This window comes from Pleurodeles waltl, chromosome 4_1, assembly GCF_031143425.1.
Source record: "Pleurodeles waltl isolate 20211129_DDA chromosome 4_1, aPleWal1.hap1.20221129, whole genome shotgun sequence".
Taxonomy (NCBI): Eukaryota; Metazoa; Chordata; class Amphibia; order Caudata; family Salamandridae; genus Pleurodeles; species Pleurodeles waltl.
Window position 1 is genome coordinate 386,124,542 of NC_090442.1, and position 72,089 is coordinate 386,196,630.

A 72,089-nucleotide genomic window follows, 5' to 3' on the forward strand; every position below is an offset into this window, starting at 1 on the left:
TTCTAGACAAATTAAATCATATAACGGTTTAATACATTGTGCATAATCTGGTATATATGTTCTACAAAAGTTTATAAAATCTAACAGTGATTGCAGCCTTTTTAATGTATTTGGTCGCTGTAAAAGTCCACACATCTCTAAGAACTGTGGTGCAAGACTTCTGCCTTCATTTGATATTTCATATTAAAAGAAGGTGACACTAAGAAAAACAATTTTAGATTTTTAGAAGTTGAATTCATAGCCGCGGTCTGCAACTCCAAGGATTATGTGATCCACTGTGGCCAAATTGTATTTGAATCATCATCTGTGAGGTAAATGTCATCAACATACAACAACCCTTTCTTATAAAATTGACGTCACTCAGGCAGCAAACAGTCCTGAGCTGTTTTTATACCCTTAGGTCAGTTGACAGAATTTTCTCTGTGATCTGAGAGCAATAAACGCTATCAAACCTCTGATTTTAGGAACTATGGGCCAGATGTAGCAAATTTAAAATTTGCGAGGTGCAAAGTGCGAGTCCATGCGACTCGCACTTTGCACCTCGCAAATTGGTATGCAGTACGGTGTCTCAGACACCGACTGCAACTCGCTATGGGGTCGCAATGACCCACCTCATGAATATTCATGAGGTGGGTCGCAAATTGCGGCCCCATAGCGAGTATAGGCACTCGCAAACATGGAGGCCTGCTGTCGTCAGCAGACCTCCATGTTCGTGACTGCTTTTAAATAAAGCATTTTTTTTTTTTTTTAAGTGTAGCCCGTTTTCCTTACAGGAAAACGAGCTGCACTTAAAAAAAAAAAGAAACCTTTAGTTTCGGTATTTTTTCAGGGCAGGGAGTGGTCTCTTGGACCACTCCCTGCCCTGAAAAAATATTTGTGGGTCCAGTCACAAACTGGAAGGGGTCCCATGGGGACCCCTTCCAATTTGCGAGTGGGTTACCATCCACTTGAAGTGGATGGTAACTGCAATGCCATTTGCGACCGTGTACGCGGTCGCAAATGGTATTGCATACCACTCAGACTCGCAAATAGGAAGGGAACACCCCTTCCTATTTGCGAGTCAGAAATGCATATTGCGAGTCGGTACCGACTCGCAATATGCATTTCTGCATAGCAAAGAGGCATTTGCACCTCGCATAGGCGATTTTCGCCGTTTGTGACGTGCAAATACTTTGCTACATCTGGCCCTATATTTTTACAGAAAAGCCATTGGAAGATGTCCAATTTTGTTTTGTATTTTTTACAAACATTGTTGTTCATCAAAGCTGTACTGTGTGAGTTTTGCATTGCAAAGGTGTGTGTATGCCCATTTAAATGTCCATAGACTTTGTGATAGGAATGATCTTGTTTAGCAACAGGAAATACAAGATTACTCATAGGAGAGATGCAAGGTTAAATGATGCCTTGATATTCTAATTCTGATAGAATTCCCATGGGCATTTATCTTCATGTTTAATGGGGTTTTGTGGTTGCGTTTGCGGGTTGGACCTTACTGGTATGACGTGAAAAGGTGAGTCTTTATCACAGCCTTGTTGATTGCGATATAATGCAGGGGCTTGCGCAAGAGCCATTCTGTGGCACATGCTTCTTTAACTTCCTCAGGAACACAACTAGAGAAGGATGTTAAATTACATCCTCTCCTTGTGGGACTTCTGTAACAAACTCAGGTGGACAACTTATCTCAGCTATGAGAATATCATAAGCATTAGACAAGTATAACCAGAATATTACTTCAAAAATACCTGGTATACTGCCCTCAATTTGGAGGTCAAAATCAAAAAGTCTGTCAGGACTGCTGAGCTGCTGATATGGAGTTTCAACTGGAATTAAATCGTTATTAGATCTCACGGTCAGAAACTCTTCAAGAGTCTGGCAAGCTACTGTGACCTCTGCTATGCTGCCAAGCAGTGTTCTTGCCAATGTTTTGTTGAAAAGAAGTGTCCTCAGTATTTGGGGCATATTTAGTAGAAATTCCTGCCACTTTCTTCTTTTTAAGTTGGGGTTTTTGTTGTGGAAGTGTCTCTTCCTTTTTATGATGATGTCAGAAGAGTGCTGTGAGTCCTTTTTCAATTTCACATACTTTTCCTGTCTGTGCTTTCCTCATTCCACTCTCTCTGACTTTCTCTCTAATAAGTCCTGAAAGTTATGAGAAGGACAAGTATCTAAATACTGATGCCTATCAGGCTGTTTAAGTGTAGCACAGGTTTACAAATTGTAATGTTTCTCAGTGGACTCCGGTGCAGAGATCTACCCCATGTTTTCTCAGGTGTCTACTTGGTGGTATCTGAATCAGATTTTCATTTAAGTTGTGGCTTACCAGACCTGGTTCCAAAATTATCACGACCTAGGTCTCAACATATTTTTAGGTAGCTTACGCTCCTGGTCCACAGAAGGGATTGCCACAAGACATTGGTGTATTGCCAATGATGCCGGTCCTCTTTTAATATTACTTAAAATCAATGAGGATATTGTGGCACAACTGCCAAATCAATTCCATTCCCAGTGCTAGGGCAGAGGCTTCCCCTTGTTCATCTTGAACTTGCTTTAGCACTTCAGCCAGCTAACAGCAATTGATGGAGTACTGTGTGTTATAGCATATATGCCAGCAAACACCGTACCAACGTAGCACAGTCTAAAACTGGAGGAACCATAGCAAAAAGTAGAGACAAAGGGAGCATTTTAAATTTGTCTTGGGGTCCCTTATACAGAAACACTGTTTCAAGCTGGTTTGTTTTTTGAGCGATCCAAAGCAAAATTCCTCTCGTATGGTGGGTATCTTACCCATAATAGCATTAAAAGTAACTGGACTAATTTCAGGCACAGCTAACTGTGACTACACACCTTGAGCAACCCCTGCTGGGGCTGTTATTAAATGCATATCAGATTGCGTTAGACATTAATACAGTCTAACTAAACTAGTGTAAAGGTCATGATGTTCGACAGTATTTAAAGGTTCTCAATTTAGATATGGTGTGCAGAAGGCTAAAACTGACCAGGTTGTCATATCATTACTGAGCTGACCGAGTCTTACAGTGTGTAGTTGTTTGTGGAGGGCTCCTTGGAACCAGTGTTCCTGGTATGTTAATGGTATTTCTAATTATTTGTAAGATTTATATTGACCTGGTCCTATGGTTTCAGTATACGTATGAGATGTTTGTGTATTAGCATCAACTGCAGGAAAATGCACCCAGGAATTAAAGGTTTTGCATTCATAAGCTTCACGTGCCTCAGTCAGGATGGCAACATCTCCTGTGGCAAGGGCACACCCATGTACAGTTAAATGTGCCATTACCACCTTTCAAAATTTAATAGGAATAACAATAAATTGCACCATGTTTATTGAATGGTACTCGAAGAAAAGCAAACTATAGAGGGGTAATCCTTTTAAACATTCAGGCTTGAAAAACCTACAAAAATAAATAGTTGCTTCCTATGAACCTGAGGAGAATGAATCCCCTTCACAACAGATGTCTGCTTGTAGACGTGAAAAGGAGCCTTGAGCACACGTGCGAAAACTACTCAGGAGACCCATTAAATAAGTACCTGACCTAAATCGTTGGTGGCACCATGTTATATGTTTCCTTCAAATATAGCAGGGCAGTGTAGTAGACAATTATAAACTTCACAATATAGAGACTCAGTAAACATATGCTATCAGTAAGTTTTGTTGTATCTCGGCTAGCCCACAGTACCATATCCAACCCCCAAACAGACCAGAAAAATATGTTGTTCTCAACCTTGAACATGACACTCTGATTCTCAGAAAATCTGTGGAAACAGATCTCACCCTTTAGTTGGTCACTCTTGTATGCCTAAGGTAAACAAAAGAAAGAATGGAAAGCATTTTAAAAATATTTATTGAACATTTACTGAAATTAGCGTCTTGTATAAAAAGCATTTGCTGCAATTATTAGAAAGATGAGTCTTACTATGGTCATCAGCATTTTTAGATTGGTAAACAACATGAAAGATTCCACAGTGGTAATTGTTGCTAATGTTTGTGTACTCCAATCTCTATCTAATACTATACTAAAGAAAGCTTTGCAGGAGTACACTCTGACAGAACAGCTGGCATAGTCCAACACCCATTCCTTGATGTTAGGTGTCAGGTAGCCTGTAAAGGTTATCCTACTTGGCAGGATGGAGGTCGGAGTCAGCAGGGCTGCATTTCAGTCACAGCTTGCAGAGGTCCTGTGAAAATCCCAGCATAGACGTGCTCCTGTCATAGCATGAAAGCTGTTTATATAATAAAGTAGCATTCTTATAACACTGTGAGGGACACGCAGAGCAGTTCATTAATTTTGTCAAGCTAAAATGAAGCTTCTCCTAGCGAGCAGACCAAGAATATGACCGGCACATTAGGCAATTGAAATTTCCGAGCTTTACAAATACTCTCACTAAACTCAGATTCTTTAGTAAATTTAAAAATGCAGAACTTTTCTCCACATTATGGAGTGATGCAAATCATTGTACACTGAGGGCCAGTTGATGGATCTGGGCATCATAGCTTTTTTCATAGCTTTTTGAAAATTGACAAAACACTAAATTTTGACACAGTAACAGTAAATTAGTTTGTTGTTTGGTCTTCAGTACAAGAACTTGTAAGTGAAAACCTTTCTACCCATTTCTTTTTTCCTACTTTAATGTTTTTTTTTATTTCAACATTTAGGGCCAAATTTAGATCTTGCCAGTGTTACCGCCAATACGCGGTGGCAGCGGACCCAAAAAGACTACCAAGTTGACGATGGTCTGCCCTTCATATTTAGATGTATTGCAGCTGAGCCGAAGACAGCCACAATGGAGTGCTCTTCCTAACCATCAGGCTGGTGGGTTCCCGCCAAGCCAATTTAGATGTTTAAGTCCTGCAAGCAGTGTACTGGCGGTGGATTGCTGGCGGAGGTAGACCATTGGTAAAACCAATGGACAGCGATGTCCAGTCGAAAATGGAAGCGGAAACTCAGGAAACGGTGTGCTTTGGGCAACTCTCCCGCAGAGCCCTCCAACTCAGACATGGAGGTCGGACCACCACAGTTAGCTTGGCAGTAAGGCACTGCTTGGTGATAAAGGTGGCTGGAGTCCCGCTGTCAGCCTCTATTCCCAATGCTGCAGTCAAAACTCTTGGCAGAGTCTGTGAGACTCGGGCAGTCTTTCGCCTATGGCCCCTCCAACATCTAAATCAGGCTGGCAGACTGCCTAGGTGGCAGACTGGAAGTCCGATGGTTTATTGAAGGCAGACTGTTACTGCCAACATCTAAATCAGGCCCTTAGTTTTTTCACAACCTGCAGGTAGACTTGTCTCATTAGCCCATTTTTACAGGAGGGAAACCTACTTTTAAATATTTAGTAACTCATCCTTATGTTGGCTTTGTAGATCCATGCCTGCATTTAAAAGTGAATCATATAAGGATTTATGGTTATCATCTTTCTAAGTAGCCCACTGCATAGGTGCTAAAGCTAAATTCCAATGAAAGTGCTGTTTTTGACTGCAGAGTTCATGTAACAACTGATTTAAATATTTATTAAGACTCCAACACTGTAGTGGAATAGGATTTTCGATAAATATACAGGAAAGTGACTTTAACAAAGGTATACCTTACCGCCCTGCTTATCCCTCTTTCTTTCTAGAGGCTCCAGTAGGCTAATTAGCATAAGCATGCCTGTCGCTGCCCTCTTTGCCACTTATCCATCCACCCCCAAAGGAAGTGCTGTCGCCTTTTGACAGGAAGGCATCAGTCTGAATTAAGCTGCTCAGCCTATCCCAGAAAAGGCCATTTTGGATGGTGGAAATCTCCCTATTGTAAAGAACAGATAAATGATTGAAGTTTACTCATTTTAAAATATATATTGTATTTATTTGATTGGCAAACATAAATGTACAATTAATTAAAATCATTATTTTACCATAAAACGAATACATTAATGACTTGAGTATATTAATTTATTTCATGAATATTATTTATTAAACAAAATAAAACAAAACTGCTTGATCTTGCAAATTTATGTTTTATTAAATAGTAAATGTTAATAAAAACTGTGTTTAATGAATATAGATTATGTTTTTATTTGGAATACATGTTTGAAAGTTCAATTTATTTTTATTTTGTTTAAAATTCATTTTTAAACTAATGAAATATTGAATTACTCTGCATACTTTTAAGATGAAAAATATGTATATATACAATCAAAAAAGTCGAAATAATGTACTTATTTTAAGATTGTTTCCTATAGGTTGTTATATTAAGTCCCTTTCCTTTTTTTCTATGGGAGTGTGCTGCAGTAGCTGTGAGTGGCCTTGTGTGGTTCTGCATTTACTCCAAGTCTGGGCTGGAGTGCATGCTCTACTGTTTTGTCACCTTTAGGGCAGTTGTAACTTTAGAAGTGTAGTTTGTGAAAAGCGATGGCCTTATTCTTTTATGGGTGATTATTTGTATTAGCATGCCTATCACTACATCCCCCCTCGCCCCTTTCAAAACCGCTACTTATCTCTCTTTAAACCACTCCCACCTAGTGAAAGGTCTTCCCTACTTTCCCATCAGTCCTCCTAGTCCTTCCCACATTTACTACTTAGGTCCTCATTACAAGTGGTCTCTTTATTATGTTGGGGACAATAACAGCAGCTATGGGCCCCATCTGAATTATGGCATCTTCAAAACACTGCAGTTCTCTTACGTTTCACCTGGAGATTTCTGCAGATAAAAGAAGCTGTAACATCCAGATGAAAGTCCAACCCAAAATGAGGAATTATCCGAGGAAGTGAAACCACAATTACCAGTTTCCATGTAATTCCTCATTTGTTAGTGGACCGTCAGGGTAAAACTCGTAATGGAACTGATTTACCTCAACTTCAGTGTTAGACCTGGCATCCTTAGAGTGGGGTTACCCCAGACCTTATGCCTTTACCTCCTGTTTTGTTGCTGTATCTTTTTGTTGGTCTTAGGACTCCAAGCATTTTACCACTGCTAATCAGTGCTAACATGCATGTGCTTCACCCCAAAATATGTTAACATTAGTGTACACACAATTGGCATATTCCCATTTACCTGTAAGTCCCTTGTAGAGTGGTATACCATATACTCAGGTCCTGTAAGTGAAATTCTACTAGAGGACCTGCAGCACTGATTGCGCTACCCACTTGAGCAGCTCTGTAACCATGTCTCAGGCCTGCCACTGCAGAGCCTTGGTGTGCAGTTTCACTGCCACTCTGACTTTGCCTCTAAAACCACTTGCCAAGCCCAGAGAACTCCTTATAAATAAGTCACCCCTCAGGTAGGCCATAGGTTGCGTATAGGGAAGGGTGCCACATATGCAAAAGGCAGGACATGTACCTTTAAGATTTTCATGTCCTAGTATTGAAAAACTAAAGTAATTTTCATTACTGTGAGTCCTGCCACTCTCATAGGTCAGCATTGGGAATTCCTTATAAAATCTTTAAGCTGTAATTCCTGATTTGAGAGGAGTGGCTGCATCATGTTTAGTACCAATGGAATTGTGATAATAAATCCTTTTCACTGGTAAAGCTAGATGTATTAATACTATTTTAGAAATGCCACTTTACAAAGGGGACATTTCTTTGCACTCTCTGACCTGTGTGCCTACAGCCTTTCTCAAATACATGTCTAGCATGGGCTAGGTGACAGCTACCCTTGTGCATTCTCTCCAGTCTCCCACAATACAGGATACTCAGCTACATCTGCATTCATGTGCATACTGATGGGTCTTCTTGGGGACGAGGTTGGGAAAGGCTCACACATTTCAAAGGGCAGTGTCTCTAGTCCACACAAAAGGGCTGATTGCTTCCCATTGGCAGCCTGGAGCTGAGGCTGATCTGAAAGAGGGACCTGTGCACTTCACAAGAACTCTTTTGTAGTCACCCCCCATATCAAAGCCATTTGTCAGTATACGTACTGGGTCTCTTGACCCACTCAAGTAGTACACTACTGGACCTGTAAGAAACTCTGTTGGAGTAAAGCCTGTTGCCTGACTGTTCCCAGCAAGTGCTGTCCTGCCTTGCCGTGCCGCCCTTCTGCCTGCTGAAGTCTTCCTGCAAGAAGGACCTAAAGACACCTACAGAAGTGACTACAGGGATTTGCTTCCTTGCCACTGTTTTCACTGAGGTTTCAGGGCCATCTAAGACCTAGCTTTCAATCTCAACTATTTCACCCCTGTGAAAAGACTTTCTAAAACAACCCTGGTGCTCCACTCTGGGAGAATTAGGAGCCTCACGCCGGTCTCAGTGTACTGTGGATGACTTGGCAGAGATTCTGCATGGTGGCCTCTTTGTTTGTCCATAGAGCACCTTGCCCCAAGAGACAAATGGCCCATTTAACCAGAGTGCCGAGCGAAGGCACTGCCTGGTGACATCCCTAGCTGCCACTGCATTGAGGGGATCCCGCAGTGCTTCATCTTCTGCCATGTAGGAAGGACCAAGCAAACTCTGCCCCTTATGAATCCCCCATCGTAGCTCCTTTCAACGACATGGGTGCCCCGGCTACCATTGGAGCTGCCACCATGACACAGAGCCCCGGGCCCAGACATCGGGGACACTAGAGGTATGGAGTGTGGTTGGAACCCTCAGGGTGATCACCGTTGACTCACAATTATCTCCAGGCCTGCACTGAATTGCTACAGCAACCTATGTAGGCTGTGATTATAACAAGTCTCTTTCAAGTTTCAGTCCTTCCCGAAGTGACTGCATGTTCTTTGCATCTGTATTAATGATTATAGCACTGCTTTACCTTTGCATCATTTGAGAATAACTGCTAGTGATTTACTACTGGGTCTTTGTCAATTAGACTGTATTTCTTTTTACAACTATAAAAATAATGCCTATTTTTTATATAATCCTGTGTGGAGCCTCTCTTTTTTGTGGTGTCTCACTGTAATTATTGCCTGCGTGTTGCACAAATACTTTACACATTGCCTCTTAAGATAAGCCTGACTGTTCTGCACCAATCTACCAGAGGGTAGGCACAGGTTAATTTAGGGTGGGTATCTGACTTGCCCTGACTAGAGTGGTGGATTCTGCCTGCCTTAGGTACATTCACTAGCCGACCAGAAACCCCATATGTTTCACCTAGAGTTACTGGTTCTCTGGTATTGGTAAATCCAGGAGGGGGAACATGCAGCCCATTTATTGGACCACTAATAATAAGGGCTGTCAGAACTACTTTCAAAGAGCCAGAAGGCACACAGAGGTTACTGGGCCCATCTGTGGGGATTGTAGCCTTTTGCTACTGATGTCCCAGAATCTGACTCACCATGGATTCTAAGCAGCTGGGTAAAGTAGCCTTTCAGCACTTGACGCTCAGTAGTAGCGAGGTCCCAGCAGTCCAAGGCCCTCTCAAGGGGAGATGGATAAAGGTGAGTGAACATAGGCTCACAACTCAAATTACATGCAGCAGCACCAATAACTGATTATGCAGTCACATACTCAGTTATAAAAAAGTAGAAGTATTTTTTTCTACCACTATTAACACATAATGAAAAATACAACATTCACAAATAACTACACAGTTTCCCTGAGGTCAGGGCTCTAGTGTCTTTTTAGGCAGTCTTCAAGTCCCACTCCCTCCTTGCTCCTAGCGATAATGGTTATTCCCCATTCACTTAAGACAACATCCAGGACAAGCCCCACTAGTAGTCTAAAGAGTGCACTCTGACTCTATTTTAAAGTCAATAGTGTTTCAGAGCCGCAGAGCTAACTAGCAAGCAAAGGTTCCTCCGTGGCTGACTAGCCCGAAATCAGTCTTACCCGCACCTGCAAGCTTGGAGTGTCTTGAGTTCCTGAGCGCACCCCACTCATGGGCGCTTGGAGCGGCAGCAGAGTGGACATAGAGTTCCTCAAATGCAGTCTTACCTCCGAAGTGATTGAAGGTTCTTGAGCCTCCTCCTTGCAGGGTGTCTGATCCGCTCCCCGGTGGATGAGTGGCAGAAGATGATGGGACGATCCTGAAGGGGGTCACCTGCCTTGATGGCGGTGTGCAGTTGCTGCAAAGTCTCCCTCATTTTTCCGGCAGGGGATGTGAATCAGTTTGCACGCCTTCTTACTCCTGATGATACCCTTTGGTAAATTGGGTCACCATATCCTCTCTGTATGTGGGCTTCTGCACATTTGGCGCAGCAAAGTCCTCAGCTGAGGCCCCTCATGGCAGATGGGTGCGCAGTTCTCCACGACACAAGAGCTAAGGCCCTCACAGCACTGAAACATTGCATTCTTAATGGGCACCTAATGGCATACGGCTTCACTGGCTCATCCCTACACTCTGACTCCATTCTGTGCACACAGCTCAATTCACAGCTGCCCTCCTCTGACATACTAAGGTCATCGATTGTATCCTGCACATGGACAATAACTTGATCATTGCAGCAGATATTTCCTCACTCCTTGCAAAGGGAGTCCACTTTATAAGGTTCCCCAATGGACCTTGCTCCCTCCAATGCTCTCCTCGTCCTCACAGAGCCTAAGTTGTCTTGGCAAGCAGGCAAGCACTGGTGCTCCAGGGCAGGTGGTCTTGGATTCCCTGGGTGATGTCCCCTCACTCAGCAGGGAGACTAGCAGGCCCTCACCCCCAGCCCTGATCATAGGCAGAAGTCAAGCAGAACTTCCCCTCCCCACTCATCTCATTTGACTGCTTGGCAGATGACAATTTTTGGAGTTGCAAGCTTCCCTTCTTACTGTACAGTCCCAGACACCAAATGTGATTTAGACCCTGAGTCTTTTGAAATGCCAACTCCTCTGCCTTCTTTTCCTCTTGAAGACTGTCTGTGACAAGAGGAGTGACTCCAAAGCTGATAGACCACAACACAGTCCATCAGAGTGACTGGAGTTCACAGCTGGATGTCAGCCAAAGTGATAGGTGAATCAAAAGGTTAGCCCAGAGCCCCGGAACTGCTGTTTATGGTTGTCTTATTAGATCAATCACCTTCCTGAGATGTGGCCAGGCCTATTCTTTGTGTCCTCTCACTGAATTGAAGAGCACCCTTTGAAGTATACAGGGGAACCCTGGCTCTCCCCAACCACTCAGTGTACCACTCAGCTTACAGGAACGCATCAATACACAAATCTATCTGGCGGGATTCCTCTACCTCCTCTCCATGTTTTATTATGAAGGCCTTGGTCTCCCTAAATGGAACCCAGGGTACTCTATGTGCTGTACCATTCCCAGACACACACACACACCTAGTGCATGTATACAATCTACACACTGTACAACACTGTATCCTTTATATAATGTACCCCTTCATAGGCACACACATACCCAGCACATACATGTAAAATGCATATACTGCACAGCACTGTATCCTTCATGTATTATACCACTCATAGGCACACATACATCTATCATCTACATTTAACGTGCATGCACTGCACAGCTCTACATCATTTATGTATTATACAACTGATAGACAGACATACATCCAGCACATGCACTTACCATGCACACACTGCGCTCAATACTGCATTATCCCTTAATTGTACATTTCACAGGCACACATATACCCAGCACAGAAACTGCACTCATATTCTGCTCAACACTACACACTAAACTAATGTAATCCAAGGGTGAGTTAAGCAAACATCAGTGGAACTTTCACTGAGTAAGCCTGTAGGCCTCCTTCCAGTGAGACAGGTTAAAGAAGAACTGCTCACTCCTACTAATCAATACATGGCATGCTCCCACCACCGTGCGTATGCTTCTTAACTCCTGTTGAAGGCAGTAGCCCTCTGCCACTATGAGGGTAGAAATATGGCACCCCTACTTGTATAACAAGAAGACAATCCGTGAGACAGGCCTATGTCATGGCGCACAGGAGTACTCCGTATTTGCCCATGACAACAAAGATCAGCATTTGGGATTGAGAAATCAATACAGTTAGGGCACTTAGGACATAAGTGCACGTCTATTACCGTGTTGAGTACTTTTCCGTCCCAACAAGGGCCTAGTAGGAAAGTTACATGTGAAGAGCCCTCCCCAAAGCATTATAGAAGAATTGGTGGTAGTGATTTCTACCTATAGGTTTGTTAATTACATGGTAAGTAGCAATATTGTAGGACTACTTTACATACTACAAAATACCGTTTGTGAATCTAGCCCAAAGTCAGAAGCTAAAATTATGACCGGGTCGTGCCAATAGACATAGTCAGCCTCTAGTGCATGGTGGTTGGCCTAAGCTTTTTGCCTAGGTCCCCGTCAACTGCACCCACTTCGCTACTCAGTTTCGTATCACTTTTTAAATTAAAAACTTTAAATTGATAGATGTTCTGCCATTTGTCTTATTACAGTTTTCTTTAATTTTAGAAATTGGTTGTGGAATTTTTATTGCGTTAACTTTATAAATGCTTTGGTACTGCTGAATATTCCATATTTTTCATAAGTTGACCTTGTCTGATCTGTTTCATAGCAACCAGCGTTCGAAAACAGGTTTATTTGTTAAAACGGTTCGGGTTTGTCTAACAGGATTTTTGACTTATTTCTTTGGAAACACTCACATTCTCAACAACTAGGCGGCATGACCTGTATTTCACTGTTCAAACTATTAAACTAGTAAAAAAAAAATGGGAAATGACCTAACACTGGTACTTTTTTAGCCTTGTCAGGACATATTTACTATAGAAAAGGCCAGAAGAAAACATTTTTAAAAGTGTTTTAGAACTGCCTAAGTGATCTCTGATTGATAATTAACAGAGAAGGAAAACCCAAAATATAAATGAATTCATATTTAAATGTCACATCCCTATCCTAACAGAGTCTTAAAACATGAACAAAGTCCACCTTCTCTAACAGTAAGTTTAGTTTTCAATAATGGGAACATTATGAGCCAGGCCTCTAATGAGAATCTTGATAAACCTGACCTCTAATGCATGAAGTATCTATAACTCACCAAGGACCTGTACTCTCCCACATCAACCAGACTATTGCTTTTCACTCTGCTCCTTTAACTAAATTGCCACACAACCGAAAACCTGGCTCACCACATCCAGCCCCCCTTTTTTGCCCAATCTGCCTTCTCGATCTTCTCGATCTTCTCCCACAATAACTTGTATTGCTTCAACACATCACAGAATTCCTCTAACTCTATAAAAACTTACCATCAACCATCTTAACTCAGCTTTCTCCTTGGCTTACCCTCTTTGCTTCTTCCTGTCACCTTTTTCTTTTTCCTAAATTCTGGACTACGTCCACTTACTAATTTCCCTAACACCTCACCAATACATCCTTTATCGCCTAATCCTTTGGCCCCAACACACACTTCCTACAATATCCTCAGTCACCACATATCTCTCCTCAACTTTTCTCCTTTCATATTCAACATCAAACATCCTTTGTCCCCTATCTCTCTAAACATAGCTCACATGTGCTACTTTTCTAGGTCCTCTACTTTACTTGCACCACTATGGCTACTCATGTTTCTGCATGTCAATTCGACCTTCCATGCCTTTCTCAATAAAACACGATGAGAAATTCAGATTACTCAATATCGTCCACTCTTGTCCACTTATTATGTCAATATCCCAGAAAGTAGGTGTTATAACTAGCATCCTTAGGGTGGTCTCACCCCAGACTTTTTGCCATTCACTACCTGTTTTTAGCTGTATCATTGTGTTGGCCTTAGGACTCTGAGCATTTTACCACTGCTAACCAGTGCTAAAGTGCAAGTACTTCTCCTCTAAACATGGCAACATTGGTGTATCCACAACTGGCATATTTAATTTGCCTTAACTCTCTTATAAAGTGGTATCCCCTATACCCAGGGCATATAAATTAAATGCTGCTAGTGGGCCAGCAGCACTGATTGTGCCACCCACATGCAAACATGTCTCAGGCCTGCCACTGCAGAGCTTGTGTGTTCAGTGTTACTGCCACTTAGACTTGGCATTTAAAACCTCTTTCCAAGCCTTAAACTCCCCTTTTCTTACATATAAGTAACCTCTAAGGGAGTCCATGGGGCAGGGCGCCATGTAAGTAAAAGACAGGACATGCACTTTTACATTTTTAAATGTCCTGATGATGAAAAACTCCCAAAGTCGTTTTTCATCACTGTGAGGCCTGCTCCTCTCATAGGCCAGGATTGGCAATTCCTTAATAAACTTTTAAGCTGTGTTTCCTGATCAGAAAAGAGTAGTTGCATCATGTTTCATATCATTGGAATGGTAATGATTAATCCTCTTTACTGGTAAGGTTGGAATTATTATGACTGTTTCAGAAATGCCACTTTTTCTTCTGTGAGTCCTACCCTTGCCAGAGGTGCCCCTGTCTGGTCCTTGGCCCCAGAAGTGAGTTCAGCACATGATTCTTACAAAAGCCAATGCATCGTCTCAAGTGCGTGTAAAGTTTTGCCTCATTTCCCTTCTACCCCAGTGCTGAGGCTGCTTGATGACATCAGATTCACAGCCAATGTCAAGGCCTACGCTTGGCACAGCTTAATGACGATGCATTGCATTGACTTCAACGGAGCTCAATGATGACACAGGACCCTCTTTGCTTGGCTCGACAGCAGCGCAGTGGATTGCCAACGTCCATCCAAGGTACTTTGTTAGAAGGACCTGTCTGTGTTCTCTAGGCAGCCTATCCTCCACCGCTGTCGGCCTGAACTTTGGATTTGCACTAGTCCCTCATGACCTCAAGTAACCTTTTGACTGCTCAGGGCTTCTAAGCACTATTTTCGTATGCAATCGCTATAAATAAATTTCTGGCCTTCAACTGATTGGATTCTTGTCAGTGTGGTCTTGTCAGATAAATATTCTCTATTTTTCTAAACAGGTGTGGAGTCTTTTTGTGGTGTTTTCATTCTGTGTATGTGTGTTGCACAAATGCTTTACACATTGCCTCTTAAGTTAAGCCTGACTGCTCTCTGCTTAGCTAGCAGAGGGTGAGCACATGTTAAGTTAAGGTGGGTATCTGACTTACTTTGACTAGGATTGTGATCCCGACTTGGACAGTGTGCATACCTCTGCCAACTGGAGACCTGATTTCTAACATTTGTGATCAGTGGTGAGGATAGGACTTGTGTTTGTGCAATGACATATAGTAATTCATTGTTTACTGCAACTCTAGAATTATACCAGTTTGAACCTATTCCTCTTGATTGGCAACATTTCTGTCTGTCGTGTACAAGTTGGCATTTTGTTTTGTTTTTTTCAATTCTCCCTGATTGATATATTTTGATTTTGCCCAAGTCATTTTGCCCAAGTCCTATTTTCTCTGCAATGTCTGTGGTCCTGCCTGGCAATATGGAATTCAAGCTGGCCAATCTGGAAACCTACACAGTGACCCAATTCAAGGGGTTCTGCCAGGAGAAAAGGGTGTTCCATAAAAAAATTGCCAAAAAGGCAGAGCTTTAGAAATCTCAATAGCATAGGCGGCAGCCGCCCAGGAGAGGTGGATGAGGAAGAGGGATCTGTGACTGAGGATAGATCAGAGCGGAACATGGCAGAGGATCTTGTCATGCAGCCTACAGAGAAAGGAAGCAAGCTTCTCCTAGGACTATGTCTAATCACAGGTTTATCCTGGTTGTGGAGCAGGCCATCCCTCTGAGGACCACCGCTGCACTTGTAGTGGCAAGGCCCCTATGGGGATTTTTCCCCAGGTGGGTTTCCCAAAGGAAGTGTGTCTGACAGGGGTACCAACTTCATGTCTGCATACTTGCAGTCCATGGGGAAAGTGAGTGGGATAACTTACAAATTCTCCACCTGTTACCACCCCCAAACCAATGGGCCTGTTTAAAGGTTCAACAAGAACCTGAAATGCATTATCAAAAGTCTGCTGGAGGGCAGAAGAACAAGTGGGATATCCTCTTGCCCTGTTTGTTGTTTGCCTACTGGGATGTACCACAGAAGGGAGTGGGCTTCAGCCCCTTTGAGTTTTCATTCTTGGGTTGGTGAATGAGAGTTGGGAGCAAGCTCCCAAGAACGTTTCACAGGATATAATGAGCTGCACACTGGCCTCCTGAAGCCAAATGGCTAAGTTGTGGAAGCAAGCTTCTGGCAATTTAGAAGCCACCCAGGCTGTGATGAAAGAATGGTATGACCAAAATTCCATAGAACACAGAGAGAAAAAGAGGGAAAACCTCTACACCACACATCTTCTCAAGAAACAAAATAATCACAAATGGTGTGGTGGAGTAGAACTCAAAGTAAGACGAGTTTCCTACTTTTGATAGGCAAGACCAGTTATCAAGTCCTGAAGTCGTTTGGAGAATGTAGCACTAATCCAGCAAATGGGGTGTTCCCTAATGGAAGGGACGGTCTCACACACCTATAGTGTCATGCTTCATACTTGACCACCTCTCAAAGCCAGGGAAGTTGAGGCCACAGCTGTTTGGCACTCACTTCCTGATTCAGACAGACCACAGGCCCTCGGGTGTCTCATGCAAATGAGGGGTGAAAATTCAAAACTGTTGAATTGGTCCATTTCTCTATAGGGTAAAGATTTCAGGGTGGAACACAGACCTGAGGTAGGCCATGCCAATGCTGATGGTCTATCAAGGTTTTTCTGCCTTAGTGATAAGAACTCCCTAGAGCTTGAGTAGCTCTCCCCATTTTCGTCTGGGGGGGCACCTGTTAGACCTGGCGTGCTTAGGGTGGTCCTGCCCCAGCTTTTTTTTGCCTTTCACCTCCTGTTTTTATCTCTATCTTTTTGTTGCACTTAGGACTTTGACCACTCTACCACTGCTAACCATGGATCTCCCATAAACATGAGAACATTGGTGTATCCACAAATGGCATATTTATTTTACTTGTAAGTCCCTTGTAAAGTGGTATCCCCTATAACCAGGTCATGTAAATTAAATGCTACTAGTGGGCCTGTAGCACTGATTCTGCCACCCACTTAATTAGTCCTGTGAACATGTCTCTGGTTTGCTATATGCATTGCCTGTGTGTGCAGTTTCAGTGTCACTTCTGCTTAGCATTTAAAACCTCATGCCAAGCCTTAAACTCCCCTTTTCTTACATATAAGTCACCCCTAAGGGAGGCTCTAGGTAGCCAATAGGGCAGGGTGCCATGTACATTAAAGGCAAGACATTTACTTTTACACTTTACATATCCTGGTGATGAAAAACATCCAAAGTTGTTTTCCTCACTGTGAGACCTGCTCCTGTCATAGGCCAGCATGGAGAATTCCTTAATCACATTTTAAGATGTAATTCATGATCAGAAAGAATAGCTGCATCATGTGTGATATCATTGGCATGGCAATGATATATCCTCTTTACTGGTGACGTTAGATTTTGTATTACTGTTTTAGAAATTACACTTTTAGAAAGTGGGCATTTCTCTGCTCTCACTGTTCCGTGTGCCTGACAGCCTGTCCCCAATACACATCTGGTCTAGGCTGGGTGACAGCTACATTGTGCATTCCCCGCAGACACCCATAGCACATGATATTTAACTGCATCTGTATTCATCTGCATACTGATGGGTCTTCCTGGGCAGGAAGATGGAAGGGCTCACACACTTCAAAGCGTAGTGGCCTGAGCCCTCACAAAGGGCTGATTACACCCCACAGATAGTCAGTAGCCAGGGATGGGCTGAAACTGAAAGGGGGACCTGCACACTTCAGAGAGATCCTTTGAAACCATCCCCATATCAAAGGCACTTTTAGGCCTAAGTACTGGGGCTCTGACCCCCTGAAATCAGATCACTACTGGATTTGGGAAGAACTCTGCTGGAGTAAAGACTGCTGTTCTGTAAGGATTGCCACTCTTCCTGGATCAACTGTACCAAGGAACTGCTTCTATGCTTTGTTGAGCTGTCCTACTGCCTGCTGATCACTGCCCTGCTGAGCACAGGGACGGGAACCATCCCGCTGAACCAGAGTGACTCCAAGGGCTGGCCCCCTGTTCTACTGCAGTCTCAGGAACATCAAATGCTGCCTGCAGCTTTCCTGGTGCTGCTGGACTCTGCCATCTGTTTGTCCTACCCTTGTCTGAGTTGGCCCTCTCCAGTCCGGTCAGAAGTGAGTTCTGCAGCTGAGTCCTAAAAAAAACGATGCATCACCTCGGGTGCTAGTAAAGTTTCACTGCACCGTAATTTGACGCCAACACAGAGGCTGATCAACTAAATCGGATTCACAGCCTGCACAGCTCAAAGACTACACTTAGTGTGACTTGAGGATGATGCATTGCATTGACTTTAACGGAGCTCGACGACAACATGGGACCCCCTTTGTACTGCTCAACTGTGACATAGTGGCCAAAGTCCTAGCGGGGCCCATCGGGGCCCTGTTGCCCACCTACCCTCCATCGTAGTCAGCCTGAAGTTTGGATTTGCACCGCTCCTTCACAACCACGAGTAACCTTTTGACCACTAGGGACTTCTGAACACTATTTTTGCATTTAATCTTTAAAAAAACAAAATCTCTACTTGTGCTGACTGCATTTTGTTGTTTTGATCTTGTTTAAATATTCTCTATTTTTCTAAACTGGATTCTCTCTGTGGTGTTTTCATTAGATTACTGTGTGTGTGAGTGTTGCACAAATGCTTTTAGGTTAAGCCTGAATGCTCTTTGCCAAGCTACTAGAGGGTAAGCACAGGTTAATTTAGGCTGTGTATCTGAATTACCCTGACTAGGATTGTGGTCCCTGTCTGGAGAGGGCACATACCCCTGCCTTCTAGAGACCCAATTTCCAACAGTAGGTAATTTATTGACTTACGTTTTGAGTATTAGAATTACCTCATCATCTTGCCGGAGACTGAAAAGTCCTCTGAAACTAACGTACCAAGGAATATATATGATACATCCCCAGAACTAACTGTTTACCACTTACTTGTAGAATTGTCTCTCCTCTTCTGTCTGAAGAGGTTAGTGACCAACTTACAAATTACCTCTACAAACAATGAGTTCTGTGCAAGGCTGAAACCCTCTATGAATTAAGCCACACTCATCATGTCTCAAACTCTGTCCTATGTGTCAGTCTGAGAATGTATCTTCCTATGTAACTATGGCCTCCTCGAAGACAGGATGATGATCTTATTACTCAGAAAAACTATTCCATTATCCATTTGAAAAGAGAAGGTAAAACCAGAGGTTGGGCTGAGTCAATCACCTACCTCACAAAGCCTCATTGTTGAACTATAGTCCAATACCTTAAAACAGACCAAAATTATTGCAATTTTCCCCTCACTGGGGGGATAAGAGCCCCGTTGTTGAACTGTTGCCTAAACTCCAACTCTGGCATAGTTCTACAAGGCTTGCTTTGATGTGTGTGAATTAATGGAAAACAAAAAATGAGAAACCGCATTGGAGAAAACAAATTTAAGGAAATTAAAAAATGAACAATAAAGGAAACAAATTAAAGGAAAAATAATTATAAGGAAAAGTCCCAAATTACATAAAAACATGGGTTGGCTACTGTGGGGTTTTGGGTTCAGGGATGAGTAATGTTTAGGGTGATAAGTATTTTTAAAGGGTTAGGAATAATTGGAGTTTGAGCATAGTAAGTGGCTTTTAGGGTTCCCACAGGGGTAGAGTATAGGGGTGGCGAGGGATTTTTAGGGTTCACAGCTGAGTGATGTTTAGGTGTGTGAGGTGTTTTTAGGTTTCAGGGATGGATGGTGTGTAAGGGTGTTAAGAGGTTTTAGGGTTCATGGAAGGGCACAGTTCAGGACTGGTGAGGGCTTTTCTGGTTCAATTATTAGTAGCAGCTGGAGTGATGATGAGTTGTTAGCGTTCATGATGGGGTGAAATTTTGGGTAGTGAGGGGTGTTAAGGATTCTGTATGGGTGGAGTTTCAATGTCAGAAGGGTTTTTTAGGGTTCAGGGATGAGTAGGTTAGGGTTCTGAGGACTTCTTATGTGTCATGAATGGCTGGTGCTTAAGGGCTGTGAGGGGAGTTTAGGGTTCAGGAATGGGTGGAATATATGTGTATTGAGGTATTTTGAGGGGTTTAAGATCGGTGGGTTTAGGCATAGAAATGTTTTTTTAGGCTTCAGGAATGGGTGGAGTTAGGGGTAATGAGCGATTTTATGGTTTGCATGGTAGATTTATGGGGTAGAAAGGGCTTTTTGGCTTCAGGGATGAGTGTAGTTTAGGTGTGGTGAGTGCTTTTAAAGGGAAGGGATTGATGGTGTTTAGGGCTTGTGAGGGGTCAGCGATGGATGGTGTTTGCAGGTGGTGAAGGGTCAGTGAACTAAAAGAATCAAAAGTAATTCACAAAGTATAAGTTATAAAACTCTTAAATAATGTCCCCTGAAGTAAAGCACTGACATAAATATCTCTGACAAAACTGTTTCTGAAAGTAAGACCAGCAACCATTCGATTTACACTTAAAAAATAGCATTCAAAACCCAATTTCAACCAAAAAGACATTCTATGAATTGGTTTCTATGCTATGAAAAAATAAGTGCAAATCATTCTGAAAATTTCCATGAAACAGTTTAGATGAAATGGTTTCTCAGAAATTGCATCCCATGAAATAGTTTTCCTATGAAATCAAATACAACTGGTTTGCTTTCTCACCCACGAGTGAAACAGGTGAACTTGTTTCAAAGCACCAGCGCTGAATGTGCAAGCCAAGTTATTGTAGCCCCACTTAACCCCACCTAAAACATAACTGGAGCACAGATATTGCTTTGGAGTTACTAACAATACCTGCAAAGGGATCTGGGACACCATTGAAACAGAAAGAAACCTGTTTGATTATTCACAATATCACACACATTGCACAAAGAAGAATGAAATCATTTAACTAAAATCATTTAATGCTGCAGGGCAAACGTGACTACATGGGATAGCATAAAAACACTGTAACTAGAAACAAAATTTATATTTCTAACATGATTAGAATGTCATCTAAAACCTAAAACCCTAAAATCTTCTTCCATGCACAATGCTAGAAGAGCATGGAGAGTATGGCAACTTGCAATCTAGACTTTTTTAAGGTAGAAGAGACCCACTAAATACCTTGTTGACAGCAAAAACTGTTGTTATCAGCGGAGACATGAAGGCAGTGTTCCCTGCGAAGGGCAAACAATGGTATTGGTTTTCCTCTAGGACTTGGCTTTACCCACATCAGGCAAGATGAAGCATCTTTGTAGTGTGCTGACAGTAGGTGAGACAGTCTATGGCGGAATCTCTTGTGATAATGTGGGTGAAGGACCTCTCCTTACAAGAGGTCACGGGGTATACCTTAAATACTAAGGGCCATATTTATACTTTTTGACGCACAACTGCGCCAACGCAGTTGTGCGTCAAAAATTTTAACGCCGGCTAACGCCATTCCAAAGCGCCATGCGGGCGCCTTATTTATTGAATGACGTTAGCCGGCGCAGCTGACTGGTGTGCGTAAAAAAAAATGACTCACACCAGGCAGCGCCGGCGTAGGGGAAAATGGAGCTTGGGCATCAAAAAAATGGGGCAAGTCAGGTCTGAGGCAAAATTTTGGCCTCAACCCGATTTGCGCCATTTTTTTGGACGCCCAACCCCCATTGAAATGACTCCTGTCTTAGCAAAGACAGGAGTCATGCCCCCTTGCCCAATGGCCATGCCCAGGGGACTTATGTCCCCTGGGCATGGTCATTGGGCATAGTGGCATGTAGGGGGGCACAAATCAGGCCCCCCTATGCCACAAAAAAAAATACGAAAAAAATACTTACCTGCACTTACCTTAAGTTCCCTGGGATGGGGGCATGGGAGGGCACCTCTGGGCTCCTTCCGAGCCCACAGGTCCCTTAACGCCTTCCCTGACCAGGCGTTAAAAAATGACGCAAAAGCGGCTGGACGTCATTTTTTAAGGCCCGCCCACTCCCGTGCGTCATTTTTGCACGGGAGTTTAAATAAGGCGCACATGCCTTAGAGTCATTTTTTAGAAGGGAACGCCTACCTTGCATATAACTAACGCAAGGTAGGTGTCCACACTAAAAAATGATGCAAACTCCAAGATCTTTGGCGCTAGACGGGTCTAACGCCAAAGTATAAATATGGAGTTAGCTTTGCGTCGGATTTGCGTTAAAAAAAACGAAGCAAATCCGGCGCAAACAGAGTATACATATGCCCCTAAATCTTATTAGAGATTAGAATTTCTGACACAAGTTTAGGAATGCCTGACATAGATAATGTGCATCAAGTTGTATGTCCCAGATGTTTCCTTATGAGCATATGAGGTGAAAGGACGTCAAGTTCAGACTACTCTATTTTGGCTATTTGGCTGTATTTGACCTTGACTTGTTGATAGGTAGACACTTGTTCCAAACTAGTGTTGCATCAGGTGTTATATCTATGTCAATAGCCGATTTACTTGACACTACTTGACACTTTCATAGTCCTTAGAGAGATAAGGTCAGATGACATCTGTGACAGTGATAGACATGACAGGAATTCTGCATAAAAGTGGGAATATATTAACTCCATTTACCTAAGATGGTGTCAGGGCTTACACAAAATGAGGTTGGACCCTATGGGCTTTACATCAGAACAATTTATAGATTATATCACTTCCCAACTCATCCTGTCGGATAATATTCCTACCCTTGCTGGCAACAGCAATCTACACCCAAATTATTCCACTTTTTCCCTATTTCCTTTGCTAGCTGACAATCTAAACTGAGTTGATTGATTAGATCACTATCAAATTCCTGTCTCCTTATCTTAGACTAAACACCTAACAACTGGGTTAGGGGTACCATCAACATAAACTTGAGTGGTAATATAACCTCTCTTATCCAATCTATAACTAGGATGTTAGCAACCTTACTTGTAATTTCAATGCTACCACCACTGAGATCATCAATGACGTCACTCCATTCACAGAGAAAGGCTCTAAGCCTAAAATGGATGCCTTTTGGTACACCAAGCAACTTAACCCCTTCGCTGCCAGGTCTTTTCCCCTCAGGTGCCAAGCCTTTTTTTGGCTATTTGGAGCAGTTCGCGCTTAGGCCCTCATAACTTATTCTCCACATCAGCTACTCATGCCAAATTTGTGTCTTTTTTTCCCAACATCCTAGGGATTCTAGAGGTACCCAGACTTTGTGGGTTGTCCTTAAGGAGACCAAGAAATAGCCAAAATACAGCAAAAAATTAGTTTTTTTTAAAAAAATGGGAAAAAGGGCTGCAGAAGAAGGCTTGTATTTTTTTCACTGAAAATGGCATCAACAAAGGGTTTGGGGTGGTAAAATCACCATCTTCCCAGCTTTGAGGAACAGGCAGAGTTGAATTAGAAAACCTCATTTTCTAACACACTTTTGACATTCTACTGGAACATACCCCATTTCTACTATGTTTTGTGTTTTCAGCCTCCTTTCTGAAAAGTAGACAAAATTCTGAATTCAGCGAGGGGTCATTTGAGTAGATCCTACAAGTCTTTCCTACATAAAATAACAGCTGAAAAAAAGAATATTGTAATTGAGGTGAAAAAACTGCCATTTTTCTCCCCGTTTTACTCTGTAACTTTTTACGCCTGCTGGACTCTTCTGGTTGCGGTGATACATAGGGCATTTCTCAAATAGACGTCTTTTTTACATACTGTCTTACATTTGGAAGGAAAACATGTAGAGAAAGACAAGGGGCAATAACACTTGTTTTGCTTTTCTGTATTCCCCCAAGTCTTCCGATAAAAATGGTACCTCACTTGCCTGGTTAGGCCTACTGCTCGCGACAGGAAACACAAAATGGGCACATCGCATTTTTACATTGAAATCTGACAAGTTCTTTGCAAAGCGCCTAGCTGTAGATTTTGGCCTCTAGCTCAGCCGGCACCTAGGGAAACCTACCAAACCTGTGCATTTGTGAAAACAAGACACCTAGAGGAATCCAAGATTGGGTGACTTGTGGGGCTCTGACCAGGTTCTGTTACCCAGAATTCCTTGCAAACCTCAAAATTTGGCCAAAAAAACACTTTTTCCTCTCATTTCGGTGACAGAAAGTTCTGGAATCTGAGAGGAGCCACAAATTTCCTTCCACCCAGCGTTCCCCCAAGTCTCCTGATAAAAATGGTACCTCACTTCTGTGGGTAGGCCTTCGCCCGCGAAAGGAAATACCCCAAACACACAACGTGGACACATCACATTTTCACAAAGAAAACAGAGCTGTTTTTTACAAAGTGCCTAGCTGTGGATTTTGGCCTCTAGCTCAGCCGGCACCTAGGGAAACCTAGCAAACCTGCACATTTTGTAATACTAGATACCTAAGAGAATCCAAGATGGGGTGACTTGTGGGGCTCTGACCAGGTTCTGTTACCCAGAATCCTTAGAAAACCTCAAAAATCGGCCAAAAAAACACCTTTTCCTCTCATTTTGGTGACAGAAAGTTCTGGAACCTGAGGGGAGCCATAAATTTCCTTCCACCCAGCATTTCCCCAAGTCTCCCGATAAAAATGGTACCTCACTTGTGTGGGTAGGCCTAGCACCTGCGACAGGAAATGCCCCAAAAACTATCTGGACACATCAAAATTATCAAACACAAAACTACCTGTTTTTGGGGTTGGGAACACCTGCGTTTTTGGTCTTGGGCTCAGCAGCCATCTAGGGAAACCTACCAAACCCAGACATTTCTGAAAACTAAACACCCGAGGGAGTCCAGGGAGGTGTGACTTGCGTGGATCCCCCAATGATTTCTTACCCAGAATCCTCAGCAAACCTCAAAGGCTAAAAAATACCTTTTTCCCCACATTTCTGTGTGGGATCACCACACCGTACAAATTTCCTACCACCCAAGGTTCCCCTCAGTCTCCCGGTAAAAATGATACCTCACTTGTGTAGGTGGGCCAAGTGCCTGTGACAGGGAAGAGCCAAAAACATGTCGAAATTGAGGGGGAACCAAAGCAGGTCCAAAAGGGCAATTTGCAAAAATTCATTTTTAGGCTGACAAGTGGGGCAAAATTGTTATCATTATAGATGAGACAATGTTGGGTGGTAGGAATTTTGTGGATTCCTGCCGATTCCGGAAGGTTCCATCACAAAAATGTGGGAAAAATGTGTGAGTTCCAGCAAAGTTGGAGATTTGCAGGGCATTGTGGGTAAGAAAATGGTGCGGGTGCATGTGAAGCACACCACCCTGGAATCAACCAGATGTTTAGTTTTCAGATGTGTCAGGGTCTTGTGGATTTTTCTCCATGGCAGCGTCACAAAGTCAAATAAGTGCAGCCTACACCATTCCAAGTCTGACGATTTTGAGAGTTACCAAGCTCTCATGTCCCAAATGTAAAACCAAAACCCCAAATAATCAAATGTATTCTTGCTTGCTGTGGGATAAGATGTTTTAGTGTGCGGGGGAGAGCTGAAAGACTGTTACCCCCTTCAGTTGGTGTGGGAGCATAACCAGGCCCATACTGGTTGGTAGCCACCACCCCACTATTTGTTTTTTCTTCCATGCCATCTAGAAAACTTTCTGCCCCTCTGGTGTGTGGATCGGGGGTAATTGCTGGTGGGTAGAACAACTCTGGCTCCATTTATTTGGGGTGGGGTATAGCCATACCCCCACCCTCTTGTTTTGAAAACAAAATCTTCCCTGGTCTCTGGTGGGCTTTCTGCCCTCCTTGGGGTGCAGATGGACCTTCCAAAAATAGGCCAATATGCCCCCAAGGGGGGCAGATATAGCCAACAGTAATGTGCCCCCATGGGGAGTGACCCTTGCCCAAGGGGCAGACCCCCCAAACACAACACACACACACCAATCCATGGTGTCTAGTGGTTTCTGCCACCCTGGGGGGCAGATTTGCATAACAAAAGAAGGCTGATCTGCCCCCAAGAGGGGCAGAAATGGCCTAAATACAATTTGCCCCACAGGGGAGCGACCCTTGTCTAGGGGTTCGCTCCCCATACATAAAAACATAAAGTAAATAAAAAATATATATATATCCCTGGTGTCTAGAGGTTTCTGCCCCCCCAGAGGCAGATCAGTCTAATTACATTAGGCCGGTCTGCCTCGATGGGGGGAGCAGAAAAGGCCTACAAATATTTTGCTCACCTGGGGAGCGGCCCTTGCCCAAGAGCCCGCTCCCCTCATGTCCATTTCAAAGAAAACAAAAAATCCCTGGTGTCTAGTGGTTTCTGCCTCCTCCGGAGGCAGATCGGCCTGATTATATTAGGGGGGCAGAAATGGCCTAAAAACAATTTGGCCCCCCAGGGACCAGAAAAAAAAAAAGATCCCTGAGGTCTAGGGGTTTGGGCAGAAATCGCTTAAGAATTATTTGCCCCCCTGGGAGCAGCCCTTGCCCAAGGGGCTGCTTCCCTTATGTCCATTGCCAAACAAAACAAAAATCCCTGGTGTCTAGTGAGCATTTCTGCTGCCCAATCGCATTGTGGTCGGGCAGCAGAAATGCTTGCGGAGACATGAAAGGAAAGGAAAGGCCTTTCCTTTCCTTTCATGCCTCTGCTGTCCCCCTCCTCCCGAGCGGAAGAGAAATGCTGACCATTTCTCTTTGGCAATCACGCTGGAAGCATGCTTCCAGTGTGATGGGAGGTGACCATTGATGAGGTCAGCACGCTCTAAATTCATGGGAAATAAACATCAAATCGATGGGGCTCAAAAGATATGTGAGACTTTCTTATCTACTCTGAATAATACAGTTACATGCACTGTTGCAGAACCAAAGAAGAAATGTCAGGTATTTGCTCATTTCTGTGACTCAAAAGTGAAACTGATTGAAAAAGCATTTTAATTCTCACAATAATACTCTGTTATGAAAATGTGCTAATAACTGGCCCCTATTCCAAGAGGCTTCCCACACCTGCTTGATGTCATTTCCATACTCAAAGCTTCTATTCATGTGGCCAACTCTCTCCATGCTAACCCAGTTAAAGAGATGTGGATGTTTGCGGTACTGCAGTGGTATAAAACGATCAATCTCTCATTCTGTCAAGGAGTGTTTCAGAACTGTCTAAAAGCTGGACAACAGCTTCCTCTGAATGTTGACTGTCTTGTCCTGTTCCTTGTCACCTGAAAAAAGGTTTATCGATGATAATACAAATCACAATGACTTCCAGTCAGATTTTAGAGATGGTTGTAATACTGAGCACTGAAATCATCAAAGAATCTAGCACATCTCATAACCAATACACTGATGTCACCCTACTCTAGCCGAAGGTTTCCTTCACTGCTATCTCTTTACTGGCTTTGGAACCTGATTTCATATAGATCTGATTGACACTAAAGACCTGAAATTGAATTCAAATAAAAGGGAATTCTTACCCATCTCACCTAATTCATTTTTCAATCCCATCCAGACTGACTGTTCTGAGTCACGTAATACCTTAAACGGCACTCCAACCCTTGATGAAAGTGAAAGGTTAAAATCTTCTGGATTCATCACTAACAATTGACAAACATTCACAATAGGTCAAAAGGCCAATCACCTGTTTGGGTTCATTACATGGATTAAATAAAGTAGTTCAAGCTCTAGATTAGATCATCGTAATGACATCCTTTCTGGCATTCCTAAAATTCATACTGTTCCTCTCAAAGCCTCCTTAAATGCAGCAGCACTGCTGATCTCAGGGATTGAATGCTTTTTCCCCATCAATCCCATTTTCCTCTCTTGGAATTGGTTTCCTATTGAGAACAGATCTGCATTCAAACCTACAAGCATAGGATCTAAACTTCTACATTCCCACACCTTTCACTGCCTAGCAAATGGATTAAAGATTTGATGACTTTCTCTCCAATGCTGACAATCAGATTCTTGAAATAAAAATCTTTAAAAATGCACCTTGAGCCAATCTCTGTTGGGATTTGCACCAAAAGTATTACGTATCCATCTGGCATCCAAACTAGCTGATAATTTCTTGCTTGTTAAAACTGAAATGAAACATTTACTCCTCAACCTTCATTCCCTCCTCCCCAACAAGCTTCTGGGCTTCACCTACACAGCTGGATGGATCACGTATGATGAGCATACTCCCACTAAAGCTTTTGATTCATGTATTACAAAAATATTGAAACAAACTGTTCCTAGCCTATGGAAACTACGTTTTAATGTAGTTGTGACTACACTATACTGTTTTGTGGATTTATTTTTTTCTACGTTTACTTTCGGCTTTATTTTAGATCTCTCCTACAGACAGCATTTAGCTCTCTGTTGTTGAAGGCCTATTGTGCACAATATCAATACTTACTGTGAGCTGTGGGACATTCACTGCTTTCCATTGGTTGGCTTCCCCATCAATCTCATTTGCTTGCTTCTTATGTAATTACATTACTTATTTTTGTGTGTAAGTCCCTAACCTGCAGCATAGCTTCTTTAATCATACTTCCGAATGGTTTGATTCCTTCCACTGCTTATTTTTTGGAACTATATTTTTCTTCTTGCTTCACCACATTATGCAAGTGAACAGGTTTTCTTGCTCTTTCGCTTCTGTGCTCCTTCTCTACTGAAGTTCTATGTCAGGACTGGAGGCTTCGGATTATAATTATCTCTTATCTTTACTGCAACACACAGCAGCCTATAACAGTAAAGAAAACATGAAACTACATTTTGCATCATTACCAGCCTCGTAATGACCCTCCAATCAGGCAGCATAACCACTTATAAAGTTCGAAGCAAGCAAAGTCCGTCCTCTTTCTTTGCTGCTTCGCACCAGAGATAAGTGCCTCAATGATACTGTTATTGTTTTTGTGTGATTTCATGCCTGTTATTGGTTTTAGGAACCGCGGCTATTGCCTTCATGCGCTAATCCTGTTAATGACATCTCGATTCAGCAGTTTACCGCTTTGTTCTTTAAAAACCATCCACAATCGTTTTTTCCAACCATCTTGCCGGTGAGGGGCCTCAGGGAAACACAGCCTCAAAGGGTTAGTTTTCTATGCCAATGATCGCGCATGAGCAAACCAAGAAAATATTGTTTTTTCTAAGCGCAATCGTCGGAAAGAAGGTTTCACTGCTCTGCTGACTCCTCAATTTCCTTCACACGCCCGGAGGGGCTGTAATAATACTGAAAGAGCACTGCTCTAGGGGAATAAGTTCCAGGCCCCTCAGTAGCTTATTGACTGCCCTAAATTATTTTTCCTCAAAGCAAATAAGGTCTGTTGACCTTCTGGGCACTGGGGTTCCCCCCCATCATTGCTAAGTGGCAAAGGTATTTGGGACCTCTGAGTGCCATATTAACCCCCTTTTCAATATGGGTCAGCAAGATGATTACTGTGGGGAATATTCAGAAGGCCATCAGATGGAGGAATGCCTGGTTGAGACTCTTGATTTTTAGGTGCAAGACTCTGTAAATATGGCATTGGTAAAGGCTTTACGCCCTTTTTCCCAACCTATATTTAATTTTGGCCGCAGACGATTTGGTGCAGGCTCGGGGAGCCCCACCCCTAAGGAGGTTGAAATAAATTAGCCTGGCCGGTCTGATTCAGACCCCTTTGAGCATACCATCAATGCGGTATTAAATGATCACGAATATGGCGCCTTTTTTGATCAGGGCTTTGTTCACACACCACAGTCTACATGCAATTCTTCAGACTCCTCCTCTACTTCCGACTCGGAGGATAAGTCCTTCTCAGACAAACATAAAGGCAAGTGCAAATTCAAAAAGCGCCACTTGATTAATTCTGATCCCTCTTCCCCTCCGGCGAAGAATCTGCTCTTCGACCCAGACAATATCATCCATCTAAAATCAAATGAATGGACCCTTTGCCCTGAAGTGGCAGCCTATGTTCAATCCAGATTCAGAAAGAGTTTTGAGAAAGACATTCGTAGTACTCTGAGATCGGAATGCCCTCGACCAGCCCTCGAGGGAAAAGTATCAGAAACTCCAGAATTGGACCCACATACGATTACTTTTCTTTAAAAATTCTCCAGAGGCGCAAGAAGGGAATTGATAGAGGTTGGCGGGGTTGCCAGGATAAGCTTTTGGACATATCAGGTCCCCTTACTAAAATCCTGGACTTGGCTATCCAGGCAAAAGAGTCGCAGGAGCCCATCGATCCTGACACCCTGCTGGAATGGGCACAGAGAGCCATCTGCCTACTGGGTAACTCGAACTGTTCATTGTCTACCGAACTCAGGAAGTCGTTCCTTCTCTGCATTGACCCCAAACTGTTAGAGCTGGCCTCAGCAGACGCTGGACCAGCGGCTAAAGGACTTTTGTTTGGCGATAAGTTTGTGAAAGATCTTGCCAAATACGTCGCTACCTTTTCAGCGCTAGACAAAGCCCAGACTTCCACTAAAAAAGTATTTAGCAGTGGCCTTTTTCATAGGGCTGGGCGTTTCAGGGGTCGCTCGTCAGGCCGTTTCTCTTCACAGACCTCCCGCCCTTACCAAACAAACTGTGGGGACTCCAATTTTCAATCCAACCCCAACTTTTCTCCCAACAGAAACCGTGGCTACAGGGGTCGTAACCCCAGAGGACCTCGCAGAGGAATTTATTATGGACAAAATACCTCTCAAACAGGTGGGTCTAATTCCCCACTCAGAAGTTGTTTTGGGGGGCAGAGTGAGTCAGTTTATACAAAATTGGTTGTTGATTACTCTAGACGCCTGGGTGCTAGACACCATTTCGGGCTACCATCTAGAGTTCTACTCCGAACCCCTACAATCCGAAATGACCCCCCTCTCCTTTTTTCCCAACAAGAGATGTTTTTCATAGATCAAGAGTTAAAAGCACTGTTACAAAAAGGCGCTTTTGTAGAATCGGGCCCGCATCAAGAGGCTTCATCAGCATGATTTTTCTGGTTCAGAAGAAAGGGGGAGGGTCCCGCTTAGTCCTCAATCTGAAACAGTTCAACTCTTGGATAATACATCAACACTTCAAGATGGAAGGTATTCATCTTCTCAGGGACCTGTTACAACAGCGAGACTCGTTGGTCCTTCTAGACCTCAAAGACGCGTATTTGACCATTCCGATATTCGCCCCACATCGCAGATTTCTTCAATTCTTTTGGCAAAATCGTTGCTACAAATTCTCTGCCCTTCCTTTCGGCCTTTCGGCAGCGCCCTGGTGCTTCACGAAATTAATGCGTCCGGTGGTTCAATGGCTGCAAGAAAAAGGAGTTTGTTTGATTATTTATCGAGATGACATCGTAATTATGGCCCAGGACGAGCGCCTCTCCCATCTCCATTTTTCATGGACGATGCAGCTCCTTCAAGATCTCAGTTTCACTATAAACATAGAGAAGTCTCAACTTATCCCAGTTCAGAACATCAAATCCTTAGGTTTCAGGATAGATTCTGTGGCGGCTCTTTTGAAACTGCCCTTGACCAAGAGGCTTGTTATAAAGAAAGAATTGAGGAAAGCCTTGTTAGCTTCTTCGATGTCCTTGAGGGTACTTGCCCATCTGGTGGGCCTCCTAGCATCATCTATTCAGGCCTTCTTTCCAGGCCATCTTCACTATCATACACTTCAAAGGCTGAAGATCCTTCATCTTCATAGAGGTTTGACTTACTCCGAATCGATTGTACTCGCCCTCGAAGCTCAAATGGAGCTACAATGGTGGCTGAATCATATGGACACTTGGAACGGCAGAGCGATTTTTGCCTCTGTTCCTGAAGTGGTAATAGAATCAGATGCCAGCAGATAGGGCTGGGGTGCCAGATGTGGGCAAATAGAAACAGGGGGTCCACATCAATTGCCTAGAATTTGTAGCGGGGTCTTTTGCAGTGAAGACCTTGCCCCCGTCCAAATCGAAATGTTGTATTCTCCTGAAGATAGACAATATTTCAGCAGTTCGATATATCAACAAACTGGTGGGAACCCGTTCCAAGATGTTAGCGGAGATTGCCAAAGATTTTTGGCACTTTTGCCTAGCTCACCAGATTTCTATGTCAGCAGAATATATTCCAGGGAGAGTGAATTTAGTGGCGGACTGGGACTCCAGGTAAATGAGGGATGCCAGCGGTTGGCAAATTCACGCCAGAATATTTCAGTTTCTGAATCGTCTCTGGGGTCTGTGCAAGACAGATCTTTTTGCATCCCGCCTGAATACTCACCTCCCACTCTTTTTCAGGTGGAGACCAGATCCGAATGCCCTCAGCTCGGATGCGTTTCTCCAGAATTGGGAGGGGGATCTACACTTTGCATTTCCCCCGTTCTCCATGATTCAACGTGTTCTATCGCAAACCATTGGACAGAAAGCAGAATTGATTCTGGTAACTCCGAATTGGAAAATACTTGCGTGGTTTCCAATAGCTCTGAGCTTGTGCTGCATCACCCCGGTTTGAATCCTCCCGTCTCGGGAGCTCTTATTAGATCCACTGGAGAAACCTCATCCCCTGATCTTAGAGAACCAGTTGGTACTCATAGCTTGGAGAGTTTCCAGGAATCCTCTCAAGGTCTGGGAATTTCAGAGGACACTAGATTTTTTCTTTCCCAATCCTTGGCGCCTAGTACGCATAAACGATATGCCTCTGCCCGGATTGGTGCGATCAAATGAAAGTGGATCCCATGGGGGCCCCAGTGCAAATGATAGCAAACTTCTTGTCTCAGGTGGCGGCTCAGGGTCTGGCATACAGAACAGTGAATACTTTTAGATCAGCCATTTCAGCTAAACACCCTCATGTGGAAGGTAAACCAGTAGGTGAACATCCATTAATTTGTAAACTGTTGCCCGGTGTTCGTATGTTTCGCCCTCCTCTTCCGAAATTTTCATCTCTTTGGGATGCAAATGTCATTTTAAAATTCTTGATGGCTTGGCCAGCTAACGAGGGCCTTTCAAGGAAACAATTATCAGCGAAGTTGACTATGTTGCTTTGTTTAATCTCATGCCGGAGAGTTTCGGATGTCAAGGCATTGGATATTGCAGGTAGAGTTTTTACTCCTTCTGGAGTTTCCTTTCACATTTCTAAGTGTACGAAATCAAACTCGAAATGTATTAGCTATCCAGCTTTCAGGGATAATTCCAAACTTTGTGTGGTAAATTGTTTGAAATCATATGAAGATGTTACTAGAGAATTAAGAAGAGATGTACACGGACAATTGTTAATTTCTTTGCAAAAAACTTTTGGGCCAGTCTCTTCAGCTACTCTTGCGAGATGGGTCAGAGGGTTGTTGCAGGAAGCTGGCATAGATGTTTCCATTTTTGGAGCTCATTCTTTTAGAGGAGCTATGGCATCTAAAGCTTTTAATGCAGGATCCAGATTGGAGGATATAATGACAGCAGCTGATTGATCATCAGACTCCACATTTAAGGTATTCTATCATAAACCAATTGTTGATGTCGTTTCTAATGTGATCGCTCAGCTTTGAACTAGCATAATCCAAAGCCTCTGGTCCTGACATAGAATCAAAAATGTTCTGGCTTACGCAACAAGAATTTTCAATTCTATAAAGGACACGAAGGCGAGGATTATCTCACCCAAGAAAGTTGCTTATTAGCGTCTGAGAATCAGAGTTTTTTCCCACCCTGTATGAAGTTTATTATGTATTTTAATAATTTGCAGTATTATGTTCAAATGCATTCAAGTCTTGATTCTGTTCGAGATGTTACCGTTTTCTTTCTTCCCTTAGATGAGAAATCTACCTGATGGAAGTTGATGCTTTCTGGGAAGTCTTAGAGATTCCCTGATGTTTTTCTGCACCATTGTGCTTTTCGCTCTGGGTTCCAGTTGAGAATTTGTTCCTGGCGGACTCAGTTTTCAAGGATAATGGGTCAGTTATCTGGTTAAGCACGCACAAAGAAAGAGGACGGACTTTGCTTGCTTCGGACTTTATAAGTGGTTATGCTGGCTGATTGGAGGATCATTACGAGGCTGGTAATGATGGGAAATGTAGTTTCATGTTTTCTTTACTGTTATAGGCTGCTGTGTGTTGCAGTAAAGATAAGAGCTAAGCATAATCCTTGTGCTGGGCTGCTCCTTTATTTAAAAAAAGTGTACTTTTTATACTTTTTTAATTTACTCCAACAAGATTCGTGTTCACCATTTTAGAAATGTTAATAAAATTTTAAAAAACAAAAAAACGGTCCCAACATCTTAACGCATGTGTGGCCACTGTCTCTTTAAAACTTATATGCATGTTTGCCTCGTTGTGATGTTTTTTGTGGAGTTTGTTGATACAGTTTCGCAACGATGAATAAGCATTTTTTCCGTCATGCTAATACTGAGAAGCATCAGGCTGGGTAATGCCTTTGAAAGGTAAGATATATCGGCTTTTCCAAAGATTTTTGTCAATACTACTATTGTTTTGTATCGTACTATATATAGTGTTCTGTGTAAAAGTGCAGAGCCTGTTGGACTTCGTACGTGGTACATACAAATATAAAATAAAATAAACATATTCTTAATATAGTGCAGTCACTCACGCATTCCTGCACCTACAAACACCTAGCAGTAAACAAATACTTACAGAGATTAAAAAAACACAACCCGTTTGGATTTGTCAATCCTTTTCTTTTTCAAACTTGCACCTTGTCTCCTTTTGATTCTCCTTTCCTCACAGGCACTTGTGGTTACCACGCTTTGCTGATACCTGATGTTAAAATGTTTATATCTAAACTTTTATAGTATTTTTATTTGGTGATGTATTCTTTGTGAAGGAAATGACTTTCATTTGCAGAATGTTTCTAAAACACCTCTCCATTGTCCTTGATCAGAAATGTTATGTAATGGAAATGATATATGTCTCATCCATTCACAAAGTCCTACGAATATATAGTCTCGCTTAATTAGAAATTTGCATACTAAATGGCAAAAAGCACCTTACATCAATTCTTACACCATTATGATACACGTTTGGTAGTCATGTACTTTATAGAGGAAAGATGTATATGGGACTTTTAAAGTATTTTCATTTATTTCGAGTTGACCTTGGCAGCAGATGATCAACCTGCATTACCATCGATTTTATAATCTGTACATTTTGAAGCAAGGATGCTTCTAGTCTCCTTCAACTCTCGGCTAGGCAAATGAAGTAGAAGTAAAGCAAAACAAACTCATTTATATTTTTTAATGGACAGAAGAGGCATCCTGTTCTTCCACAGCAACATAAAAGGCGAATTATCCGCTTTCTTTTCACAAGGGCATTTCTTCGGAGTTCATCTCAGAACGAATATCAATTTTCTACATTGACGTATATTGCCTTTTAAAATTAGATTATCATTTGTCCTTTGTTCATTTTTCTGTCCTTCAGTGTCATGGAGGCTAAGGTATCAAACTTTATCTCAAAATGCACAAGCACCACAACATGCCAGGCAGTATAAAAATGGACCAGATGTTCCTGTAGGAATGTGACACTTTGTTTGGTTACCCCTCACTTTTTTGCCCCAAAAGCTGATGGTTATGACTCAGAGCCTGCTCTCCAGAGTCCAGCGACTGTGCTCTCTCAGGAACTGTTATGTTCGACTTGGTAATCCCAAATTGGCAAAGACTTTACCCCCTTTTAAGTTCCTAGTATATGGTACCAGGGGTAAACAGGGCATATGTGGCAAAAGGGTCCCCATGGCTGCAGCACTACTTTGTGTTAAGCAGGAAGACTCAAACAAACTACTAACAGCAGGCCTGCCATTGCAGATTGCGGGAGCAGTGAAAACTGCTTGAACTCGACTGAGGCCCCAATATGAGTGGCACAGTCCAATGCACTACCTATAATATATGTCAGGCACCACTAAGGTAGGTCTCCTAAGCCCCAGAAGCAGGGTGCAGTATATTAAAGGTGTGGACATTTAAGTTGCATTCTATATCAATCAATCAAAAAAATTTATAAAGTGCGCTACTCACCCGTGAGGGTCTCAAGGCGTTTGGGGGAGGGGATTACGGGGGGAAGGAGGGTCAGTGTTCAAACAGCCATGTCTTGAGGTTTTTTCTGAAAAGCAGGTCATGGGTTTTGCGAAGGTTGGTGGGGAGGGAGTTCCAGGTCTTGGGGGCGAGGTAGGAGAAGGACTTGCCTCCTGTAGTGGTGCGTTGGATGCGGGGGATTGTGGCTAGTGCGAGGTCGGCAGATCGGAGGTGGCGGGTGGGAGTGTGGAAGTTCACTCTTTCATTGAGGTAGATTGGGCCGGTGTTGTGGAGGGATTTGTGTGCGTGGATGAGGATCTTGAAGGTGTTCCTTTTGTCTATGGGGAGCCAGTGAAGGGATTTGAGGTGTGGTGAGATGTGTTTGTGGCGGGGGAGGTCCAGGATGAGACGTGCGGCTGTGTTCTGGATTCTCTGAAGTTTGCGTTTCAGTTTGAGTGTGGTGCCGGCGTAGAGGATGTTACCGTAGTCTAGCCTGCTGCTGATGAGTGCGTGGGTGACGGTCTTCCTGGTCTCCGTGGGAATCCATTTAAAGGTTTTTTTCAGCGTGTGGAGTGTTTGGAAACAGGAGGAGGTGACTGCGCTGATTTGCTGGGTCATGGAGAGGGAGGGGTCCAGGATGATGCTGAAGTTGTGTGCGTGGGTTGAGGGGGGTGGGTGCGGGGCCTAGGGCGGTGGGCCACCAGGAGTCATCCCATATGGGTTTATTGGGGACGAAGAGGATGATTTCTGTTTTGTTGGAGTTGAGCTTGAGGTGATTTGTTGTCATCCAGGTGGCGGTGTCAAGGAGTGCAGCATGGAGGTTGGTTTTGGCGATGGTGGGGTTGCGGGTGAGGGAGATAATGAGTTGGGTGTCATCTGCGTAGGAGAGGATGGTGATTACGTGTGGTCGGAGGATGTTGGCGAGAGGAGTCATGTAAATGTTGAAGAGAATGGGGCTGAGGGAGGTCCCTTGGGGGACCCTACAGATGATTTTGGTAGCAGTGGAGTGGAAGGGTGGGAGGCGGACTTTTTGGGTTCTATCGGTGAGGAAGGAGGTGAGCCAGTCTAGGGCTTTGTGTCAAATTCCTGTGTTGTGGAGGCATGTGCGGAGTGTGTGGTGGCAGACAGTGTCAAAGGCCGAGGAGAGGTCTAGGAGGATGAGTGTGACGGTCTTGCCCTTGTCGACTCTGGTTCAGATGTCATCAGTACATACAATGAGGGCGGTTTCCGTTCTGTAGTTCTTGCGGAACCTGGATTGGGAGGAGTTGAGTGTGTTGTTTTCTCTAGGAAGTGGGATAGGCGGGCGTTAACTAGTTTCTCGGCGACCTTGGCGGGGAAAGGGAGTAGAGAGATGGGGCGGTAGTTGGAGAGGTCGTCCGGGTTGGCTTTGGGCTTTTTTGGGAGTGCAGTGATTTCTGCCTGCTTCCAGAGGTTTGGGAAGGTGGCGGTGTCAAATGAGGTGTTGATTATGTCGCGGAGCTTGAGGGTGATGGTTGGGCTGGCTTTGTGTAAGATGCGATGGGGGCAGGGGTCGGAGGGGGATCCAGAGTCGATGGAATTCATGTTTTTTTCAGTTTCTTCGTCGGTGGCTGGGGCCCCAGGTGGTAAGTAGGTTGGGGGGGAGTGAGGGGTCTGAGTTGGATGGGTGAGGGGCGTGTGTGGTATGAAGCTGTTGTGTATGTCCAGGATTTTGTGGTGGAAATGGTTGGAGAGGGAGTCGCAGAGGGGTTGTGTGTGTGTGGGGTCTATGTTGCTGGCTTTGGGTTTGGATAGCTCTTTAATGATGGTGAAGAGTTCTTTGCTGTTTTGGGAGTTGTTGTCAATGCGTTCCTTGTAGTGTGCTCTTTTGGTGGTGCGTATGAGTTGGTGGTGGGTGCGAATGGAGGTTTTGAGGGTGGGGAAGTTGGTTTTTGAGGGTTCTTGTACCAGGCTTTCTCCGCTTGGTGGCATTTGCGCTTGGAGTCTTGGAGTTCAGTGGTGAACCATGGGGCGTTCTTGATGTTGCGGGCGGTGAATTTTTTTCTTAGGGGGGCTAGTGTGTCTGCGCAGGTGGTGATCCATTTTGAGAGGTTGTAGACCACGGTTGTGGGATCGTTGGTGTGGGGGGGTTATGTGTCAGTTGGGATTTCAGGCGTTCTGTGGGGATCTTCTCCCACATGCGGTAGGGCGTGGTGTGTTGGTGGTGGTGTGTGGGGGGTTTGCCGAAGGATAAGTGGACGCAGTGGTGGTCAGTCCAGTGGAGTTCGGTGGTGTGGGTGTAGGTTATGTGTTGGCTTGAGGTAAAGATTACGTCAAGCGTGTGTCCTGCTGAGTGGGTGGTTGCTGTGACCAGTTGTTCTGAGGTTGGTGAGGTTCTCTAGGATGGAGGAGGAGTTGTGGTTTTGAAGGTTCTTCAAGTGAAAGCTGAAGTCACGGCGATGGTGTCACAGAAGGCGGGCGTGGTCCTGGGGGTCTGTAAATTAGTGTACCTCTGAGGGTGATGTTGTTGTTAATGTGGATTAGGAAGTGCATGTGTTCTGCACTGACGAGGGTGACTTGGGAGCTTGTCGTGTTTTTAATGGCGTCTTTGTGCAAGATGGCGATGCCACCTCCTGGCTTGTTAAGGCGGTCTTTGTGTTGGAGTTTGTATCCCATGGGGGTGGCTGTGGCTATGTCGGGCTCTGAAGAGTGGTTTGTCCAGGTCTCTGTGAGGAAGACGATGTCAGGTGAGTGTGATGTGATGAGATCCCAGAGTACTATGGCATGTTTGTGTTGGGAGCGGGTGTTAAGGAGCAGGCAGTTGAGATGGTTGTGGTGGGTGTTGTTGTTGTGTTGTACGATGGTGTTGCTGTGGGTTGTGGTGGTGTTGTTGTGGGGTGTGTTCAGGTTGTGAGGTGTTATGTGATGGGGCCGGTTGGTGGGTGCGGGGTCTGTGTGAGTGTTTATTGCGTTGAGGTTTTTGTGTTTGGCTGGGGCGCTGGGGTTGGTGTGGGGTGTGAGGGATGTGGAACAGGAGAAATGGAAGGTGTAGCAGGTGAAGGGGCCCTGTGTGTGTGGGGGGCAGGATTGGGTGCAGGTGGGGCAAGGTCCTGGGTTGAGGGAGTGGCGGGTGAGAGGGGAGTAGAGTTGTCTGGGGGGACCATGGGAACTGTCGCTGGGCGCGGATACAGGCGGGTTTGCCTCTGGGGCGGTCGCCATTAAGAGGGTGGGGTGGGAGGGTGGAGCAGCTGGGAGGCTCCAGGACTGAGATAAGACTTTATTAGTATGAATGCAAGGACCATCTTTGGGGTATTGTGACAAGGCTACATGTTAAGGCTTTCCAGCCATACCACATAATATTCCACTTTCCTACAGTACCATCACAGACAGTGTTTGCGCAACGTCTGCTATCCAAACCAATGTTTGTGCTATGCCTGATGTACCTATGAAACGCAACATAAGATGGCCATTCAGAAGCACTCACAGATATCCTGCCTAGTTGTCCATAATGCAAGATGCATTCCACAAATGCGTGGTAACCTCTGCAAAGGCAAAGATGGATACCTGCAAGGAAAGAAAACCTCCCCCAGGGCATTCACAAAGTGCCAGTAATGCAACGGGACGCAATATCTTCAAAATGTCACAATTTTAAAAAAAGTTATCGGGAGGGGTTTGACATTATGAACAAATGATAATAATAGCAATTTTCAAGCCATCTACTTTGGGCAGCTCAGAATTTTTGAAGGAGAACAGTATTTGATACATCTGATCCAAGCATAGACAACAATTGTGGGTAGGCAGAAGTCTAATCTTCTACTCCATGCTTGGCATTGACTACCCATGGTACAGCATTTATGACCCTCGTTTCACCAATCATGAAGGCCACGTTTAGATAAAGTAAACAACTTCTAAACCCTGTAGGCCAGATTTATACTTTTTGACACAAAATTACACAAATGCAGTTTTGCGTCAAAAAGTATAACGCTGGCTTGGGGGATTCCAGGATCCCAGCTGGGCACCAAATTAATGGATGGCGCAATCCGACGCAAAGGGTGGGCTAACATCATGGAAAATGACATTAGCCGGGTGGGGGTGGCGGTATGGGAGAAGTGTGTTTTGTACCAAAAAATGACGTTAGGCTGGTTAGAGTAAAAAAAGATTACTCTAACCAGCTTAGCATCATTTCTTGATGCAAAACCATCCATACCATATCACTCCTGTCTCATGAAAGACAGCAGTCATGCCCACTAACCCAATAGCCAGCACAGGGGACAAGGGTCCCCTTGGCCTGTCCATTCCGCCCAGTGCCATGTGTGGGGACCCATTTCAGGGCCCCAAATGGCACTTAAAAAAAGTAAAATACTTACCTATACTTACCTGGGATGGGGTCCCCCATCTAGTGGTGTCCCTCTGGTGTGGGTGGGGGTGTTCCTGGGGCTTGGGGAGGGCACCTGTGGGATCTTTCCATGGTGTTTCACCATGGATATTGGTCTACAGGTCCCCTAATGCCTGCCTTGACCCAGGCGTTAAATAATGGTGCTAAGCAGGATTAGCGCCATTATTTACACCCCCCCTCCCTCTCTTGCACCATTTTTGCATGGGAGGATAAATAAGACGCTAGGGCCTTATAGTCATTTTTTAGACGGGAATGCCTACCTTGCATCACATTGACACAAGGTAGGTTCACGCATCCAAAAAATGACTTTTACTCCAATATTTTGGCACCAGACAAAATGTAAATATGAATTTAAGTTTGCTCTGAATTTGCATTAAAAAATTACTCAAATTCAGCACAGAGTATAAATCTGGGCCTTATTTTCATGCCAATCTTCCTCTGGGTCACAGGGGGTGCTGTTACTTCTAACTCTGACATTCTGATAAACTGACATCCCTGTAGCCCCAGTATGCCAAAAGAGACAATAAAACTTTAAATACATAAACACAAACAACTCTCCTTTCCTTTATCAAATATAGTACCTTTCATGAGGTTTTCATGGACGTCAATTCATCAAAATGCCAGGTGCAGTGGAAATTACATCATACAAATGGTCAGCAGCTGATGACATCACAGGAAGTGACATCACAAGGCCATTTGACCCTGATAATATTAGAAAAATGTAGTCACATGACCTTTGACATGATGGCATTAAAGTAGTGACAGAACCTTCAAAATAAGCAATAAAGCAGTAACCATTAAATGCAGGATTAATAAAATAATGCAAAAAGGTTCTAAAGCAGCTACAAATAAATTTTTGTATCACACATTAACTCACGTAGTGCCGGGATATGCTATGAGTGCAGCCATTATGTGTCCATAGAGGTACCGTGATATGGTAGGTGTGTCTACCTTGATACAGCCAGCATGGACTCATCCCCAAGGGCATATGCACATACTCACATATCATAAGTTTAATATGCCCCATTCCAGCCATGGGCCAGATTCATCATCCAGTGCCCAGAAACAGCTTTCAGTTGTCCCACACAGCCTCATATGAAATTGTCAGTAATTATTTCAAGCTTGAACTACACAATTACACACCAACCCCAGATTTACCAAAACATTTATGCTGTGCTACGTTCCGCTGTGTGAAAGAGAGAGTGCAAAACAGCGCTATCCCTACTAATATATGATGCTGTTTGCTTATCTCTCTGCGCTGGTGGACTTGAGGCTGCCAGGTGCCATAAACAAGGATATGGTTTTACTCCAGGAAGACCAATCATATGGGCTCCCAACAGAATGAATAGCACAGTAAATTAATTTATTTTTACAACCATTGGTACAACCTCTGCCCTTATATATTAAAGACATCAAGGACTTATTTATCAAACTTTCAGATTTTGTGTGGATGGAAGAAAAGTTTTTGGTTACACTTGACGTAAATTGACTCTCCACATGTATTCCTAAAGACAAAGGCATCTCAGCTGTACAGCAATTTTTAGATACTAGAGATGCCACTGTTTATGAACATACATTAACGTTATTGGATTTAATCAGCGTTGTCTTGGACAATAACATATAAACTCATAATGGGATATGGTGTTGTCAAATACAAGGTATGGCTAAGGGGACATAATTTTCAACATCTTTTGTCAATCTTTACATGGATAGTTTGAGAAATATCATGTTTTGTCAGATTGCCCCACAGAAATAACAGATCGCATTATTTACTAGGCTCAATACCTTGTTGACTTTCTAATGCTCTGGTCAGGTAACAATGGTGATCTGGCACGATTTTTAAAACATCTTAATAACCACACATACAGTGTTTCTTTTTCACACCAATACAATAGACATCAAAATGATTTCTTTGATGGTACACTCTATATAAAGGGTTGTCCCATTTGTTCTGATATATACAGAAAAAACACAGAATATAATGCAATCCTCCATGCCAATAGTGCTCACCCCACCTCTCAAATTTGGGGAAATGACTTGAATAAGACGTAATTGTACTGATGATGCAAATTTATTGTCTGAATTGTGGAAGATGGAAGTCTGGTTTAAGACCAGGGGGTATCTTAAACGATTACTCACTAGTGCTAAAAGCAGAATCTTCAAAACTAAATGAGAAATGTTGCTTTCTCACACCAGCAACAATAAGAAAAAAGGTTGTAACTTTTTCACTTCAATCACTCCATATGGATCACTTAGCCATGCTATCTACACGCTCCAAGGCAAATATTGACACCTCTTACAGATGGATGGCATGCTCTAGAGTTACATTATTAATAAACCCAGCATTACACACAGTAGGGGTAGAGCACTACGGAATATATTGTGTCACAGTTTTTGAAATCCTGTTCTTAACACTTGGTTCCCTTCATCACCTTAGGGTTTTTCCAGTGTGGATACTGTCGATTTGCTCTAGATAAAACTCACATGCTTCAATACAATACACGTAAACAATACGAAATCAGTAGGTTTATTAATTGTAGCATCAGGTTTGTTGTGTATTGCATCATTTGTTTATGTAACTATACTTACATTGGAAGTACCATCACACAGTTAAAAGTACGCATTCAAGAATACTTACGGGCTATAGGAAATAATAACAAGGTCTATCCTCTTGCTGTCCACTGCAACACATTGCATCATCAGTGTGATCTAATTAAAATAAAATTTCACTGCATTGATGTTATAGAAGTCGCTTGCCAAATGGGAGGGACATGACTTTGGCTGTGGGACAGCTTGAAATCAAATGGATCATCCGATTTAGGACTTAACATTGATAAAGAACTGCATGCATTTTTACAGGACTAATAACAATACTATCCTGTTTAATGGTTCCTCTTTACTCTATGTTGCCTATCCCAATGGTCGAACTATGTTACAATTCTTTGACAAAACATTCTACATTCATGTTCATTGTTTACATTATTTACTTATTCTACATTTTACAGATGATTGTCAAATTAGTTATTCCAAGAAGTTCAGATGTGCTGATTCTTATACCAATGATCCATTCATGTTACACTATTTGTTCTTGAGAGCTACCTTATCACAACATTTGGTTCTGCCCAAATCTGTCGGACATGGTTATTACGTGTTCAGTTATGATCTATAATATTTAACTATTTAATTTATTATGTAATGTTGAGCAATCATTTACATGTTGTCTGATAAATCGGTTACTTTGGGGTATTTTGATGTCTTAATGCATCAACTTTGTTAGCAGGAACCCTGCTTGTATATCTAAAGGTTTTGACTGTGGATTTCAAATTTTAATAATCTCAGGCCCACACATGTATGCTATTGTTTCATTTGGGAAATTGGTCACCCCGATTTTGACTCGATACCTTTTGTCTGGTATACCCCCTTCGCTGCCAGGACTTTTCCCCCTCCTGTGCCAAGACTTTTTTTGGCTATTTGGGGCAGTTCGCGCTTAGGCCCTCATAACTTTTTGTTCACATAAGCTACCCATGCCAAACTTGCGTCCTTTTTTTCCAACATCCTAGGGATTCTAGAGGTACCCAGACTTTGTGGGTTCCCCAGAAGGAGGCCAAAAATATTAGCCAAAATACAGTGAACATTTTGTTTTTTTTTTAAATGGGAAAAAGGGGCTTCAGAAGAAGGTTTGTGTTTTTTTCCCTGAAAATGGCATCAACAAAGGGTTTGTGGTGCTAAAATCACCAGCTTCCCAGCTTTCAGGAACAGGCAGACTTGAATCAGAAAACCCAATTTTTCAACACAATTTTGCCATTTTACTGGGACTTACCCCATTTTTACGATTTTTTGTGCTTTCAGCCTCCTTCCAGTCAGTGACAGAAATGGGCATGAAACCAATGCTGTATCACAGAAACCGAAACATTTCTGAAACTTAGACAAAATTCTGAATTCAGAAAGGGGTAACTTGTGTATATCCTACAAGGGTTTCCTACAGAAAAAAACAACTGAAAATAAATATATTGAAATTGAGGTGAAAAAATCTGCAATTTTTCTCTACGTTTTACTCTGTAACTTTTTCCTGCAATGTCAGATTCTTTAAAGCAATATACTGTTATGTCTGCTGGACTCTTCTGGTTGCGGGGATATAGGGCTTGTAGGTTCATCAAGAACTCTAGGTACCCAAAGCCAATAAATGACCTGCACCCTGCCTTGGGTTTTCATTCTATACCGGGTATACAGCAATTCATTTGCTGAAATACAAAGAGTAAAAAATAGCTATCAAGAAAACCTTTGTATTTCCAAAATGGGCACAACATAAGGTGTTGAGGAGCAGTGGTTATTTGCACATCTCTGAATTCCGGGGTGCCCATACTAGCATGTGAATTACAGGGCATTTCTCAAATAGACGTCTTTTTTACACACTCTCTTATATTTGGAAGGAGAAAATGTAGAGAAAGACAAGGGGCAATAACACTTGTTTTGCTATTCTATGTTCCCCCAAGTCTCCCGATACAAATGATACCTCACTTGTGTGGGTAGGCCTAGCGCCCGCGACAGGAAATGCCCCAAAACACAACGTGGACACATCCCATTTTTTGACAGAAAATAGAGGTGTTTTTTGCAAAGTGCCTACCTGTAGATTTTGGCCTCTAGCTCAGCCGGCACTTCCGGAACCTACCAAACCTGTGCTTTTTTTAAAACTAGAGGCCGAGGGGAATCCAAGATGGGGTGACTTGTGGGGCTCTGACCAGGTTCTGTTACCCAGAAACCTCAAAATTTGGCTAAAAAAAACACATTTTCCTCACATTTCGGTGACAGAAAGTTCTGGAATCTGAGAGGAGCCACAAATTTCCTTCCACCCAGCGTTCCCCCAAGTCTCCCGATAAAAATGGTACCTCACTTGTGTGGGTGGGCCTAGCGCCCACCAAAGGAAATGGCCCAAAACACAACGTGGACACATCACATTTTTTTCACAGAAAACAGAAATGGCCTAAAATAAATTTGCCCCCCACATCCCTGGGGAGCGACCCTTGCCTACGGGGTCGCTCCCCTTGCGTGATGGCGCAAAAAAAAAAATCCCCAGTGCCTAGTGTTTTCTGCACCCCTTGGGGGTTTCTGCCCCCTGGGGGCAGATTCACCTAAAATCGGCCGATTTGCCCCCAAGGGGGGCAGAAATGGTCTAAATACAATTTGCCCCTCCAGGGAGCGATCCTTGCCTTAGGGGTCGCTCCCCATCTCTAAAAAAACAAACAAACAAAAAAAATAACACACAAAAAAATTAGCCCTGGCGCCTAGAGGTAAATTTGCTCCCACCCCCCCCCCCGAGCGACCCTTGCCTACGGGGTTCGCTCCCCTTGCGTGACGGCGCAAAAAAAAAAAAACAATCCCTGGTGCCTAGTGGTTTCTGCCCCACTTGGGGGCAGATTGACCTAAAATCGGCCAATCTGCCCCCAAGGGGGGCAGAAATGGCCTAAATACAATTTGCCCCTCCAGGGGAGCGACCCTTGCCTAAGGGCTCGCTCCCCATCTCTAAAAAAACAAACAAAAAAAAATTGCCCTGGCGCCTAGAGGTAGAAATGGCCTAAAATAAATTTGCCCCCCACCCCCACTGGGGAGCGACCCTTGCCTACAAGGTCGCTCCCCTTGCGTGACGGCGCCAAAAAAAAGATCCCTGGTGCCTAGTGGTTTCTGCCCCCCTTGGGGGCAGATTGACCTAAAATCGGCCGATCTGCCCCCAAAGCGGGCAGAAATGGCCTAAATACAATTTGCCCCTCCAGGGGAGTGACCCTTGCCTAAGGGGTCGCTCCCCATCTCTAAAAAAATAAATAAAAAAATAATAATTTGCCCTGGCGCCTAGAGGTTTCCGCCCCCGGGGGCAGATCGGCCTAATAACAATAGGCCGATCTGCCCCCATGGGGGGCAGAAATGGCCTAAAATATATGTGCCACCCACTCCCGCCCCGGGGAGCGATCCTTGCCTACGGGGTCGCTCCGCTTGCCTGACGGTGCAAAAAAATAAAACCCTGGTGCCTAGTGGTTTCTGCCCCCCTTGGGGGCAGATTGACCTCAAATCGGCCGATCTGCCCCCAAAGTGGTCAGAAATGGCCTAAATACAATTTGCCCCTCCAGGGGAGCGACTCTTGCCTAAGGGGACGCTCCCCATCTGTAAAACAACAACAACAACAAAAATCCCCGGTGCCTAGTGGTTTCTGCCCCCCTTGGGGACAGATCGGCCTAATTAAAATAGGCTGATCTGCCCCCCGGGGGGCAGAAATGGCCTAAAATAAATTTGCCCCCCACGGGAACGACCCTTGCCTAAGGGGTCGCTCCCCTTACGTGAAATTCACAAACAAAAAACAAAAAAAACTCCCTGGTGTCTAGTGGTTTCTGTCCACCTTCGGGGTAGATTGGCCTCATAAAAATAGGCCAATGGCCTAAATATAATTTGCCCCCTATGGGAGCGACCCTTGCCTAAGGGGTCGCTCCCCACCTCTAAAACATAAAACAAAAAAAATAAAATAAGAAATTATCCCTGGTGCCTGGTGCCTAGAGGTTTCTGCCCGTCCTGGGGGCAGATCGGCCTAATAATAGGCCGATCTGCCCCCAGGGGTTGGCAGAAAAGGCCTTAAAAAAAAATGCCCCCCCTGGGAGCAACCCTTGCCCAAGGGGTCTCTCCCTTATGTCCATTTCATTTTTAAAAAGACATCCCTGGTGTCTAGTGGGTTTTTTGACAGCCGGATTGCTTTCAATCCGGCTGCCAAAACGCAGAGAGAGACTTCTAAGGGAAGGAAATAACTTTCCTTCCCTATGAAGCCTCTCTCGGCCTCCCCCACGTGATTGGAAGAGAAATGCAAGGGGGAGGCTCTGTGCCAATCAGCGCATGCTCGCGGGCTGACGTCACAAGGGGGGGTGGGGGTAGTCGGGGGTGGAAGGGGAAGGGCTTCCCCTTCTATCCCTGACTTGTGGGGGTGGAGGGGAACCCCACAGAGGGAGCGCTAGCGCTCCCTCTGGGCAGTGTGCCCAGGACGTAATGGTTACGTCCTGGGAACAGCAGCACTGTACCGCAGGACGTAACCATTACGTCCGTGGCACAGAAGGGGATACTGGGCCCACCTCCCTCACACTCTCACATTATTAACACTGCATGTAAATGTCTATTTCTGGTTGGTAACCACTTTAGTTTCTTGTTCTGTCACTTCACTCAACTCAGAGACTTTCGATCTCTTAAATGTTGTGTCATTTGGTATCACTTTTACTAATGTGCTATCTTGTTTCAACACCTTTATCAATTTAAGATGGCTGTGGTTTTCCATAGGTTTATACTACTTCTTTTAGTCCCTTTATTATACTTTGGGGCATATTTATACTCCGTTTGCGCCGAATTTGCGTCGTTCTTTTCGACGCAAATTCGACGCAAAACTAACTCCATATTTATACTTTGGCGTTAGACGCGTCTAGCGCCAAAGTTCATGGAGTTAGCGTCATTTTTTGGCGTGAACACCTTCCTTGCGTTAATGAGATGCAAGGTAGGCGTTCCCGTCTTAAAAAATGACTGCGATGCATATGCGTCGTATTTATACTCCCGGGCAAAAATGACGCCCGGGAGTGGGCGGGTCTAAAAAACCCGCATTTGCGCCGGATTTTAGCGCCTGGGTTAGGGCAGGCGTTAAGGGACCTGTGGGCTCAGAATGAGCCCAGAGGTGCCCTCCCAAGCCCCCAGGGACACCCCATGCCACCCTTGCCCACCCCAGGAGGACACCCAAGGATGGAGGGACCCATCCCAGGGAAGAAAAGGTAAGTTGTGGTAAGTATTTTTTTTAATTTTATTTTTGGCATAGGGGGGCCTGATTTGTGCCCCCCTACATGCCACTATGCCCAATGACCATGCCCAGGGGACAGAAGTCCCCTGGGCATGGCCATTGGGCAAGGGGGCATGACTCCTGTCTTTGCTAAGACAGGAGTCATGTTAATGGCGTCTGGGCGCCCCAAAAAAATGGAGCAAATCGGGTTAAGACGATTTTTTTGCCTCAGCCTGACTTGCCCCATTTTTGGACGCCCAAACGCCATTTTTCCCTACGCCGGCGCTGCCTGGTGTACGTGGTTTTTTTTCACGCACACCAGGCAGCGCCGGTCGGCTAACGCCGGCTAACGCCATTCAATAAATACGGCGCCCGCATGGCGCTTCAGAATGGCGTTAGCCGGCGCTAATTTTTTTGGCGCAAAACTGCGTTAGCGCAGTTTTGCGTCAAAAAGTATAAATATGGGCCTTTATCTCTCCACCATTACGGCTCAAACAGTATGCTATATTCTTAGTATCTTTTCTAAATATAAAACTAGTAGTTCCGCTGTTCTCCGGTAGTCTACAATGTACCTGTTAGTCCTTCTTTTTATTACTACTTTTTTGGCAATTACAGCTCAAGTAAGATGCCTTACTCAGCGTTTTTCACTAGAAAGATTGTCTTCAAAATACTATCATGATAAGATCTGCGCACGTTCCTATGTGTAACATCACGTATATTAGTTGAAGTATTAATCGCTTTTAATTCCCGGCTTATCATGTCTGTTTAATATTGAATCATACTGCTTTTTATGATGATTTTGTGGAGTTACTCACAGACTCTAGTCACCTTCATTATATATGCCTTTATTTCCCTTATGATGACTTTTTTGACTACACTGTTACATCAGGTAAGTTAGCAGTTGTCTATTTTTGAATTCTCTCACATTAATTCTTCTCTACATTGTGCTTGGTTTCACCACAATATATTTCTCTTTGGTATGCACAACTAAGATCACCCTAGTCTCTGAAATGTTTTTCTCTCACATGGGATGGCGGTGCTGTCATTTTATCGAATTTCCTGGTTTACACTTTTTAACGTGGTGTTAACTCACATCTGCTTCCACTAATTTTGCATTGTGGCATGCCGAATATTTGATCATTTTTCCTCTATTCATTGCATGATGGACTGCTTCTCTTCATGGTTGCAGGAAATGTTTCACATACAAATACTCTAGTTAAGGGTGTGTCTTTATTTATGGTCATTGGCATTAATGTAAAAATACAGTGTTTGTTTTATGTATGTCATTTGCAACCTTGAGAAAGTCCGACAAAACATGTGTTGTCTGCTGTTCTGTTGAAGGTAGTGTCAAGGTTTCATCTGAGAAATAAACCAGCACTTTGAATAACTATGATTAATTGATTGCTGGACTTAATTCACTATTTATCCAGTATGCCCTCGTGCACACAAATATTATGTTAGAGAATAATGGAAGTCGCATGTCCCCTTGGTGTGTGCAATTTATGATAAACAGTAGATGTCAAAACCCAGAGTGTCAGGTTCCCTGTGCAATGCATATGTGCATATCAGTGACTCATCATTTAAAAATGCATTCTCCAATCACAATAACAGAAATACATATAATGTTGGTATAAGTGTCCAGTAACATGATGAATGCTTGCACCAAAATTAACATGCTCATTGCAAATCTACATCACTAAGTTATGCATTTAAATAAATATCTGAAATATATACAATCTGTGCTTGTCACTGTTACAAATGAGAGTTACTGCATGGCACACACATTAACAGAAATATTATAATCAGCAAACTATTTGTAACAATCAAAACATGAGGCCAGGACAAAGGAATTCTCAAAATACTTTTTCATATAACTGAGATAACTCTCTCATAACTCAAGCTAATCATAATATATACAAAACAGAAAGGCTCCAGGTCATCGTGTACAGACTAGGTTGTATGCCCATCACTGGCCTCCTGATTTCACTGCTACAATAAACCTCCTATGAAGGGGCATCAAGCAGGTAGCTCATTGATGTTAGTGGGGGGGGGGAATTCAGGTTTGGAAGGAGTGGGTTTGGATTTGGAAGGGGTGGGTTGGTATGTGGAAGGTGTGGAAGGGGTATGAAGATGTTTGGTTGGGGTGATATGAGGTTCGGCAGGGGTGGTCTGGGATGAGGAAGGGGCCAGGGTTTCTGCTGTGTGGGTGAGTGTGGGTGTTTGTGTTCTGTGTGTGTGTGTGTGTGTGCAGGTGTGTCTGTTGCGAAGGTGGTATGTGTGGTTTGAGGTTCTGTGGTTGTGCTGTGCATGTGTGTTTAATGATGGCTGTGGTAAGAGCAGGTGTGGTGGTGGTATGTGTGGGTATTTCTGTTGTGGTAGGTGTGGTGTCTGCGGGAGTGTTGTGGTAGGTGTGGATGTCTGTGTCGTGGTTGGCGTCGTGTCTGCAGGTGTACGGGTGGTGAGTGTGGATGTTTGTGTCATGGTGGATGTGGTGTCTGTGGGTCTGCTTGTGGTTGTGATGGGGTGCGTGGTGTCTGCATGTGTGTCTGTCTGCGCCTCTTTTCATGTGTGTGCGTATATGAGGGTATACTGCTTGTGTCTGTTTGAGTTGGTGTGCATAAAGTTGTGCAAGTGCTCTGGATAGGGCTGGGATGAGTGATTTTGGATTAGGAAGAGGTGGGATTTGGGACACAAGTTTGGGGTGGGTGGGAGTCTGTAGTCAAGGAGGAGGCCAGACCCTGGAATGACTGCTGTAGGCTAGTCTGGGCACTGTGAATGCAGTCCAGGTAAGCTAGCATCTTGGTGGCATTCAGTAGTGCATTCTGGCCTACAGCTATAGTCCGCAAAAGATCAACAGCCTCCTCATTTAGCACAGCCTGGGAGACCAGGGTGGGAGGAGATGCCTGCAGCAAAGGTGACGACACCCCTTTCAGAGGAGCCGCTACAGACAGCGGGGAGCAGAGGAGAGTGGAGATTGAAACGTGGGTGGTAGATGATGATGCAGATGAAGTAGTCACACTAGGGTTCACCACAACTAGGAACTGATGAACTGTGGAGGCTTCTGAAGAAGATGAAGAGTCACTCGTGGCCTCTGTGCCAGTCCCCTCACCCTCCATAGCACTGGGTCCCCCAGTGTCGGTGGTGTCTGCACTAGGGTTACAGTGCCCAGCTCCTTCTGCACTGACTTGGCCGATGTCACCTTCGCCTTGCCCAGATGACGCTGCAAAAACAGATGCAACAGTTTGAGGGTATCTGTGTAATGAAGTTTAACATGAACTGTGCTCAGAAAACATTTGCCAAGTCAACATATTTCACCAGCTTCAAGACACTCCAACTTGGCATCTAAGTTATCAGTATATCATTCATGTGGGAATAATTCCACAAACAATTTGCTCAGAGTCTAGACACTCCCCATGCTAGCTCCCATACCATGTGTGCCTTTTGTCTCTTAACCACTTCAGTATAAAGCAAAAACATTTCAGCATTTTCAAAAGAGACATATTTTGGGCCTGACATTGACTTATCAGGATGGGATACCTCCAACATCTATGTAATGTAGCTTTCCATCAGCAATTGTCCTTTTAAGTATCACTTTTTTGACAACATCATTGATTTCTCATCTGGACATTACTGAGGACACTCAAATTTAATTTGGGGTATGTGTAACTCTGTCACCAATGAACAAAAAGGGACCAAATAGCCTGTGGACAAAGAGGGAACAAGTTACTTTGTCACATATTTCTCAATGAAACAAGTACCTGTACTATGGGTTCCCATACAGCTGGCTGTTTAGGGACAGTACCTCCCTGGAGAGGGCCTCCAGCTCCTCAGGGGAGAAGGCAGGGGCCCTGTCACCTGCTTTTCCCAGCATCCTGGCTACCAGAGGTTGACACAGCAGCAATGATCGAGGAGGTCTTGTTGGCTGCAGTGTTAGGGGGCAAGTGCAGACACAGCCATTGGCCTTGGTGCAGTACCAGCACAACATTAGCATATGGCAGGGTCCGTCATGGAGTGTTCCAACTACTAGGTGGTCAACTTCCAACGACATCTGTCAGCTAGCCAATGTCCTGATGGAAGGTCAGGCACCTGTAATTTTAGGGCGTGAGGCTGTGTATTTTTCAATTGTTAGTGCATCACCAGCACCCAAAATGGAGGCTAGTGTATCTATAAATGTCAGATACGCACAACACTGTGTTTGGCAAAATATGACACATTAAAAATTGAACCGTGACTGTGTATGACATCGATAATGCCACAGGAAAGTAATGCCTTCATTGACAGTATTTAGAAAAAAAAACTTTAAAAAAAATAATGTGCAACCAATACATTTCAAATGTATCATTTGCACATAATTAAACAAAATAGACATGTAAAAAGTAAGTTTTAAAGTTAAATAAAAATTGTGAACATTATGGGGGTCATTCCAACCTCGGCGGTAAAATGTGCTTACCGCCGGTCAGAAGACCGCCACAACACCGCCGCGGTAAACCGCCACGGTCATTCTGACCCGCAACAGGCAAACCGCCAAAATCCCAACATCCACAAAAGTCCGCCACATCAAAGGGCAGCGAAAAACTGGCGATGACCAAACCTCCACCGTCACGCCAACAGAGAAACGCCCATGCCATTCCGACCCACGAATCCACGTGGCGGTCTTTCACCCGCGGTATTCCATTGGTGGTACACACCGCAGTGCTCAAAATACACACACACTTACAAAACACAACCACATTGGACAATTTGAAATACACACACCTGATACACATACACACACCACTCCCACACACCCAATACAATATAAAACACACACTCACATCACCCACAAACCCCTATGACCACAATTACCGAGAGAAGGCCAGAGAGAGACAGCACAGAATAGAGAACACCATCACACAGAGGCACAATACACCATCACCCACACAACATCCACACACAAAACACCACACACCACCACACTCACCACACTCATCAACACATACTCCACCCCACACCTCATCCACACCATTCCATGGCACCCCCAAGACACCCCAGGTTCTCAGACGCAGAACTCAGGGTCATGGTGGAGGAAATAGTTCGGGTAGAGCCCCAGCTCTTCGGGACACAGGTGCAGCACACCAGCATTGCCAGGAAGATGGAGCTATAGCAAAGAATAGTGGACAGGGTCAACGCTGTGGGACAGCATCCACGAAATCGGGATGACATCAGGAAGCGGTGGAACGACCTACGGGGGAAGGTGCGTTCCATGGTATCCAGACACAACATCGCGGTGCAGAAGACTGGCGGCGGACCCCCACCTCAACCCCCAGAATTTACAGCATGGGAGGAGCAAGTCTTGAACATCCTGCATCCTGAGGGCCTCGCAGGAGTAGCTGGAGGAATGGACTCTGGTAAGTCTCATCTTCACTACTTCATCCCCCCCGCCCCATCCAGCATGCCAACTCATGCCCCCACCCTCACCCCCCACCCCCATCACACATCCTCCTTGCTGATGTCTCACCATCACAACCCACCCATCCCAACACCAAACCCTGCATGCCACCACAAACCATGGACACCCATCACCTAAGCATGCCCACTGCACATACCCATCTCCCCCACAAACCACCGTCACTACAGCCCCCACAAGGAAATGCCAGCACTGGGGTACACGGGCACCCACCCATTGCACGATATGGCACACACAGAAGCAATAACCATACTCTTATACCCCTGCAGGACCCGAGCGCCACCACACCGCCCAGGAGGGCCCAGAAATGTCCATCCCACCCCCAGAAGAGGCCCCCAGTGATGACAGCAGCTCTGTCTCCCTGGACCCAGATGACCAGCCTGGCCCATCGGGGACCTCGGGACAGTCGGTTCCCCTCAGACAGCCACAGGCCACAGCAGACCTAACCCCCTCTGGGAACACCAGCACAGCTCCCACCCAGCGGGCCCATGCCTCTGTCTCCAGGACACGTCAATCAGCGGTGTGTCCACCACTACAGGGCACCCAGGTTAACCCACCACCCCAACAACAACAGGGACCTGGGGGCAGTGGTAGTGGGCACACGGTCCAGGGGACAGAGGCCCAGGGAAACAGGGGAACTGGGAGGGCTACTGTGCGACAGGGGGGGGGACAGGCCCAGGGAACCCACTCTCCACGAGGCCCTCTCCTCCATCATGGGAGCATTTCACCACTCCCAGGAGACGATGGCGACGGTACTGGCCAGGTTCCAGGAGATCCAGGCACTGGATCTCCTGGAACCTGGAGGATCAGTTTATGGGGTTCAGGGAAGAACTGAAAAACATAACTTCCGCAATGGGCACCATCGTCGTGGCTCTCAACCAGATTGTCACCACATTGCGGGAGACTGTGGCACCACAAAGGGCCCCTGTCACTAGCATGGACCAAGAACAGGCTACCACCTCCGCCGGCGCTAGTGGACAGGAGGCCCCCACACAAGAACAACAGGCCACCAGAACCCCACCCCCTGCAGAAGGAGAACCACCCCGCAAGCGGGGCCTGAGATCTAGGAAGAATACAGAGTAGGATGCCAAGACTCCCGCCAGGAAAGGATACCCCCTGATGTCATCCCACTGTCCCACATTGTCACCCTGTCCAACCTTAAACTGCCCCTGCTCCACCTTCCACAGGCATATGGACAATGCACCTGTGAGACTGAAAAGCTGGACTCTGCCATGGACATTCCTCCACCATCACCCATCACCGATTTTTCAACCATGTCCCTAAATTCAGCACTTTAATAAAAACACTTATTGCACAAAAATAATCTGGAGTCTGGCTGCATTTTGAACAAATGTATTAGACTTAACCGTTGCAAAATGTCAAGTTACATTCTGATGACAACATACCACTGTCACACAGCTGTAGTCCATGGGCAAACAAAGCAGAGGTCACGCAGTGGGGCCCACATCTCTGAAATTGGAAGGGAAAGTCACAACTCAGTTAACATACACTGGGGGAATAGGACAGACAGTAGAGAGGCAGGAGACTGTAAGTAAATGTAAAATGCCGGTGTTGATTCTTACCTGTGTGTTATTGAAAATACTGCTCTATTACTGTGTCCCTGTTGTCTGTGTCGTCCTCGTCGTCTTCCTCCTCTTCACTCTCCACAGGCTCCACAGCTGCTACTACACCACCATCTGGAGCATCCTCCTGCAGGAAAGGCACCTGGCGTCGCAAAGCCAGGTTGTGAAGCATACAGCAGGCAACGATGATATGACACACCTTCTTCGGTGAGTACATTAGGGATCCACCTGTCATATGCAGGCACCTAAACCTGGCCTTCAGGAGGCCGAAGGTGCGTTCGATCACCCTCCTAGTTCGCCCATGGGCCTCATTGAACCGTTCCTCTGCCCTGGTCCTGGGATTCCTCACTGGGGTCAGTAGCCATGACAGGTTAGGGTAACCAGAGTCGCCAATTAGCCACACACGGTGTCTCTGTAGTTGTTCCATCACATAAGGGATGCTGCTATTTCGCATGATGTGTGCGTCATGCACTGACCCAGGGAACTTGGCATTTACATGGGAGATATACTGGTCAGCCAAACAGACCACCTGGACATTCATCGAATGATAACTTTTTCTGTTCCTGTACACCTGTTCACTCCTGCTGAGGGGGACCAAAGCCACATGTGTCCCATCAATGGCACCAATGATGTTGGGAATATGTCCAAGGGCATAGAAATCACCCTTCACTGTAGCCAAATCGCCCACCTCAGGGAAATCAATGTAGCTCCGCATGTATTTCATCAGGGCAGACAACACTCTGGACAACACCTTTGAAAACATAGGCTGAGACATCCCTGATGAAATGGCCACTGTTGATTGAAATGACCCACTTGCCAAAAAATGGAGTACTGACAGAACCTGCACTAGAGGGGGGATCCCTGTGGGTTGGCGGATGGGTGACATCAGGTCCTTCTCCAGCTGGGCACACAGTTCCTGTATAGTGGCTCGGTCAAGCCTGTATGTCAAAATGACGTCTTTCTTCCATTGTCGACAGGTCCACCAGCGGTCTGTACACGGGAAGATTCCTCCATCTCCTCGCAAGTCCCAGCGGACGGTGCCTAGGAAGGACAACATGGAGCACAGAGTCAAGCAACCCACAGGTACGTTCCCACAGCATGCACAGTACACGATTCTCTATGCAGTGAATGGCTTGTATGAGTGTTGATGCAAGGCCTAGGCATGTGTGACGCAGTAGGAATTAAGCCATGTGGGCCCTTGAAATGGCGGCTACCTGACCTGTGAAGTGCGACAATGGGATGTGAGGTCAATGCGCTGGTGTGGCACACCGTGGCGGTAGGCGGTCGAAGACCGCGGTGCAAAGCCGCATTGGTTAACATTGAACCCAATGGGTTTCATGAGCCAATGACGATGTGCGCCGGCGGTCGCGGTACGCACCGCCGTGGGCGTGACCGCCATTTTCCATCTGCTTAATCACTCGAGACCTGATCATCCACAGGAGAGGACCTATACTGCAAGTGCTGCTGTGACCTCGGTCTGGAAGAGACAATGGCTGCTGCGACTGGGGAAAGGGCCCCTGCCTTCACTTCTGAAGAATTGGAGAAACTCGTGGATGGGGTCGTCCCCCAGTATGCGCTACTCTACGGTCCTCCAGACCAACAGGTAAGTACACTGGGACCATGCTTTATGGCCAATGCCTGGGTCGAGTGGGGTGAATGAACGATGGTGGGGAGGGGAGCGAATGAGGCATGCATCAAACGACAGATGAGAGCATGTGCCATATGGCAAGGGTGGGGAGGGGGGGCCACTCACATCGAGCATTCAGAAAATGATGATATTTTATTTTCTCCCCCTGTACATGTCACATAGGTCAGCGCCCATCAGAAAATCGATATTGGGCGTGCCAACGCCAAGGACGTCAAGACCCTGGGGGTCCACAACAGACGGGGCACCCACTGCCGCAAGAGGTGGGAGGACATCTGCTGCGGGAGCAGGAAGACCGCGGAGGCTCTGCTGGGGATGGCCTCCCAACGTAGGAGGGGTGCCACTCGTCAATTGACCCCCCTGATGTCCCGGATCCTGGCGGTGGCCTACCCAGATTTGGATGGGCGCGTGAGGACATCACAGCAGACACAAGGGGGTGAGTACCAGCACATTCTGCTATCTTAGCGCGCAGTGGAGGTGTCTGGGTGGGGGAGGAGGGCTGTGGGTATCCCTAGGCCAGGGCGATTTCTGTAGGCTAGGCCCCTCCGTAAGGCATGGCCCTGTGCCCCCGCCACCCACCTCTGTAGGGTGCCAAGTACAGCTATCCATGGCCCTGTGTCACCTATGTGTGCAAATGTCGTCCATAGGCTTGTAGGCCAAGTCCCAATTGATTGAGTAGTGTACCCCAAGTGCGCGGCGTAGTGCAGGGGGCTTCGATGTCTGTCCTCTCCGCCAACTGTGTTGCCAAAGCATGCACTCAACATGTCTTTATTTCCCCCCCCCTTTTTTGCTGCTTTTCCTGTACATGTGTGCATTAGCATCATCAGGCGGAGGAGAAGTGGCATCGGAGCACGAGGGAGCTGCATCTCAAATGGCCCCGGAGGGCCATGCAACCGACTCGGAGTTCACCAGTGAGACGGAGGGCAAGGGGAGCTCCACAACGGGGACACGTGGAGACATCAGCGACACAGACACGTCCTCGGAAGGGAGCTCCCTTGTGGTGGCGGCAACATCCGTGCCCACCGCAACAACAGGTACAGCCGCCACCCAGCGCACCAGCTCTGCCCTCCAAGCAGCCCCTCAGCGTTCGCCCCGTGCCCGCTCGCACACGAAGGCGGGCATCTCCTTCGCCCCAGGCACCTCAGGCCCTGCCCCAGTTACCCCTGCTGCCCTCAGTGAGGAGGTCATAGACCTCCTCAGGATGCTCATTGTTGGGCAGTCTACCCTTTTGAATGCCATCCAGGGGGTAGAAAGGGAGGTGCACCGGAGCAATGCATACCTGGAGGGCATTCATTCGGGTCAGGCTGCCCATCAGCGATCGTTCAACGCTCTGGCCTCAGCACTGACGGCAGCCATTGTCCCTGTCTCCTGCCTCCCTCCTCCAATTTCCTCAACCCAGTCCCACTCCCCTGTTCCTCTGCCTATCCCAGACACACCTACAGACCAGCCTGCACACACCTCAACACCCAAGGGCAGCTCATCCAGACATAAGCACCACATATCACACAAGCATTCACACAAGCAACAGCCACATGCAGACATGCCAACAGCCACTGCCTCCTCTGTGTCCCCCTCCTCCTCGTCTCCCTCCTCCCTCCCTGTGACGTCTCCACTCACACTTGCATGCACAACATCATCAGCCACTACGTCCATCACCAGCACACCCACCAGAACACTCCGCACACGTGCAGTCACCACCCCCACTGCCATTTACACGTCCCCTGTGTCCTCTCCCACTGTGTCTGTCACCCCCTCTTCCAAACCACACAAACGCAGGCAGCCACCCACCCAACAGCCATCCACCTCACGACAGCCTCCGTCACAAGCACCTGCACCCAAAGACACCACACTTGACTCTCCTACAACCACATCCTCTTCCTCCACTCCCATACCCACTGCACCTACCCTTCCCACTGCTCCTAAAAAGTTTTTCCTGTCCAAAATTAACCTCTTTCCATCACCTGACCCACCCCCTCCATCTCGTAAGAGTCCAATCAGCACCTCAGCCACCACAACCCCTGGACCTACAAGGACCATAGTCCAAGGATATTGGAGTCCACCACCTTCAAGGGCAGCTACATCTGCCAGCAGTAAAGGGATAGCCAGCCCACGCCCTGGGAAGAAATCAAAGAAAGGCAAGGCCCGGCGCAAGAGGCCAGAGACGGCAGCCTCCAAAGGCACTACCCTGGCACCGTCAGGAAGTGGGGTGCCATCTGGCCCATCGACAAAGGGAGGCAAGGGCCACAGAGAATCACGGAAGGATGGCAAGGGCAGCACGGCCGACAAGTCCGGCAGCAGGCGAGCTGCCCAGGAGGGCCCCACCAGCCCCATTCCGGGTGTGAAGGAGGACACCCACGGGCCCAGGACTCCAGCACAGGAGGGCCCCGCAAGCGAGAAGTCGGATGGCGAGTGAACTCCAAATATTGGCTGGATCTGGTGCCCTGGTGACACATGTCAAGAACCGCTGAACAGGGTCCATCAAGACAAGCACCGCTGAACAGGGCCCTTCAAGACAAGCACCGCTAAACAGGGCCCTTGAAGACAAGCACCGCTGAACAGGGCACCGCCGTCTCAAGAACCGCTGAACAGGGCCCTTCAAGACAAGCACCGCTGAACAGGGCCCTTCAAGACAAGCACTGCTGAACAGGGCCCTTCAAGACAAGCACCGCTGAACAGGGCACCGCCGTCTCAAGAACCGCTGAACAGGGCCCTTCAAGACAAGCACCGCTGAACAGGGCACCGCCGTCTCAAGAACCGCTGAACAGGGCCCTTCAAGACAAGCACCGCTGAACAGGGCCCTTCAAGACAAGCACCGCTCCGCTGGGCCCTTCCTCTCAAGCACCGCTCCGCTGGGCCCTTCCTCTCAAGCACCACTCCGCTGGGCCCTTCATCTCAAGCACCGCTCCGCTGGGCCCCGCCGTCTCTGCACCGCTCCGCTGGGCCCTTCCTCTCAAGCACCGCTCCGCTAGGCACCGCCGTCTCTGCGCCGCTCCACTGGGCCCTTCATCTCAAGCACCGCTCCGCTGGGCCCTTCATCTCAAGCACTGCTCCGCTGGGCCCCGCCGTCTCTGCACCGCTCCGGTGGGCCCTTCCTCTAAAGCACCGCTCCGCTGGGCCCTTCATCTCAAGCACCGCTCCGCTGGGCCCCGCCGTCTCTGCACCGCTCCGCTGGGCCCTTCCTCTCAAGCACCGCTCCGCTGGGCCCTTCATCTCAAGCACCACTCCGCTGGGCCCTTCATCTCAAGCACCGCTCCGCTGGGCCCCGCCGTCTCTGCACCGCTCCGCTGGGCCCTTCCTCTCAAGCACCGCTCCGCTGGGCCCCGCCGTCTCTGCACCGCTCCGCTGGGCCCTTCATCTCAAGCACCGCTCCGCTGGGCCCTTCATCTCAAGCACCGCTCCGCTGGGCCCCGCCGTCTCTGCACCGCTCCGCTGGGCCCTTCCTCTCAAGCACTGCTCCGCTGGGCCCTTCATCTCAAGCACCGCTCCGCTGGGCCCCTCATCTCAAGCACCGCTCCGCTGGGCCCGCCATCTCTGCACCGCTCCGCTGGGCCCTTCCTCTCAAGCACCGCTCCGCTGGGCACCGCCGTCTCTGCACCGCTCCGCTGGGCCCTTCATCTCAAGCACCGCTCCACTGGGCCCTTCATCTCAAGCACCGCTCCGCTGGGCCCCGCCGTCTCTGCACCGCTCCGCTGGGCCCTTCCTCTCAAGCACCGCTCCGCTGGGCCCCGCCGTCTCTGCACCGTTCCGCTGGGCCCTTCATCCCAAGCACCGCTCCGCTGGGCCCTTCATCCCAAGCACCGCTCCGCTGGGCCCTTCATCTCAAGCACCGCTCCGCTGGGCCCCGCCGTCTCTGCACCGCTCCGCTGGGCCCTTCCTCTCAAGCACCGCTCTGCTGGGCCCTTCATCTCAAGCACTGCTCCGCTGGGCACCGCCTTCTCTGCACCGCTCCGCTGGGCCCTTCAAGTCAAGCACCGCTGGCCCATTGGCAGAAGGGGCAGGCCCGGATCTGTGTCAGGCAGGGCTGCACGATGCACTCTGGCGGTCGGAGTGTTAAAGTGGCGGTCTCTCTTGGCGGTTCCCGCCAGGGTCAGAATTCCATTTTTTTGACCGCCTGCCTGTTGGCGGGTTGGCCGCCGCTTTAACACCGACCGCCAGGGTTGGAATGACCCCCAAAGTGTACAGATATGACAGTTACCAAAACAAAAGATTTGTGTTGATTATCAAAGTATTGTGTAACCATTTAAGTTGATTTTTTTTCATACATGCAGACTTTTGAACCCAGACATGAGAAGAAGACGACAGCCTCAAGTGTGCAGTTGATTTCCAGACTTAGCCACCATGAAGGAAAAGGATGTTATCAGGAAGTTCAGGTGAAATCGACAAACTATCCTTGATTGGTGGCAGCAGCTCGAGCCTGATCTCCTGCTTCACAATAAAAATACAACAGCAACCCCACCAATAGTGAAACTCATGGCAGTGCTTCATTTTGTGGCCACAGGATCTTTCCAATACACCCTGGCAGTATCTGGAGGCATGTCCCAACCAACTTTCAGTGGTGTGCTACAAGGAGTGCTTTCTTCAATGCGGAGATTCCCATGACAACAGTATTTTGCCACAGTGAAGGGAGATTTTTTACACTTTGATTGGCATTGCACATGTGGTTGAAGCAACATATGGCACTCATATTGCCTTGGGGCCACCATACACAAGGAAACAGGTCTACCGCAACCAGAAGAAATTCCATTCCATCAATGTGCAAGTTGTCTTATTAGCTGATTCGTACATCTCAAGTGTGTGTGCCTGCTTTCCAGGGTCGACACATGTTTTCTTTGTAATATGGAACAGCAACATACCACTGCACAAGTCACTGCTTGGAGCTGAGAGCTTGTTGGTAAGTACAATATGGCTTTAGTATAATTTGCTTTAGTCCTAGTTGAGGAAAATACAATGGCTTGATATGATGTTAATCCATTGATATATTGCTTTCATGTTTGAGACTCCACTTATCCTAACTGACCATGGAATTCAACAATGCCAGGGGAATTCTGCTTCACTGAGGCCTATGGAAGAACACAGAGGCCAGTGGAGCAGACTTCTTCTGCTCCGATAGGTCACGTTTAGATGCCTGGACAAGACAGTTGGAGCCTTCCTCTACTCACCCAATGAGGTGTTCCAAATAACGGTTGCCAGCTGTATGTTGTACAACATCGCCCTGCAATGGTACATCCCAAGCGCCGCAGAAGATGGACACTGTGAAGATCCACCGGGGGAAGATTTTGAAATGCCCAATGAGAATGACAGTGGTGAAGAAGAAGGTGGACCTACATCAAGATTTTATTGACCACTTCTACACCGTAGGGTAAGTGTAATTTTACATATTGTAACCTCTAATCTACTACAACTTGTGACATACTGAACATATCAGTCTATGATGCTAATGTAGTGATAATGGTCGGTTCAGGACAGTCCAATAAAAAGATGTTTCTTAATCAAAGTTTCCATATATTGACTACTGTGTTTATTAACAGAGAATTTATTTGCTTGTGCTAAGTATGTGTGTTCTCAAAACCTTCACTCAATCACTTGAGTCAATTTTGTCACGTAGAATACTTGACTTTGCCTTGCTATTCTGTTTTAGGATCCTTCACCATGTCACCTTCATTTGGCCATTTGATTTTGGCTCCTGTCCGTGGAGCAGGGACCAAGCACAGTTTGTTTTAACCAAATTAGGGCCCATCCACTGCTCCACATGTGATGTAAGTAGTATTTCTTCCCCACTCCCCTTCCCACTGCTCCCTCATTAGTGTGTTTGTTTTTGTTTGGAATGCCTTGGTTATAGAGTTGTACGTGTTCTACTTTGGAATCAGGCAGACAAAGGGCTAATGAAGAGCTGTGTTTTTTTTTTTTTGTGCTAAAGCACTTTTTGGAAGAGCTTGGGCCAAATGACTGAGGTATAGGTAATATGGTATCTGTTTTTTCCTCATCTTTTTCACCAGATTAAGAGCATTGCCTGGTTATTGCCTTTCGATGAACGAGAGGCCAGGCTGGTACTTGTGACTGGTTGTAAAAGTGTGTGTGAGCTGTGCACGGAACATACTGATGAAGAAGGTGTATGGGGCTGAGGCAAGCACCACAGGGCATTCCTTATGTGTGTGCTTAAACCATGCTATCAAATGGTGGCTGGCATACAGTTTTCTAGTGCCTAGGTGACATTTGGATGATATGTTAATAGCCTCTTGCACAGCAATTCTTACCAATTTTAGGACTTGATAGCACTTCAGATGTCTGCTATTAGCAACCAAAATGGAGCTCTTTTTTATCCGCTTCGGAAGGATGAGAGTCTACTCCACTGCATGTGCATTTTAGACTCTCTACATTTCTTCAATAGATGCACACTGCCCTTATCGTCCGCATCCTAGCTCCAAGCCTGGCTGCTGATTTTCTGGTTTGTCAGCAAATTTCAAGAGTGGATGGACACTAAACCACAGAAAATGTATAAATGTTCACAGGGGACTGAGGCATTTCAAGTTGAGTCTGATCTTTCTAAACATTATTTAAATTCCAAAATAAAGTCCACGAAATGCCTTTGCTGCAGAACTTGGTAATAGTTTTAGGGTTAAGTAGCAATCAAAAAGATTGAAATTATCAATCCAAATAGCTCTCAATTTTATGACCCTCAGAAGAATGAGAGGCCAAGTTGGAGCTTGTTACTTGTTGGGAAAGAGTGTGTGAGCCACGTGCGAGCAATGTGCGGACCATGCTACTGGAGAATGAGCCTGTGTCAGGGGCAGGCACCATGGGCTGTCTTAACTTAGGTATGCTAATCATGCTATCTAGTGGTGGCAGGTAGGCAATCCTCTTTAGTGCCTAGCTGGCCTAGGTTACGTTAATAGCCTTTTGTGCAGACCTTGCAGTCAGTCCTAGGGTTTGGTAGCAATTCAAATGTATGATATTAGCAGCTTCAATGGCACTTATTTTTATCGCCCTCAGAAGGATAAAAAGGCTGGGTTGGTGCTTGTGCCTTCCAGATTTCATACATTTCTGTGACACATACACACTGCTCTCAGCTGTCCTGTCCTGACTCCAAGCCCTCCTGCTTCCCAGTGGCACTGGAACAACTTTCAGCGTGGGAGTGCTACCATTAATGTGACATCTCTGAAGATGAGAGGATTCTGAAAAGTCCAAGCATCACATAAAAAACACAAATGTAGCAAATAAACCACAGTAATTTAGCAGGAGAGTAGTAAGGATGTGGTATACAGACTGTAATGCATTTTAAAGCACTGATATGTAGCTCACTGCCATTTGCATATGTTTTTCTTCGAAATGGCCACTAAAATTGCAACAACTTTTCCAATGCATAGCTGAGAGCTGTAAGTTATGTTAATAGCTTGTTGGTCAGGGCTTGCTGTCAATCCTTGGGAGTGAGTCAAATGACTCTTCGACCAAACTAAATGAAGCTCCTTTGTCAACCTTGGAAGGATGGGAGGCCTGGTTTCCCTCTGACTTTTCTTTTCATAATACTATAAAAACATAATTGTGCATACCTTTGTCCTTGAAGCTGCTCTTATGTATGCTTTCTTTGCTATACAGCTTGCTCTCTGAGTTGCTCGTCTTTGTGCTTTAACTCCATGGTGCACCCTTTTCTATTTGCTCACTCCAACCCCCATCCAGGTTGCTCTCTCTCTATTTTCTTCCCTCACTCTGCCCTCTGTTTTGCCTCCCACCCCTGCACCCTCTGTGTTGCTCCTCACCATGCACCCCTGTGTGTTTTCTGCACACCCTCTGTGTTGCTTTCCCACCTGCATTCCTTACCTACCAGTGTTGTTTTCTCCCACCAACTTGACGTATTTATTTATTTATTACTAATCCAGCTGTGTTCAGTAAAAAGGAAAAGCTAAAAAAATGCTTGTGTTCTTTTTTTGGTGTGCACAAGCTCGGTGCATATGCAAATAATAATGCAGTTGGCAGAGTAGGTTTTCTTTCCTTGTTTATTTGCAATGTTCCACAGCATCAAGGATGCTGTGCACTGTGACTAAAACCATTAGCAAAGTGAATTTGTCCCTAAGGCGAGACCTTTTGGCTTTGCCAATACTTGTTCAAATTGTGTTCAGCAAATGAAGCATTTGAGTTGTCTCATCATAGTTACAATAACTTTTTGTACCACACCACTTACAGGTTGTTTGTACATGCCTCCAGATACTACCACAATGTGCTGCAATTGTCATGTGGTCACAGATTTGTTCACTGCCATGATGTAGACTATTGGTGTTATTGATGTGGAATTACTGTTGTGAGGACAGGCTGTCTGGCTCCAGCTGATGCCACTAATCAATGACAATTTGCTTATATATTGTGATTTAAAAACAAAATCATTTTGTACCCGGAGTTAAGGATTGCTTGTGAAAATCAGCTCAAAGTTTGATAAAGACTTGTTACATACAAAGATATGACACCAATACATTGTGATATTGATTTTGTATGTTTGAATGAAATGTGTGACACATTACCTATTTTTCATATCTAATTTTCCATTGTAACTAATTGTTCAATAGATTTTACAAAATTATGGTGGAAGAAAGAGATAAAATAAGACATACCACAATAAATTAAAAAACTGTTTTCGAGTATGTGTAATTATCATTTATTTACATGGATCAAAAGAAATGTGAAGTATCTCAAACAATAAAACAATGCAGTAAAATAAGTAAAAGAGTCTATCATGTGGACAAAAGTATAGAGGTAGAACCACAATTGTTGTAGTCCAAAATACAACTGTCCTAAACAAAGGAAAAATCTGTCCCAGTAATAGTCCAAAGAGTGGAATATAGACACAAACTGGAGGAAATTATGTTTTGTGTCTCTTGGAGGTGGTGATAGAGGTCTTTTGCATCCTCTACTGGTGGTCCGGATGACCATCCCCTCTGGGGAGGGGGCCAGAGGTGCAGAGACTTAGGTGGGGAGGGCTTTCTCCTCATGTGGCAGGGCCTCCCTGTCTGTGGGTGGCGTTGGTGTATTTGGCCCACATGTAGAAGGACGACAGATAGGGGCAGATGTGACAGGAAATACCCCGCACATGTGATGATAGATATCAAAGAGCACCCCAGTCAAGGAGCTAATTTTGTCATTATGATCGCTTATTTCTAATATGAGCTCCTTTGGCAGCTTCTTGATCTCCTTGAGCTCGGTTACTACCTGGCCTATCACATCTTGAGACTGTTGTACTGCTCCCAAGACTCGGTCGATGATGGTCTGGGTCAAAGTGACGCCGATGGCCTCACTCTCCTAGTCCACAGATTCCTTCCCACAACCCCTACTCCCACTACCTTGTGCCCTGACGGCAGTGTTACCGATCCCACTGGGTGCTGACACAATTGGAAGCAGTGTTGGTGGTGTCTCAACAGCAGCCAGGACTGGGGGCCCCAAGATTGGTGTTAGGTTCCTCAGGTTACAGGAAGTGAAGGTATCCATAGGCTAAGATGTGGTTTCAGATTGTGTGGAAGGTGTAGGTGTGGACTGAGTCTGACTACCTGGCGCTATCTGTCCAGACATACCAAATGGACCATGATGCTCCCAATCACCTGCACTTGCAGGAGTGGGGTGTTCACTGATGGCTTGGTCCTGGTATGGAGTAGAGGTGTCTTGAGTGGTAGATGGTGGTCTACTGGCCCAGGGTGCTGTACCTGAAAAGAAGGCAGACAATATGCAAATAAAATCCAGTTTGTACCTCAAATGTGTCTTTAGCTGCAAATGAGGCTACCTAAAAAGAAAATTCAGAATGGTAGAATGATTAGGCCTTTGTGTGATGTTCGTTATTTTACACATGCGGGCTGATTTACATAGATGCTAACTCCAGTAATGATGTTGTAGAGATTTCCTGAAATGAAAAATGTTTTTTCTGCTGTATACATTAAAACCAACGCAGTAGTGAGTAGATTCGAGTACTAGACCATTCCAAGAGCTAGCAGGCTAAAAATGGTAAAACTGGCATTGCTCATCATATGGACAGTGCAAAGTACATTGTGTGTGGATAATACTTCTATTCAATATGCCTCATAACATGGTAGCAGATCTTGGATTCCACGGAGGTGTCAACATGCTTGCTCAATAGAACAACTGACAATTTCATACATACCTAACATAGTGACTGACAAAATGCACAACGTTTTGAGATGTGTGTACATATGGCAGTAAAGGACTGTAGGACAACATTACATTGCACTAATGTTTTACAGATACAAAAACAGGGCATTACGGTAGTTTTAGTCATCAGCTAACACCCTAGACATTAAGGGGCATATTTATACCCTGTTTGCACTGAATTAGAGTCATTTTTTATGCTAATTCAGCGCAAACTTAACTCCATATTTATATTTTGGCATCAATGAGATGCAAGGTAGGCGTTCCCGTCCAAAAAATGACTCAAAGGCCCTAGCGCCTCATTTATCCTCCTGTGTAAAAATGGTGCACAGGAGGGAGGTGAGCCTAAATAATGGCGGTAAGCTTGCTTAGCGCAATTATTTAATGCCTGGGTCAGGGAAGGCATAAGGGGATCTGTGGGCCCATTTCCATGGTGGAACACTATGGAATAATGCCAAAGGTGCCCTCCCCAGGCCCCAGGGACACCCCCACCCACACCAAAGGTACAGCAGAGGATGGGGCACCCCATCCCAAATAAGTACAGATAAGTAGATGGAGTTTTGGACCTGTTTTTCTAAAGAACGCCACCATACATTGAGAGAAAGCAAGGGACTAGGCAAATGCAAAGGATAATCCATGGGGAACAACACACAATCAGAGTAAACAAATTGGCTGTTGTCCATGAGAGAGATACAATCACAATGCTAGTAATTGGGATGAAACAAGATAGTTTGGGGAGTCTAGTTTAGATATATTTGGTAAGATATGGGGAATACAATGTTCTGACCAGCTAACTTAAGGGCATGAACCCCATCTGTGATTGTTGAGACATTGCTAAGTGCAACTTACCAGTTTCCACTTCACCAGGGATTCCAGTGAAGCATTCAGGAGGTGGGATCTTCAAGACCTTCTCCTACCAGGGAAATAGTTGTAATAGGGGGCTGGGAGAACCACCACCAGTCCTCCGGTGCTCCAGGTGATGCTTGGAGGTCAGGAAACACACGCTGCAGGTTGTTTCACCTCTTCCGAATCTCTGCCTGTATGCACAGATTATTAACTACTGTATTTACTCTGTACACAATTCTGGTCCACATGTGCCTTTTCTGAGATATGGTTGTATTTTGTACTTGTGTTCCAAACAATTGTGGCTCTACTCGAATGATTTCATCCACCATGACAGACAATTCTCCCTTTGTAAAATGTGGCTTCCTCTTTCCTACCATAGTTAATAACTGTACAAAAACAAACTAGTGCCCAATGAGATGAAGGATACTCAAAATAGTGGTACTAACAAAAATCACAGAGTGAGAGAAACACAAAAAAACTCTCTCCTGTGTGGCAATTCCTGCATCCAAATGGTGTTCTGGAGTGTGATGGCAAAGGATACTGGTTTGACATGGAGTGTGTTATATACCGTTTTTTGCAGGTGTTCACAATTGTCCAATATACAACAGGTGTGGACTGCTTGCATCCAACCAATGGCCAGAGTACAAAACTGAACGGGTTCCACTATGGACTTCTGTCATCATAAGGCAGCCGCTGAAACACCGCCAGTATGGCTGTCCTATCTAAATAGGGCCAGAGGGATCCCGGTGTCTGAACAGCAATAAAGTACTGATCACCAGCGTTGGAGTCTGCTGCATTGGCTGCAGGATGCAGCTAGCACACCGGAGTACACTCCATCGATGTGGACTGCGCTATAGAACTAAATAGGGCAGGCGGGCCACCATCAGCTCGGTGGAGTACTTGGGATCACCGCAGCAGCAGATTGGAGATAAGACGGTCAAGATCTAAATCAGGCCTAAGTCCATAATGTGCAGCAAAGCAAGAGGAAAACAGACAGCATTCCTCTTAGAGACCTGCCTCACTCCGAAAAAGCAGGGATTTTATACTAAGTTTGACAATGGAAATCAAGCAGTCCACATACATTGAACACATGTAGCAACAAATTGTCAAATCACAGTGCAGCATTTTTAAACTTCAAACAATACCACCATCCTAGCAGTAGCCCCCAAATCAATAATAATAAGTTCCCACTGACCTAAAGTCTTTGGAAGTATTACAGCAAATCTGTTACATAAACAATGAAAAGTTTCATAAATGAATAGCCTATAGTGAGTGAGCAGGAGGGATCTAGAAAAGTAACTAAAGGCTTCTTCCAGTGTTCTTCAAGGAAAGCATATCATCACAAAGTAAATATTTTGCTCTGTGCCATGTCAATATAACATATAAACACATGTGGCGGGTCATGGTAGCAATGGAGTTAGATGTTTAAAGCCAGGCTCCAGTGCTGAGGGCCTGCTGGTGCAAAGATCCTAACAGCCTCCATGTCATACGGCCCCCAAGAACTGAGAAAGGGAGTGCAAACAGTGAGGAAATGCATGGCCGGCAAGCCTTCACAAAGACCAAGAATGGATACTGGCACCAAAACTGCACCACAAAGGCAACAGCAGTAGAAGTGCAGCATGGAGTCTGCGTGACTACTGCAGCAGCCTAGAGGGAGATGACTGGTGCAGTGTGTGAGACCACAGCTGGTGAAAGCCAGAATGCTAAATCCTGGCGGAAGTCCCACTATTGCTGGAGTGGGAACTGGGGCTGCTGCCCCACTGCATACCACTAAAGCAAAGTGTTTCTGTGAATGGACTCTCCCCCAAAAACATGGTGAATGGGTGGCCCATGGAGACTGGCCCCCACAGCTAATTGTCAGACCACCAGGAGGGAGTAGCACACTCAGAACGCAATGGAAACCAGTAGTAGGCAACCTCCATACCAAGACCCCTGCTATGCTGGATATCTGCATGTGACAGTGAGTGCCTCAAGTCCACTGGGGTGACAAGATCGCTGTCTGCCACTGTAGTGGAGGCCGGCCTGCATGACAGCAACAGTGGCTTGTGGGGACCCTTCTGCTGGGTCCCCTTCACTTTCCAAGATAGTGGTGAATGGCTGGTAGTGTCCCTCCCGAGCCATACCTGAGTAGAGACATTGGGGGTCTGTGAGAGAAAAGTGGATCAGAAGGCTACCATGGCAGGGATCACCCATCCTCCTTATCTACCCAAAGATGGTTCATAGCAAACACAAGGGCTCAGGCCACAATGGGGAGGGGTCCTGTCAGACGTCCAAGTCAAGAATAGGAATGCTCAAAAAAAGAGTAGTGATAAAGGCCCGTATTTATACTTTTTGACGCTAAACTGCGCTAACGCAGTTTAGCGTCAAAAATTTTTGCGCCGGCTGACGCCATTCTGAAGCGCCATGCGGGCTCCGTATTTATTGAATGGCGTTAGCCGGCGCAAGCAGACCGGCGCTGCCTGGTGTGCGTGGAAAAAAACCACGTACACCAGGCAGCGCCGGCGTAGGGAAAAATGGCTTTAGAGCGTCTTAAAAATGGTGCAAGTCAGGTTGACTCAAAAAAATCGCCTCCACCCGATTTGCGCCATTTTTAACGACGCCCAGACGCCATTTACATGACTCCTGTCTTAGTAAAGACAGGAGTCATGCCCCCTTGCCCAATGGCCATGCCCAGGGGACTTATGTCCCCTGGGCATGGTCATTGGGCATTGTGGCATGTAGGGGGGCACAAATCAGGCCCCCCTATGCCCAAAAAAATATATAAAAAAAAAAAAAATTATACTTACCTGAACTTACCTGAATGTCCCTGGGGTGGGTCCCTCCATCCTTGGGTGTCCTCCTGGGGTGGGCAAGGGTGGCAGGGGGGGTCCATGGGGGCATGGGAGGGCAGCTGTGGGCTCATTTTGAGCCCACAGGTCCCTTAACGCCTGCCCTGACCCAGGCGTTAAAAAGAGGCGCAAATGCGGGGTTTTTTGCCCCGCCCACTCCCGGGCGTGATTTTTGCCCGGGAGTATAAATACGACGCATTTGCGTCGCAGTCATTTTTTTGGACGGGAACGCCTACCTTGCATCTCATTAACGCAAGGAAGGCGTTCACGCAAAAAAATGACGCTCTTTACTCATACTTTGGCGCTAGACGCGTCTAACGCCAAAGTATAAATATGGCGTTAGTTTTGCGCCGACTTTGCGTCTAAAAAAACTACGCAAATTTGGCGCAAACGGAGTATAAATATGCCCCAAAGTATCTGACAAGACATTCACTGAATATAATACTGCTGCAGGAAATGCACCAGCTGGAAACAACTGTGGGTTCCTTGGTAGAGACCGATACGAGACCCTGACTCACACGAGCTACTCCTTTGGGTCTAGAGGGACGAGGATCCCAATTTGTAGGTATCTGCTATTGCTAGTGACAAAAACATGGGTAGACCCCTTGGAGTGATGGGCTGCAGTGGAGGGCACATGGAACGGGGAATGACTGATTTCGACATCCTAGTACCTGCCTCCGGGCCTTCAAGGGCAGAGCCTGAAGAAGATGGGGGACTGGCTGGCCAGAATTCTTAATGTATTGCTAGTACAGGAGGTGATCTCATCCTGACCCTTTAAGCGGACAGAGATAGAATACTTCAGTAAGGAGGGATACCCAGAGAAGACACCACCTGTAGGTTTACAGAAACGCTGGGATTGGTAGACCTATGGCGGGTTTCTCACGGGGGGGTTAGAAAATATTCACACTCATCCAACACTGCCTCCTCCCTGGTGAGACTAGACTAAGGGGGGCATTTTGACCCTTGCGGTCTTCTGACCGCCAGGGTAAATGTGGCGGTCCCACCGCCAACAGGCTGCTGGCGCAGACTGCCACATTATGAGTGTGGTGGGTTGGCCTTTGCCAAACCACTACATCTCCACTCATACCGCCATGGCGGTCTGAACCGCCGGGCCGGAGGTGATCATCTGACCTGTCAGTCCACAGTAGACTGACGGCGGCATTAGGAGCCGTTCTTCTGACATGGTTTCTGCAGCGGTAGCACTGCCACGAAAACCATGGCAGGAGGGCTACCGGTGACAGGGAATGCTTTCCCTGTCACCGGTAGACAGTTCCCCTGACCCCAGCAAGCACTAGACCCCTCCACCCCCCCTCCAGCCACAGTACCCCCTCCCCCACCCCCTTTCTGACATAGCCATCCTGACACTGCGCCCCCTCCCCACCTTCTGACACTGTTCCCCCCTCCCCGCATACATGCACACGGACACCCATAAGCACCGTGCATACACCCATTCACTTCCACTTACATACACGCACCCATTCACCCATCCAAACACGCATACTCACACCCATCCAAACATGCATACTCACACGCATACACACTGACATAAAGACACCCTTACAACCACACACACACACACATTCATTTAAGCATGCAGACACCACACAGTCATACACGCAGACACAGCACCAACCATACTCCCACCCCCCCACGTTGGACGATCACCTTACCTGGTCCAGAGAGAAGGCCGTCCGGCAGGGAACGGGAAGGAAGGGGCGCTTCCATCGCCTGCAGCGCCCCACCAGCAGGACACCGCCAGGCCATATTATGGCCCATAATATGGAAGGGGTGTCCTACTGGTGGGGCGGGGCTGGTGGTGGAACCGTAAGAGCACCTCTGCTCGCCAACATATCTACTGCCAGATTTCCACACAAAATGTGG